The following is a 72,089-nucleotide window of genomic DNA, read 5'->3' on the forward strand; positions in this document are numbered from 1 at the left end:
ACTTCCGCACAGCGCGGTAGTACCTAATCCTGTTCGGATGTGGCTTTTTAACGATGCGTAATCTGAAACTCATCTGTCAGCATGTCAGCAATATGCGTACACACCCGATCCTCAACACCAAAATGATAGATGACTCTTAGCAGTTCCTTCAATTCAATTCATTTTTCGCAGACTCATTTGAATGAATCTCGCGGTAAAAATTTTCACCTATTAATGTCAAGTCAATTACGGAATAACAGACAAATCTGCCAAGTCGAAGAGTAATTAATGAACTTGTACCATGAACTAAAGAACCAACATATGCGCTCGAATTACAAAAAAAAACTTAATTCACGTCACAGAATGTCCATACTTTTCCCTGCAGTGAAGGGCGAGAAATAACTTCCAACCGAATCGCTTCATACTAATGTAGCACGAAGTCGATCGTATCCATAGATTGATAACAAGTAGTTCAATATGTTGAGCGTTTAGTTACCACCTTCCCACTATATTCAAACCAAAATATACAATTTTGCTTATCATAATTTCAGCACGCCAATACCACCTGACATAGCCTCTAGCAAGTGAAGTTAAAAGGGGATATGTGGTAACAATCGATATTTAAAAATTCGATAGCTGAGTCTCCCGTGCTAATGTTCAGACAGAACCACCTGTTGGCTGATACACAGCAGTATGGATTGATGTATATTATTACATTCCATCATCACATTCTGAAAATGAATATAAGAGTTCGGGTTTCGTAACTTATTTCATCCATATTGAGGGCAGATGCCTTAATTACCTCACCCTGCCAACAGTGTTGAAGTTGTCACCTTAAAATCGCCATTATTGAAATGCATATTGGGTATAGTCTCTAAGGCCACTGCTGCAAAACCCGTCTTTCCCTTCAGAATATATATAATTAAAATATACAGCATTTACCTCGTAATGAACTGCATGAAAATAATGTTGAAAATCCCAAGTGGAAGTTAATATGGTAGTAACGTGTATCTAATGACATAGTCTCCCATCGCTGGGAATATGCAACATCGGAATTTCACAGCAGAGTTGGCACTCAACTGTGCGGCGATCATTGAATACTCAACAAGCTGTTATAATGGATCTTGTCTGAATACATATTCTACCTCTCCCCGAAAAACGATTGCTTAATTTTTTTTAATACTTATGTATTCTCACAGAAACCTGAATAATTATCACTACGTCTACCAAAAGAGCTCAGAGGCCTATCCGAAAAGAGAGAGTGGGGTGAATTAATGTGTTGCATTTATCATCGTCGATTTAATCGATCGGTCTTCACCACTTCCATTCTCCTTTCCTTGCATTTGCCTCCCTATTTTATGTGACCATATCACAGCGATTACCTTCGTGAAGTGTAGCTAATCTAGCTTCTAAAAAAAATGGAATCAGGGGACATAGTAATTTAGCACAACTGCTTTATCATCATATACAGACACTATTTGTAATAAATGACATCTATATCAGTTACTGCTGATTTAAAATTAAAGATCATACTGGCTGGGACAATTTGCCACTAATGGTGGTATACCACCTTCTAATTTGTATACAAATTGGTAGACAGAATTCCGTTTCCCCACCCTTTCGACACCTGTAATGACACCACCTTGTCTGGTATAACCGGATCGGTTCACATTGTTTTTTTTATTAATAGAAATAGTATTATTATTTAACTTGACTATGAAACTTGACTATTGAATTTTCTCCGAGAAATTCTCTCCCTAAATACATTATCAAGAAAACCAAGTACTGCATAGTAATGTTAAGAACCATTTATGCTGTAAAAAATGTTTCCTTTACTGCTGGGCATTTGCGTAACTTCCATAAAAATAGAAGAAATAAATATTTCTCACTCATTAAAACAACTCCACTTACTGAAAAATTATATTTTCCACCAAAGCCATCAATATACTCAATATAATCGCATAAACAAATAAATTAATTCATCGAAAAACAAATGAGATAGGGTTTTAAGAATGGAATTTGCATTGCAGATCAATTTTTTAAAGATACCGAGACTGGACAAAATGTACAGGATTGAAGAAAAGGCTTTAACAAAAAATAAATGGAAAAAGCACAGTACTTCAATTCTTTATAATCATTAAAGTTGATTCTGTACATAACAAAAAGTATATTCCTATGATATAGCACACTGGAAGAATTAGAAAAATACTCCGCAATCAACTAAAAATCAAGTTTTATTGTTAAGAAATTTATGGATTTGATGTGATTACTTGAAATGTCACATTATTTTAAACGTATGATCACATGTATATCATTATCAACGCACATCATAGAAGAAAGTGTTTGAGAGCAGTGAAAATAAATGTATCTCTGAAACCTCCATTGGCATAATATTCCATTGGTAGTGAAAAATAAATATAGAAGATACATTTACAATTATTTTAATTCTTAAAAAATGTTTCCTTTCTTAAAAAAAAGAAGTATCACTCATTCACCATGTGATAGTTAAGAGAAAATATTTTATTTAATCAAATTTAATTCCCAAAATAGGCGAATACATAAAAACTGCAGAATATAATTTAAAACCACACGATTATTGAATCAGTAAGATTATCATAAAACATTTCACACAAAAGACCAAAGGATACACTGGGGAAGACAACATAAACAGAAAAAATTACAAGAGAAAAAAATTGGGTAAATCCATCACTCCTTCAAACCTATCCAGCAAATTATTTAGAACATTCACAAAATGTGAGAGGACACTAGGATACCACACTGCTTTAGCCAGAGGAAAGTCACAATTCAATCAGGTCTTTTATTTCATCATTCATTAACATCACCAATTAACTTTCATGGACTTTCCTCTGTTACTCCCCCTCCCCACGTAGAGGGAGCAGGTTGGATTTGAGGGGGAGGGAGGGTGGGGAAGGATTTTTAGTTAAGGAAGGGAAGTTAGTGTTAGCATTACTACTAACACTACTATTATTACTACTACTACTACTACTACACTCACTCACTCATACCAAGCACACATTCACACACCTACGATCCAGCCCATTATAATCTAACAACCCATCCATCGCAGCAGCCCCACGAGGTCGAAAACGATACGGACCTAAGTTCCTGATCCTAACTAAGATACCTAAGTACTACGTCAGTACTATCTAATTTCCTGCGCATAAAGCAACGCATGTCGAAGACGATTTCCTACTCTCCTGCCTACATCCCCCTTAACGCTGAAAAAAAACAACACATTACAATAAATAAATTACAATAAAGTACACAGCAATAAAAAAGCACACACAAATAGTCCAAGTACACCGATGAAAGCAACACGACTCCAGGCCCTTTTCTTCAATTTCTTCAATCTTCGTCTCAAGTGACAGTTTGATGCACCGCTTTTCCAGGACAACGCAGCATAATGCAGAATCACCTGTTCAAATAAGAAGCATCACATGTACTAATGATGCAAATAACTACCAAATCGCATTTTTCCCCTCCCTGTTGAAAATTAAATTTGAAATAAGACCTAAAGAAAGACAGGCTTAATAAGAACTGGATCCCAAGTAGCAAAATCTTATGTAAAAATTATTTTAAAATATATTGCGAGAACATTTTAAAATGACTTTAACATAATTTTGAAAACATATTAGCCTTCTCTGTTTCAACGTTACAAATCTTTTTTTCTACATTTCAAAATGATTTTAACATAAGTTTAAAATATGTCCTACTCTTGTATGAGCTATGAAATATAGTTTTTAAAATAGTTTTAAAATATGTTGTAACTAATTCAGCCTCTTTTTAAAATGATTAATTGCAACATGTTATGTTAATATGAATTAAGTAATCAGGTTTGAAATTACAAACTGTGCCAGAAACAGTAAAAAAAATTTTCCCACCTAACAATTATCCTAGTGTCAACATGCGTGAATATTTCGAAGGAAGCAGTACAGGCATCGTGAGAATTACAGAATCTCCTTATATCTGCGTGCTTTCAGGGAATGCCCATCATCACCATGGACGCTAAGAGAACTTCGAAATCAGATGTCTGGGTTTGGATTAGAAAGCGAATATGTTTATAGAAAGTATACACTCAGGCCTTATCCGTTTTTAGTATGCAATGAAGCACATATTGAGAGTGTTTTCAGGCGTTCCTTGATTGTATTCTCGGATCATGCAACATCCATTTTTTTATGATATGCCTTCATTTTGGGATTATTTTCCCGTAAATTCATTATTTTAAATTTCTAGAAATATTATGGAAAACTGCCAAAAAATACCGTTTTGTGGATTTCAAGACGGCGAAATTCAAACTCACTTTTGAAAAAAAGGATTCATTTTTGGTAGAAAAAGTCTCCAAAATCATCCGTATTACTTGTCAGTCACCCACATTCACCTCCAAGGAATGAGAATTTTTATACTGGTTTATTTCATCACACTGGTATGACTGAGAATATGAAAATTTATATGAGCGTTTTAAAATGATTTCAAAATAATGACCTAATTATTTCAAAATTATGTTAAAATGGTTAGAAAATAATAATCAAATTATTTCAAAATTATTTAAAATGTGTGTAAAATTATTTTAAAACAATTTCAAAATTATTTTTACATAATTATTTTTCTGTGAAATTAAAAAATGAACATTTTTGGCAAAAATAAGCCATTACTTCCTGCATATCCAAGAACATACTATCAACAAAATGAGATCAAATGGTACAAGACTTAAAAAGAGCAATGCCTAATACATTATTTTAAAATTATTTTAAAATCTTGAAAAAGTCATGAATTTAGCCATCTTATGATATTTTGATTTTAAAATCATTTGAAATATTTTTAAAATCATTTTTCAATATTCTTTTGCTACTTGAGATGAGGCTTTTCAAATAAATTCCTATACAAATTCAGGCAAAAGGACATATTTAGGGTGAAATTAATAAAAACATTCCTAATTTAAGTAAAAATACTTTGCGACTGTAATAAGTTCTAGCAAAGCCAAAACGGCATAAATTATCACATTGATTTCTTTAGAAAGATGCACATTCATAATCTTGCAGTAACTATGTGTCGTAGTGTAGCACTGACATTCCGTTTACGGTTACATGACCATTATGTTCCAGTAATGGGTTTGTTATCTAGAGAATCATTTAATTTATTTTCTAGTAATTAATTAAACTATTTTCACATTCATGGCATACTAAAATATTGATTCCAACAAATTATTAACAAATTAAGAGCATATTTAAATAGTAGGTACATTTCTTAGGTCAAAGGAAGGAAGTGAGAGTATGAACTTAATTGGTATGTCTGAAGAGAAGAAAAAATAGCATCCTAAAATCTAAATGAAGGATTGCAGTAAATACAATCAAGGTATTCGGAAATAACAATGAAAACTCTTCCCTCATGATCCATTTTCGAAAAAATACTATCTCATCAAAAAATTTGTGACTAGGGGAAGACATATGTCTCATGGTTAGAAGACTAACTTTTCATTGTGATACTACACAAAGGAATAATTTACTGTTATTGGATCGTAAATCTTGATATCGAATTGGAAAGGCAATAATAAAAAGAAGCAAGTAATCAAAAAGCAATTATTTTTACTAGCATAAGTCAAAATTACATGTTGTAAAAAAGTGGCTCTCTTAGTTCATGAAAAGGATAATATTTTTGATTTTCAAGAGAAGGGTCACAACACATGTATTAGTTTTTTAAAGGAAAGAAATTAAATCCATTCTTACCATTAAGTGATTGCATCCAATCCGTTCAAATGTCTCCATAATCCAGAGCAATTCTGTCTTCTCCCAAATTGATATTCAATTCTGGGAATGAGTCTTAGCTAGAAAGAGAAAAATTTCGAATGTTAACTGAAATTCAGAATTGAAAACCAGAAAATACTGAAAAAATTAATTACTTAAATATCAAATGTGGCAGTTGTTTAAAAAATGATTCTAACCATAAGCAAGAGAATAAGAAAGGCAATTAAGATAAATCGTAAAATAGACAAAAATAAGTTTACAGAGTAATTGTATATATTGAGAGTAATGGGCACTCACTGCCCATTGAACTGAAATTGTGGACAAAATATATCTAATACCGTTCTATGAAATTTTAAATTTTACTCCGGAATGATTTCAAAGCTGGAAATATAAAATATGAAAAAAAAATGAAACAATGTTAGTCCAAAAAAAAAGATTGTCAAAAAAATTCTCATTTTCTCAGTTGATTTTATAATAGAAATAGCTATTTTAATTTCAAAGTGAGATCTCGAATGTATGAATTCGAATGGAAGCGGAATGTAATCTTACTGTAATGGGATGGCGCCATGTTCTTCGCGAAATAGGTAAGCATACTGCATGTCCTGTTCTGCAGTTGTCTTCTGCTCTTCAAAACCTGTGGAGAGGTCGGATTAGTAGCACATACAAGGAATAAAAAAACCCTTGCACTCCTAGCCTTACGTTACGCAATTTTCTTTGGCCCTAATGGCCCAAATCAAAGCTAACACTCGCACTGTCCTAGTGATGAGGTCCACTTCATCCGTCGTCTTCTTTCATCTGATCTTCAAATCCAGAGATGACTTTCTTCATGCTGTCCTCTTCGACCGATGTCTTCTGCTCTTCAAAACCTGTGGAGAGGTCGGATTAGTAGCACACACAATAAATAAAAAAAAAACTCTTGCACTCCTAGCTTTACGTTACGCAATTTTCTTTGGCCCTAATGGCCCAAATCAAAGCTAACACTCGCACTGTCCTAGTGATGCGGTCCTCTTCATCCATCGTCTTCTTTCTTCTAATCTTCAAATGAAGAGATGACTTCGCTGTCCTCTTCTGCTCTTCAAAACCTGGGGAGAGGAGGATTAGTAGCACACACAAGAAATAAAATAACCCTTGCACTCCTAGCCTTACGTTACGCAATATTCTTTGGCCCTATTGGCCCAAATCAAAGCTAACACTCGCACTGTCCTAGTGATGCTGTCCTCTTCAAACGTTGTCTTCTTTCTTCTAATCTTCAAATGAAGAGATGACTTCGCTGTCCACTTCTGCTCTTCAAAACCTGGGGAGAGGTAGGATTAGTAGCACACACAAGAAATAAAATAACCCTCGCACTAAAAATCCCCAAAGCCTAGTATACACTCCACGACAACATACAGGGGGTACCTTTGCACTCAATCCAAGTGAAAGTCCCATTCCTGTACGCTGCAATGGATTAGCGTGAATACCAAACCTTGGTTCAAAAGGCTAAAAATAACGCACGCATGTTAATCGCCTATCCTTACGTTACGCAAATCAGTCGGCCCGAATGGCCCAAATCAAAGCTAACACACGCATTCGCACGCGCACACGCACACTTCAACCGTTGTCTTCTGTCTTCTTTTCTCCAAATCCAGCGATGAATCCAATCTGTGGAGAGGTAGGATTAGTAGCACATACAAAAATATACATAACACTGCCCTCCCCAAAACAAAAAAATACCATCACACACACACGCACACACACACCCCTACCTAAGTTTTCTTTTTGAGATCTCATAATCTAAATAAACCATTCTAAAGGTTTATAAGGCCTTTTATTTCAGTATTCATTTGGGGACTTTGGGATTTCTTTAGCGCTTATTTCATATTCATTTTCTCTACCTTGTTCTTGGCCAATGATCTTTGTGAATGTTTTTATTCACTTGAATTTTAATACCATTCATCATAACCTCTCGTTAGTTGCAACCATATAACCATGTATTCATTCTTTACTCTCAGAGTCAATTTCGACGCTTTGCTTAATGTTCCTTCATATCTTGATTCGTACCATGTGTCATTTGTGTGTAAACGGGAATGCATGAGTTAAAGACGCATCGACGTAAACCCAGAGAATCGTATAAAAATATCCGTCATCAGCCTAAAATTCCTAGAGATGAAGAGCCTATCACCACATCTAACCCCCTTCCCGCATTGAAGACTTATTTCTTCTCTTCTTTCCTCTGTAGCCGATGATTTGAACTTGTCCATTTCTCCATTTGGTGATTCCACTTTTCCTTGCTTTGAAGATATTTTTTCCAAACTCTCTGATTCTGCAAAGAAGAGAGAAGAGATTCCAAGTTACTTCACTGAGTAAATGTCAATAATTGTGGAGATAATAACATGAGCAAGGTGGAAATTAAATAAAAGCCAATTCATAGGAAAAAATCATAGGGAAAAGATTTATAATAGCACTACGTTCTTTTAATATTCCCATGCATTGATCTCTTTTCTGACTAGCTACAGCTAACTCAATTTCATGCGACTCAGAGATCCAGAATTTTTTAAACATTGAGTAGTCAATCACATATCCAAAATTAGCAAATAAAAAATCCCACCATATTCAATATTTGCTGATCCAATGGATATAAAATGTTTAAAAATTTCAATCCGCTGATAGAAAATTAATAAGTCGTACTTAAAGGTTTTAAACCAAAGGAAGTTCTCTAGTTTCATTTATTAATTCATCCCTAATTTATTAATTTATCCATTCACCATGTCAAATATATAACCAACGCCTTAGGCTTTGAAGTCATATGTTGCGTATGTAAAGTTAAAAAATACGCATAAAATTACATGTTACTAGCTTTTTAAAGCGATATATACACTAAATATTCATAAATATCGAGCTGCCGCCTTAATTTCAAACTTGCGAAATTAATATCGATAACTTAGTTTTCTTTTTGAGATCTCGATCTTAATGAACCATTCTAAATGTTTGTAAGGCCCTTTACTTCTATGTACACATTTGGGGACTTAGGAATTACTTAAGCGGAATCATTTTCTCAACCTTGTTCTTGGCCAATTATATCTGTGAATTTTTGCTTGCAATATGAAATTACCTTTCAGAAAAACAGGCGATAAAAATAGCTAATGCACAAGAGATTAATTGCAAAGATAATGCAATAACCATAAAGAAGAGTTACACCAAAACCGCGTTGATTGTTCGTTTGACAACTTCAATTCAGAATATTCTACATTTAGCTCGTTTTGTGGGACCTGAATGAATATCCATTTCATAAAACGTACGTTATTTGGGAATTAGAATAACTAGCGATGGAAGATTCATGAAAGGAATTACTACTATCAGCAAAATATCCCAGGCGAAGGAAAGAACTACTTACGGCGGGAAATTTAAACATACACGCAAAGAAACAATTCATTATAACTTATATTTGGAGTAGCTTCCCTACGGAAGTGAGGGATGAAAAGTGACAGTTGCGGAGTGTTGGAGATATAGTAACAGCTGATGTTTGTAAACAGTTTGTTATCACCATTGTTCTTCTAGTTTACGTGCCTTTCTAAAGTAAAGAAAAATAAAAAGGCTGACCCACCGAAAAGAATAAGCTGCATTCTTTCTGCGCAAAATCCAACTGGTTATGGGCTCAGAGGTTACGCAAGGATAAGAAGAACGCAGTAATAGAAAGTAAAATCGTGTAAGAAGAAAAAGAAACAGAATCCGGACAATTTAATTTTTCACGATGCCATCGAATGCTCATAGCGAAAGAATAACCGTCCAGAAGCTAAATGATAATAATTATCAAGCATGGAAATTCAAGATGAGAATGGTGTTAATAAGAGAAGGTACGTGGAAAGTAGTTGATGAAGATAAACAAGAAAATTCCGCGGCGGGATGGAAAGGAAAGGACGAGAAAGCACAAAGTACCATATCCCTTAGTGTCGAGGATGGTCAGATAATACACATTTGCAAGTGTAAAAGTGCGAGAGAAATGTGGTTAGAATTGCAAAAAGTGCATGAAAGGGCCAATTTAAGCAATAAATTGTATCTACTTCGAAAACTTTTTCAATCAAAACTTAAAAAGGGTCAATCAATGCAAGAATGTATAAAGTCAACATTAGAACTAATCGAACGTTTGCGGAGCATCGGAGAAGAAATAAAAGATTTTAATATAGCTGCTCTCTTGCTTAGTGGTTTGACAGATGAATATAGCACCCTTGTAATAGCCCTTGATACGCGTCCAGATGACGAACTCACATCAGAATACGTAAAAGGAAAACTGATTGATGAATTCACACGTAGGAATGAGTCCATAATATGCGATGATTCACGCAACCTGCAATCGGAGTCAGCTTTGAAAACACGAAAGCCACATGAATCCAGATCGGAAAGAAGTAATTATAAAGAGACTCGCGAGTGTTTCGTTTGCAAGATACGAGGACATTTAAAGAAGGATTGCAGAATATGGAAAGCAAAAATGAAAGAGTTCAAAAAGGAAAAAGACAGTCACGAGGCGCGAGGTGCTACAGATGCCAGCCTGAACGGCTGAACGCATCGTTTGCTACTGCGTTTTGTTCATGGTACGTAGATTCGGGCGCTACGAGCCACATGACAAATGATATTGACTTCTTTACAAGAATTCGTCGAAATAAAGAAGGAAAGGTAATCGTTGCCAATGGGGAATTCATTGCTATTGAAGGGACAGGTGAAGGATACCTCAATTGAAAGATATCTCCGACAGAAATAAACAGGATACTATTGAAGGATGTTCTGTATGTACCTGATTTGCGAGGCAGCCTACTCTCGGTAAAGAAATTAGCTAAAGAAGGTAATGTGGTGACTTTCAAGGAGAATGACTGAATAATTGATAAGAAAAGCACAATGCAAGCTGTAGGAAAGATTGATGGTGATCTTTATAAATTATCATGTCAATAAATGGCTAATTCTGCGAAGTTTGGGATTCACCGGAATTGTATTCATCTATGGCATAGGCGGCTTGGACATAGAGACCCAGTTGCAGTGAAAAGATTAATTGGTGATAAACTTGCTATAGGAATAGACATTGATAACTGCAATAAATTCTTGAGGTGTTGGGACTGTGTAAAAGGAAAATTATCGAAGAAATCATTTCCCAAAACAAGTAGTTATAAAGCTCAAAGACCCCTAGAACTCATTCACTCATATTTGTGGTCCAATGAGTACAGAAACTCCAGGGAAGAAACGTTATTTTCTCACATTTATTGATGATTACTCTCGTTACACAGCTGTATATCTGCTACGCTTAAAGAAAGAAGTGTCAATCAAAGTGGAAGAATATGTTGCAGCAGTTTCTACTAAATTCGGAAGAAAACCGTAAATTCTGCGAACGTACAATGGCGGTGAATATATATGAAAGAAAACTCAGGATTTTTTAAAGAAAGAAGGAATTGAGTTTCAGACCACAGTGCCATACAGCCCTGAGCAGAATGGAATAGCAGAAAGAAAGAATCGTTATCTAGTTGAATCAGCTCGATGCATGCTGTTAGATGCGAATTTGCCAAAACAGTATTGGGGAGAAGCTATCATGACTGCATGCTATTTACAAAATCGCTTGCCCAGTAAAGCCATTGATAAAACCCCATATGGGCTGTGGACTGCTGAAAAACCTGATCTTCAGCATATACGAGTATTTGGAAGCAAAGCTTATGCTTATCTTCCCTAAGAAAAACGGAGCAAGTGGGATTCACGTGTTCAAAAAGGAATTATGGTAGGATATAATGAAACGTCCAAAGGTTACAGGATCCTACAACCCAGTACGAATAGCATTATCATCAACAGAACTGTAGTATTTGATGAAAATGTTACAGATAAAGAGGAATGAATCAAGGATATCGACCTAGAATCATCTGAGCGTTATACATACCAGGATGATAGGTTGATGAGAGAAAGAGAAATACCAATCACCAAGATAGATGATAACACCAAACTGGAAATGGACAGAACAGATCAGCCAGTTCGAAAATCATCAAGAGAATGCAAGAGGGTGCCACCAAAATGGTTATCATACACTGTTAAAATTAACCCAAAGCCCGATCCAGAGTCTTTAGAAGAGGTAATGGAATTGCCTGCAAATATATAATGTGTAATGATGAGGATCAAACGGATCGACTGACGATGAGTGAGAAATGCTAAGTCCTAAGCAGAGTAGTAGAGAAGAAAAAAGAACCCTCATGAAAACCTTGACAAGACGCCAGTCAAATTTCCTGTTCGCACACTTACGAACGTATAGTCACAATTCACTTTGTCCCATGGTATATTTTATTTTAAATGCATGCGGATTGATGTCTTCAGTGATAAAATGAATGATGAATTGGAACATACACAGATTACGTACGTAATTACCGCGAAATACCTTTTCTTCTACAAAAAATTGATACAGAAGTATGTATGTTATTTATTTTTTCCGACTTGGGAAATCGATGTTTTTTTGCCGAACAGTCAGTCTCTACGGTACATCGAGGGTCGCACCAGTTTTGAGTGGGGAAACAGCCAAGTGCGAGACTTTGCTCAATATTTGTTTTCGGGGAGGCGGCCAGGCTATTTGAGGATGAGATGCTAAGTAGTATGTGTCGACGAAACTAAAACTAAAGGCATATTTGACATAATTTCCTACAATTCAAACGCACGGCAGGTAACAGCAAACCAATCTTAGTATTATTCTTTGAGAGTAAGCTGTCGAGCGTATCGTATAAGACGTATCATCCATTTTTTCTTACCTTCTAACCGCTCCGAAGATTGAACTATCCATTATTACGTAAATTTTCAAGTTTAATCTTGACCGCTCCGAAGCATGAATTATCCGATATAACGTAAATTTTAGAGTTTGATCTTGTCATTTACCATATCGCTCTCGAGTTTGGTGTACCTACTGCTTGAAAACGCTCCTCGCCACATCCACATTTTTTCAAATTTAAAAGTAGTTAGCTAGTTATTGACTTGAGTAGTTTTCTGTCTTTTGCTTCAGAATATCTCTACTTATTTTTTATCTCTTAATTAAAATTAATTAAAATATACAGAAACAACTTGGTAAAGAATTGAATTGAAATAATGTTGAAATTTACCACGAGAAGTTTTTATTGTAGTTAGGTGTATCTAATTTAAGAGCCTCCTAAAGGTGGGAATGTGCAACATCGGCACCCAGTAAAGGTGGCATCCAGCTGTGCGGCGAACATTGAAGGTGGTTCTGTTTCTAATATATCCACTGTCAATTCACCATTGCTTTTTTACAAATTTATAAGTGGTTGATGACTTATTGATTTGAGTAGCTTTTTTCATAGTCTTTTCCTTCGTTTGTCTTTGGATTATCAAACCAATCGATCCTGGAGGAATTCCTTGAAGTATATATCTAAGGAGGATCTTAGTTTGCTTACAAATATTTCCACAAGTAATTTAAACTTTAACTATAAACTTTATAAGTGGGCCTCAACGGCTACTGCATATGAACTTTATGGATCCTTAAGTGGTGGAGCACAAAACATGTACAGATATCTGAAAAAACTATTTCGATAAGTATGAGGCTAAACACTACGTTACTTAAACCTGAACACAATGTTTCTGTCATCAATGACATCGATTGTAACCGTGGAGGAAGCGCATGGTGATGAGTAAGACATATCGTCGGATGTCATTCTGGTGAGGAGAAGGCAGAGCAGAAGAGTATAGCTTGACGTATTTCACCAAATTAAGTTAAATCACATCGTATACGAATGCAAACAGGACAATTTATATTATTACTTAGTTGGGGGTACTTGGGGTACTCAGATACTGGGGTAGTTAAAGGAGTTTTGATTGGGATAAACTTTTTATGGGCCCCAGTTATATCTTAAAGGGTTTACGTCAGAATTATTCCATTACAAATTGAAATATTATTTGCCTGAAGGTCCCTAGATATGCATGTAAATTTCAGTTGTTGTCTTTCATTTATCCCGTGAGACTTTCTCATCATGTCGGCGGCCCGAAGGAGCGTTGTACGTTGTAGCAGCATTACGGCAACCCGATATGCAAAAGTTTGTATAACCCCCTGCCATGCCTGTTAACATACAGGTGTAGGCGGTAAGGGTTTTGGGTTTGTTTTCAACAGTGGCTACCTATATATTTATCAATTACACAGCTAACGCCAAGCTTGGATCTTTATTGAATGACTGGGGCAAATACGGAAAGTGACGAGATGTGTGCGGGATGCTTATTGTTAGTATGATAAATGGACGGTGTAAATGTCCTTGTCATTCAGGAAATAATGGCTCGAGCGATCACTTTTTTAGTCCATGAAAACATCTTTAGAGCTATCAGCCATAGGGACGGAAAAAATGATTGGGTGATACAGGATTCAACTCAACAACCTTTAGGTTACCTCGGCTGGAAGTTTGGCTAAATTTAAGTTCCAGTATGTGAACGAATAAGATGCACTATCGTTTTTCCTTAATCCAAGACAAGACACCCTAGACATCCACTTAACTGACGGGGCCGGGACGCTGAAAGCTTGGAACCTCGCGCACCAAGAGTCGACGAGGGCGGACGCGAACGCGACTGAGATACCGAGGAAGACCGGAGTCCTATCGATGCTTTTTGGAAATCCCGTTATTTTCCAGCATTACCGCTCCCAAGATTAATTTATGTGATATTAAAATCTTCGCAATGCGAATTACCTCTGAGCCTAAGTTTATTTCAATAACTTTACTCGTTTTAAAAAATCAGCATTAATTTTTAATGAGTCATCTGCATAGATAATTTTGATGGTAAGAATGCCTTATAATAAATGAAAAAGAAATGCTTACTTAGGACTCGAACCCCTCCAGAACTTTACGTCAACCACCGCGGGCTAAAGAGACCTACTCGGCTGCAAATCAACGTATTAGTGAGTCATAAACGGAGAGTGCAAATATGAATCTAAAGAAATGAAAAACCTCGCCACGGGACCAACGCGAGCGTGGACGAGTGAGTCTCCTCTTGCATTCCATCGGCCAATATTAATTCCAATGGGGCTCCTCGTCGGCTCTTGTTGTCCTGACGGCGATAGATGCATGTTATTTCGAGTCCCAACCTTCCAAGTTTTCACCGACCATAAGTTAAGTGGGTCTCGTGGGTGTCTGCAAATTATTGAAAACTATAGTACCATTTTCGTCTGAAGACTTTCACAGCTTCTTTTATCTATGTTGTTGGTGGTTTTCGGGTATTGCTGTGTAGAAAACATTTTTACTCGACGTTTCACTCCTCCTACTGGGAGCGTTATCAAGAGAATGGAAGGAATTTATTCTCCATTATAAATTCCTTCCATTCTCTTGATAACGCTCCCAGTAGGAGGAGTGAAACGTCGAGTAAAATTTTTTCTATAGTACAATTGATAGTGGAATACCCGTTAGTAATATGCTAAATAAAGATGATTTTAAAGTATACAATGACAACCTAAGTGAATAGAAGCATGCAAAGAATGAAATACAGACAATGAGTCGGTAATACGGACGAAATAGATATCAATGAGCGAATTCACTAACTATCGATATATTAAGCATCACAAATATCCATCAGAAGTTTAATTAATAAGATCGAAATAGATACTCTAAAAGCATATTCATACTCTCTTATCTCATAAGTTCAACAATATTCAAGTCACATGTCTGCAAGTTCACTCACCATTGAATTGAAGTAAAATAGTTTTAATTTATGGTATAGCATCAGATTGGATCATGTCCTTTTTCAAAATTAGAAAACTAATATCTATGACTGCAATGCAGCGACAAGTGTATCTCAATTCCAAATCACCAAACGTGTGACTCAATTGACGCTTAAGGCTGAAGATAAGGAACCCTTTTCTTCATATACATCAATGATTTGTCCACACATCCGAATCTAGGGCAAGTAGTAGTTTATGTAGTTGATACCAACCAAATTATTACTAATAGTCACTTTAATTCGGATTCAATAGAGCAGTAGGAAAATGCAAACAACGCTATCGATGAAACGATAAGTTGGGCGAACACATCTGAATTAACTTCTACGTAGCTAGGAACACTGCTCGACGACCCTGGAATGCAATTCTTTAATTCATAAGCAGCTCATAATACGCATACACATTGAAAATCATTGCAATTAACACAAGAATTTTTTCCTGCATATCCTCTATTTCCTTCCAACAGGTTATTTGCTCTTGTCAATTCATTTTTTACCTGGAATTACTTAGCCACTTATCAGATGTCACCCGTCTAACCATGGTATTTTTGAACGCGCGTTGGTTCTGACGTCATCTTTACGCTGGTTGACAATGAAGGTAGTGTGAACGGGGCAATAGAAGATTAGGGGCAACCACCACGATTATCCAGATAACTCGAAGCTACCCCAATCGATTCAAACACGATTGTATTTTTCTTGAGTAAAGTATGCCCTGGTTAAACAATGATAGTCCCCCATTCGAATTTCAGGTAAGGGACTACACGAGGGAGTACATTGAAGAAGTGTGATACATTTTCTTAAAGATGAGAATATGAATCGTGAGATCGCTTCAAAGGCCAGAAAACCGGAAGATAAAAATTTAAAGAAAGATTCTCGAGGTATTACGAATAAGATTAATGAAATGGACCTAAGTAGGAGACTTATGGAGTGGAAGCTACTTACATAATAATACACGAAAGATTGCTAAACGGTAAAGACGAGGTGGGGATAGAGCTTAGAAAGACAGCCGATAAAAAAGCTACGTATAGTTTTTAATAAAAGGTTGGTAATGGTGACGTTAAAAACCAAAAGCCAGAACTACTGCAGCTTTGGAGGATTTCAAGCCTACAAAAAAATGCTAAAAGATGCGAGGGTGGAGTAGGTCTATCAAGATACCACAGAAGAAATCAAGCAGGTAAGAGGTGAAGAAATTCTCGGTGACAGAAATGCTATCACCGGCGAAGCTCAAGACGAGTGAATAACCGTGAAAGAGGGATGATGTATCCAAAATGAAGACTGGCACTGAACGCAAGCCAAATGAAGCGTAGAAAATACACAAGGAAAATGCCAGTAGAGAGGAGAAGATTCTAAATAGACTAAATTCTGGCTAAAAGAAATATTCAGGAACCAAGAATAGGACGACAATGGCTACCCTAGGACCTAACTAAACCGACAGCGGCTATAACTTATAGCGATGTAATGTCTACCTAAAATAATTAAAGAACTGAAGTTCGGTAGTCGCTGAAGAGAATACCGAAGAATATGAATACGAAAACTGAGAAATGACAAATGAGAATAAGGAACGTGATCTGTCGTAAAGCCAGGGAGGTCTGAGAAACACGAACGACGAATGCATTCAAAAACATCATGCAAGGGGAACAGTTGAAGCAGCCCAGAGGAACCATTTTAAAATATAGAGCGTCAGATTTAATAACGAAAGTGACAAAATACGGAGAACTAATGACTAAAATGAATATCTACAAGTGAAGATATGGATTGTATAACTGGAAGAGTTTTACAAGGAACGGAGACTTGCCACGAAAACAATCGAAAAGGATTTCGGGTAGGGTGAAGACGGGAGCCCAAATGATAAGACCAGAATTTGTCACAGCAGTTGCATGGTAGATTAAGAATTCAATTCCTAGACTCGTAAAAGAAGTTGAGGTGCTTAAAATTAGCAGGTTAATCATCCACAATTAACATAAAACTAGTGGAAGCGATAAAATTAGGACCTAACCATGAAGACATAGTAACTGGGTGAGACGAGGCTGTGTTATTTCTCAGGTAATTCACAAAATTTACACCTAGAAAGGTTTGATGAAATCAAAGAAAACCTGTCAGGAGTCTTAATGTCATGAATATCCATGAGCAGAGCCTTTTTAACATTTAAAAAGATTATGTCATCTGATAATCACCAAAAAATATTACAGTGCAGCAAAAGACGAAGTCAATAATAACATAAAACTAGGGAAACAAACAGTAGAAGAGGTAGTAGACCAACAATACTATTTGAGAAGCAGAAATACCAACGATAGAACAAGCAAGAAAAAAATAATCAGTAGTATAGATGAGGAAAAGCGATTTTCAGACAAATGGCATCATTATATAGTGAAATGTAATCGCTCAAAATTTACATGAGCTACGTAAACCTCTAACATTTTAAATTCTCCTGTTGCATTCGTAAGCACCATTGTCACGGAGGATCACACTGGTTAATCAGCTGAGTATGTGTGGCATAAAACGCTATGGAAAATAGTAAACTAAAAAGTACCTTCTAGTCAAATAAATTATCACAGAATAAGTTTGTATGCGAACTGAACATGATTTGGTTAGCATGTTACTACTAAGAGACACAAAAAGAAGTATAAGACCTATGCATGGGAATATTTAAATATCCATCAAATATTGTTCACTTAATGGATGATATTAACTCACCTAATTTCTCTAGTCTTCGTCCTCTTCTTTGTAACCTCATCGAAAATCTCCCTTTAAATCCCACCCGTATCACGGAGTTTATTCGCTACCCCATATTACTCGTGCACCTGAAAATAAAAAGTTCGCATTAGAGGCTGGCAATGTTCACGCACTAAAAGTTAACATGGAGCAATACTTAAGGATGATGGTAAAGTTAAAGCCTAGAACAATTTGTCATTCTAACAACGATGAAGAAGGAATGTGTATTGATTTATGGAATGTATTAATGAAAAAATAAAATTCCAAACGAAGCGCTGTAAATGCAATTAGAATCGCAAATATTTTCTTATAGTCCTTACTCATGAAAATTATAAGACCGATTATTACAGCGGTTTCGGGTTGGCAGTTAGATATCAGAATGGAAGTTGTTGATTGCTATTTCCTAGATTTAAACATTGAGTACTTTGTAAAATGCCTTTTAGAAACAATAAATATGTGTAAGAATTCAACATTCAGTTAGCATCAGGAGAGAATATTTAGAGGGCGAATTAGGGTTGATGACTGATGCTCACGGATAGGAGCTAAATTTTGAAAATTCAGGTTCTGTCATAACCGAAGACGAAGCAGTGTGGCTATCATGAATTACGCTGTTCCACTTATACTTTTAATACCCCATATTTACAATCACAGCGATAAAAATCATCAGATTGACTTTCGGAAAAACGTTTCTAAGCTACCAGAGAACTGATAGTACGCTACCGGATTGCTGCAAGAATCATGATTCCTGTATTCAAACCGTTATCTTTGATGTCCTAAGAAATGCAATCAATTCAAAGGCTAAACTAATCACAGGTAACTTACTCGTTGCAAATGTCGACACTCCATAACCGAACGCAATTTTTATAAGTTACACCAATTATGCTCAGAAACGAATACACTTAGTACCTATGTAAGTCAAGAGGCATCAAACTAAATGAATAATCAAACATTCGTCACATAAAATCGCTCTGACATTTCGACCATCGCCGATATACTTTTCACAAAATATATTATTTTAATTCAAAATTCACAGGGCTGAGAGTGAAAACAGGACGATTTTAACCTAAGGGGATATTTCCCTATAACCGGCATTCTTAAAAAAACACTACCATGAAATTAACTTTAACTGAAACGGGAGATTCCTCACGTGGTATTCAAGGTTGAGGCAGCAGACGGCTGGCTTAATAAAAATTGTTTATTCAAAATAATAGCCACTCTGATCACGTTTACTTGAAGTTGAATAAATGGTATTTGCGAATAATTCTCCATTACAGGGAATTGACAGCACATTGAAAACAATACGAAAAATCCTTCGTCAAAAGAATTGGTCAAGTACTCACCTCTTTACCCCAAGAGATCTAGCCGCGAAGTGAAGTCCATGCACAGAGGGAGGGGGACCTCCGACACTTCGCCAGCCACATGACGAATACCTGTGACGTCACGGTAATTTCGAATCGTTTTCTTTTTATGGAAACGAAAACCAAGGAAACAACTGAATATCGTAGGTTTTCAGTTATTTGAAATTTTATCCAATTAAATATATCACTAAATACGGCGATATTATACATATTATAAAAAAACTATATCGCGCGAAAAAAATATTTGTTCATCTGGTGGCGCTGTTATACTAAAATAGCGCGGGATTTTTTCAACGGCCAATTGTCACAAAACACGTGGATCAATATTCTAGAATTTTCCAGTAATATCGAAGGTCAGTGCAGAACACGTCATCGCCTAACAAAAAACGATAGATATGGACGAGAAATTTCTCATCGGTCTACATTCAACTGTCGCTTCCAATCCAGCTCCTCCCCTTCCCCCCACTCATGCATCACACCCCCTAGTCCATCACCATCCGTCTTTTCGGTACAATCACATTTCCGCGAGTTTTAACTTCTTCAAATCAATTTTCAGTCGTTTCTTCGTTCGTTGAAGTCACCGTCTCATTCACGGGAAACGAGGATAGGGAGCGATGATAACTACTTTCAACTATCAACAGAAATGCAAAGCAGAAATGCAGCGGTATTGACTGAGGTAAGTGAGAACATTACAATTTTATGGCAGATTGAAAAGAGGTGGTAATTGTAATATTGGTGTGATCGCGATTATACTTGCGAATACGTCATTACTATAGCACATCGTGTGAAATTATTGCATAGGAGAATGAGAAGCAGAGATATAGGCATTGAACAGATATTGAGGAGTTCATGAACGATCAAAAATAACCAATCCCATTATGCGCTTAGTATATAATCGAGAAGTATAATTGTGAGAGGTATGGCTAAAAGAGGTTTATAACATCTAAGTGAAGGAGAGTCCGTAAGCGAGTGCACAAAAATGATCCCCTCCACCACTCACTTGATTGCCATCGGTGTACCAAATTTATTTACGATTTTAATATGAAGACCTTAAAACATTGAGAATCCAAGATTCCATTCAATTAAATGAAAATTGGTGGTAGTGTCACGCACTAGTAAAAGTGCAATCATTGCATTCAATACCTTTTGAACCAATCTATAATATTTTTTTAAATTTTTTCCCGCTATTGCAAAAACCACTTAAGGGTAATACCGGCTAATTTTTCTTGGTATCTGCATATTATTTCGGCGGTAAAGATTTTATGAAACAGAAATATTCTATAGATTTCCCATCTATATGTACGCTGCGTATTTGCTATTTGATATTCTCATAACTGCTGCCCTAAGTACAATCGCGGTTAAACTTTAAAGTTACTGGCAAAAATTATTTATCTTTTTAATTGGTCAAGAATAAACGGTGAAACCTAGTCAATGACAAACTAGAGCTTTCAATATCAACAAAAAACTCCTATTTTCGAAATAATGTGTGTCATAGCGATTATATTTGCGCATACGTCATTACTATTCCATAACTTGCACTGGAGCCTATTCGTCAGGAGTTATATAGGACAAGTTATAAAGGATGTAAAAGAGAAGAAATATGTAGCTATGAAAAGATTAGCGGATAGGAGAGAGAAATGGAGAGCTGCGTCAAACCAATCTTAGGATTGTTGACTAATGATGATGATAAATTTCAGACAACTCTGTGATGATCTTCATCCACAATTCCACAGATATCGCTTAAGCTTTTTAAGGCTTCTTGCATTTGTTGATAACAATGGTGTTAGTCAGTGGCTGGCACACCTTTCTTGGCCTGAAAATAGTGTCATTAGCCTGAATATTTAAGCCATTAGTCTTCCATTTGAACGAATTTGAATTTTGAATTAGAATAACTCTACAATGAAAAATAAAAAAGAACATAGTAGTACTTATTTTTTCTGGTCATTCGCAGACTCGTTTCCCTGATATCCATCTTTAACTGAAGCCGATCCCGTGTGGAGTAACCTGATGCAGTCATCATTACACAAAAGGGATTGCTAAAAGGTTCATTGTGTACGACACTGGAGCCTATGTAACCAAATGAATAAATAATTTACCTGGGGAATCTGCTACTTCAAGGAAAATTAAGGAACTACTGATGGAATTGACTTCTTTCCGAGAAGACAGTCCAAATTCTTGGTATTCATCGTCGATTGCTACAATTAGTAGAGGTAAGTAATGTCATTATCATTTCATCATTTCAACTGATCAGTTTGTCACGACCAACATTCAAAAATCTTTCATTTAGTTGACTTTATTAGTGATTAATAGTTTTGAAAAGACATCTTGAGTAGGCTAAAACATCTTTTTATTAATTATAAATTTTTGTTTGGTTTGGTTACTACTCTTAACTATTATCAGTCACGATTAATTGTCCACTTTAAAACCCTCCAAGCAGTATGCCTATGAGAGGTTCATAGATTTTAATTGACGGGTTCTATATGATAATGTTTATGAAAGTTTCATCGAAAATTCTTACTGCGAGGTTTTATTATCAGTGTTGTGTAATTATATAATATTGGACTTAGTCAACTAAAGTTGAAGAGAGAGCCTTTTTCCGCCGTTATTTTCTAGCTGATTTCTTTATAAGACAACAAAAAAACCTAGATACCACTAAAGATCGAAGATTTCAGGTTTCATACAGTACTCGGCCTAACCAATAAGATTCATTCATAAGGAGGCGTTTAATTTTAAATTAATTTATTTAAAAATGAGTCAACATGTTTCACTGCACTGCAGCATCATCAGTTATCATGAGTCCAGTAAATAATGTTGACTCAATTTCAAATAAATATTTATGTGGAAAAGTGCATATTATCTATACTTCACACCCTGCAAAAGAAAAGCTTCAGATTTTAGCAAGTAATGTGCCAGTAAAGAGGTATAACCATATTCGAGAATATATATATACATTCGGACGAGCGTTAGTGGCACGTCATTAAAAGCCATGTCACTCAGGAGAGAGTTACACATTGGAGGTGACCTCGCGTAAAGTTGCGGTCAAATAGGGTCCTGCTCGCCGCGATCACTGCTTCACGTAGGTTTGAACGTTCATGTGTCAACATCGCAGTGGGAAGGGGAAAAAGCTTATCTACTGCCGAAGACCAAATGCGTTTCCCTCTCCAACCCACTTCTTCCACGTGGTGACTCAGTTATTCTCATCTCTCTCTCTCTCTCTCTCTCCCTAATTCCGCTCAATACATACTTCCTGAATAATTTTACCATCACGTCAATTCGGAAAGTCAAAGCGATTGAATGGCAAACCTAAGATCAAATCTTTTTCGAAAATTTCCGGTAGAATACTATTTGCCTGATGTTCGAGATATTCTGAGAAAGCCTAATTATTATAGTTTAAACGATCACTAGGATAAGATTAGGGACATGGACTACGGAACCGATATATTTAAGATGCCGTTTTTTACGCGTAATACCTGCGATAGTTTTGCTCTATGATACCTTGAAGTGGACCAGATAAAATAGGCTCTGTATTTTAGATAACAATTTCCTTAAATTCTCAATACTAGTTATCTGCATGCATTTTTTTGCATGTTACAATTCATACATGACTCTTTTATTAATCTAACTTTTCGTTCACTATTATTGGCATGGAATCACCCCGTGCCACACTCCGTAGTGGTGGCTTGCACGGTAGCTCTTAGATGTAGACTTAACTTACACACATTTCATTGGAGTTCAAACTGCTACTGATTGACGTATGATTGCTAAACCGTGTAAGGTGCCATATTAAAAGTATTACAATCTTGCCTAAGTCGAGCTTTTTAAAATTGGTGCGAGTGTGATACGAAAGTAAATGTGCAATAATTGCATTTAATATATATTGACCTAATCTGAAAATCATTTTTTCTATATTGCGAGTAACACTAGAACCAGCATGCAAAGAAAACTGTAGATTTTCAAAAAGACGCCATCCTGCATCAATGAATTCTCTTTCTCAAACTAAAAGTGGGAGCTAAAACTAATTTATTTTGAATAATTTTCAGCAAAAGATTTTTAACCTTCATATCGATTAAACTGCAAGAAGAGAAGACTCCCTACCTTTCATTTGCTCCCGGGTCCATGGGCGGCAGAGCTCAGCTTTACAACAGTGATACTCCAAGATACTTATATTCACCAACACTTCACATAGAACACGCAACTGACAATGATTTTTTTACGAAACATTGACAATTTCACTTCACTGCACAGCTGGATGATCACTCGCTACTGGCGATGAGTAAACATAGCATGTAACTTCTCATTATTTCCATGAGACATGCATACTTTGAGCAGCATGACCGATGATGATACTCCAAAGGCCAAGCCATGAGCTTGAAAGGGATCGTTGAAAGCTTGATGTTAGGCTTGTACTTTCATTTAATGGATTAATTTAATTATTCATTACACCTTTTGTAGGCTCTAACATAAAAAAGAAATACCCTACAAGCTCTAACACAAAAAATTATATTAAAGACACCACACCTTCATTCATATTACAAGAAGGAAAAGTGACAGCGGAAATGCATGCAATGCTTATCTATTTAAGCCATTCTTGCACTGTAACTGGTTCAAGTTCATGTAAATTTCCGCATATGTTCTACTTGAACGAAAAATATGTGAATGCGTGAACCAAATTCTTGCGTTCATATATTAACTCTTTCGTGATAATATATCGCGTAACCAGACCTTGCTCCTGAAGTCAGATTTTGAAAATAGTTAACTAAACACGAAAAGTCTGAACCAAGTCCAAAAACTATGATTTAATGCATACAAATAGCATGGAATATTAGGTTATTAACAAGCATTTAACTTACCAGTACTCTTCAGCGGAAAATACGTCCACTCTCGACGCTAACCGAACTACCGTGAGACTAAAACTTCGCATAACAGAATGAGGAATAAGGGGATGAAGCCAAAGTGACGCACTACTTCTTACTCACAACACTGGAGGAGTAACGGAGGGTGAGGAAACACTAAGGATCGCAGGGGAGGTTGCCTAGCACAAATACCCCAAAGCAAAGTCAAAATGTTTGGCCAGATTTTGAGTCCGAGTGCATCATGAAGGCGGTCGGGACAAGTTCGGTTTGCGCGTCGTTGGTGGGAGTTGTGGTTAGGGGGAGGTACTCAAGAGCTTCGGCGAAGTAGGGAGGGGGGGGGGGGGAGAAGAGACTAAAGGCCCTAAATACCTCTCGAGACGTCACATACCTACGTAGTCTGCATTGTTCAATAATAAAGGTCACTTGCTCTACAGCAAATTTGTTCATAAATATAAAATAAGAGATATACTGTAGAACAGATAGACACTAGAGAGACTGATCGAGACTATAACGGCAGAGTAAGGGCTTATTGATAGATTTGTTGACTTTAACCTGGCCTGAATGATGATACATCTGTATAATACACTGCCAGGCACTCCGTTGGTGTTTGGCAGGAGGTGAGTACACACCAACATGCAGCATGCGAAGCACTACGTCTTCGTTGTCGTCTAAAGCGGTACTAGCGTGGTTGTCTGTGCGGTTACTACGATAGATTAGGTCATAAAAATTAAAAAAGAAATATGGAATGTACAACATTCATATTCAGAATGCTGTTTTTTACACATCTAAATCTACATAATACCTTCCGAGCCACCTCTAGGGTCTTTAGCAGGGGGTGATCAATCACCAGCATGCAATTGGACTCCCACATGCACACCTCTCAGTCCAAAAAACGTCACGTATACTAAAAAATTATACTACCATATGCTGTTAGAAATAATTATAAAATTAAGAAACGTGCATTTAGTTTTACATAGGTTAGCAGAATACACTACAAGTAATTTAATCTATTTATGAGTTCTATCGCTGCCGTTATGATCTCTTATTGGTCGTGGATAAAAAGACATTCTGAACCTGTCTGTTAAACAATCTATCTCTCTTATTTTATTTATATGATCTGATATTTCGTAGTGTGTTGACGTCCGTAAGATATGGCTAACTTCGTTAAAAAATACACTGCTCTTGAATTTATCTAAAAGGTTTTGTTTTTTTTTCAATCAACGGTCTGACAGAGATTCCCATCCGAGTTTACCTAAGAGGTCAGTTACACTAACAAGACTATCGTAACGACCTTTCACGTACCTGGCAGCTCTTCTTTGCATGCGTTCTAACTCTGTTTAATTTAAGTATACCGGGACTAGCCACGGTGATAACTTTACGGGAGTAACCCGCAATGCACAAATTATGCGAAAAATCCACAGAGAAAAATCATTCGCCTTGACCGGGATTCGAACCCGGATCCCTCGATTTCCGGCCGAGTGCTTTAGCCAGTTAAGTTAGCGAGGCGTTAAGCTACCACAGGGAAGAATGATGCCTCGGTAGCTTAACTGGCTAAAGCACTCGGCCGGAAATCGAGGGATCCGGGTTCGAATCCCGGTCAAGGCGAATGATTCTTCTCTGTGGATTTTTCGCACAATTCTAACTCTGTTATTAAGCCTTTTTCATTAGGGTCCCAAACACTGGCAGCGTATTCTAAATGGGGTCTAACGAGGGAAAAGTAGCTAATTTCTCTCACTTTTTCGTCGCACTTTCCTAATATTCTTTTAACAAAACCCATTTTACGATAAGCTTGACCGGTTATTTCCCGAATATGTTTATTCCACGATACATGATTATTGAGTCTGACTCCTAGATATTTCACGGATACGCAACTGCCATTCATTGGGTGACCCGAATTATATAGCGACGATGTAGGGAGTTAATCTTCTTCCAGAAATTCATTACGAATTTTTTCAAATTTAATTCTGACTGCCATGCATCGCACCTCGCTTCGATAGCAGCAAGGTCATTCGTTAGTTCATCTATATATTTTCTGGAACGGATTTCTCTGTGAACTACAGCGTCGTCTACACTAAATTCATTGTCGTACCCGCCGATCGCCCGTATGACGATTTATCTGAACAATCGGAGATCGAAAATAAATCACCCCTCTTACTTATGTATTTTCTGTTAAAATTCTGCACGCTATATATCTAACATGACTTACTTCTGGTCTGCGACGCCATCAAAAATGCAATTTTAAATTTCTTTTAAGATTTATTTTGCGTTCACGGCTCAATGTGACCAACATTATTCATTTCCCATGAACAAGAGACCGGGAGATGATCACGTAACTTTGCACAGTGAACTGAAATTGGAAAAGCACGCCAAAAATTACTAAACTGGTTTTTAGCTACAAATTTTACGAAGTTTTGGTCAATATTCTAGGCCAAATGGAATTAATTTCGCCAAATCGCCGGTGCTGAATGTGTTTCTGAGATTCACCACATTCAAGACAATGCTACACCTATTGTGTATTATGGTGTTCCAATGAGAACAAAAATATAGTGTTTTTAAAAGGTTACGTATTCTTGATTATTGATAATTGAATATTATGATATAATTGTTATATTTGTTGCAGATATGTAAGATAATGGCGGACCCTGATTTTCTCAGAGGACGGGCGTTGTCATGAATCAGAATACTTCCAGAAGTAAGCATGACTACTTTTTTAATAGCTACTCGCAATCGGCGCAATGTTTCACACTTATCAGGTGCATTTATAGCTGTCCTCACAAGCAACTTGAAATCCCTAACCAACTTCTCACTTCCAAACATGGCAGCATAACCTTATAATTGTAAAAGTAGGATCGCCTGAATTTTCTTGTTTTTTTCCAGCCTTTATATCAACTCACCAACCTGTCTGTTTGTCTGGTACAAATCTTGTAACTCAAATTTGACTCACTTCCTGTGAAGCAAAAACGCTGAAATTTTGCACACTTCTTCATTTCCGATGACAATACATGAAAATATAACTTTTTCTCTCCAACCCCCCTTTAACCACCCCCCAGTCAACCTATAGCCCCCCAAAACATGTTTTTGATCTAAGAAGTTCCAAATGGTCGATTTTCGTGTTTTGCGACCACAGTAAAAGTTATCCACTTTAGGCATATCCACATAGTAGGCATTTAAAAGCATAGGGGTGGCATTTTGAAACATAGGGGGCTTACCATTCACTGAAAATTTAATAAATATAGTGACTTTTTTAATGTCACTTTTGGTTTTTCGGGGTCACTGAGTTTTTTTGCTTTGTGTCATATATAAACGTTGCTCATCCCCTGTAATCTAAATATAAAGGCTGGTTTTTTAAAAAAAATTTTTTTATAAGAGCTTATTTCGTGGCTTTTGGTGCATTCATTGTTGTTATTGCTGCTTTGCTTTATGCGTGTCATTTATAATCCGTCTCATCCCTAGCTACATTTGACCTCTAAATATTTGAATACGTTTTTTGTTTAAACTATTGTTTATATAGCCTCATGTGAGAGATTATTCGAGGACAGTTCCCGATGGGCTATATATCTACTAATTCTTAGATTGATTGATCTCTTTTCATATAATTTTTCAAGTTTTATTGAACTCTGAGGCCCACTTTTCGGACAATTCCCTTCTGAGCGTGAGATACGGAGGAGGCGCAGTTGCCCTCTGAGCGCGGTACCCGCCTAATGCCGGAAAAATCGATTACGATAAAATATAGAGTCAAATTTTAATTGACATATACTGAGATAATCGAGATCAAATCCTTAATATGGGGAAAAATCTTCAAGTAATAATTATATTGATGCTATGATTAGTACCACCAACATTTTGAAACCAACCATCAGAGGCACTTACTTTATCACTTACTTAGGTTATTCAAGCCTTAATTTTTCGGCATATCCATTTCCTTACAGTACACAGAAGAAAAGTAGGAGAGAAAGGGTTTTCTCATGGAAGCCTTAACAAGAAGAAGGAACAACCTCATAGCACATATCTTAAGATATGATGACCTGATGAAGACAATCGTCGTGGGACAAGTACGCGGCAAGAGCTGAAAAGAATGACCTTGAATTTTCATTAAACGGAAGCGGTAAAAAAGGACGTCGAAAAGAAGAAATGCGTAAGAGTGGCAAGATTAACGGATAATAGAATTGGGCGGGGAGCTACGTTAAACCAATCTCAGGCTTGTTAGCCACTGATGATGATACAGAAATAATATATTTTTCAATTTAAGGATGAATGACTTTCTTTGGCAAAATGCTGGCTATTTTTAGGAATCACACAGTTAATACTGTCGAAACCTGGTCCATTCCACTAAAAAATTATGAAACATTCAATATTGGTGTACCTGTGATTATTTTAACTGATATATTGTTTGCTGTTAAACGTTGAAAAGTAATAATATATATTTAATGTTATCATAAGTACCATATGTATTTTGAAACCAACTTGATTTAAGCAGATAAAATGTATGGTATCATTACAATAATATAATGATGAATAAAAATAAAACATCAACCCCAATAAGCAGCAAGAGGTAAGAGGTAAAGATTAAATTACACTATCACTGATAAAATTCATGGTAATTATATGGATTGTCATACCATCCAACGGACGAAGTGCTGTGCTTCAATTGCCCTCCACGAAGTACTCTACCAGGCAGCGAGAACTCTATGAAAAACCTCCGCCTCTACTGGTATTTTATCTGGACGCTAAGGGTAAAACGCCAACACTACAGCCACTACATCTACCAGATCCTAGTGTGTAAACGTAATAGTACAAATAAATTTTTAGCATTCCTTGTGCCCATGTCCAATTTTTTTAACTCAACGGATGTCGTATTATTGTTAAAGTACTCATTGTCACCGAAAAGAAATTGTTTTGATCGGCGCAGCAGCCTCTTCAGGAGGTTTGTATGATAAATAAGGTTGCCTTAGGCTATATTAATAACTTCGTTCACTTGGTGCCTTATACGCATTATGAAAGATAATTAATTTTTTGCTGGAATTTAACAACCGACTCCCATTAATGCTTTATCTTTTTCTTCCTGGATACGTGACTTATTTCTGGTCTTCGATGCCATTTGTAAGTTTTTTTAATTATTGAAGCTTTCGCGGAAAAATATGACGAAAAATATTCATTTCCTATGAATATGTATTAGGAAGAGGAGAGAGAGAGAACGCCCACATGCCCACCCTACCTTTCGCTTCGTGGCCTCTTCTCTCTCGCCTCCCATGTCTCTCGTCACAAAAGCGTACACTGCTCCGCTCCATTCCGGCCACAAGACACTGAATCACCGCCGTGAGTCAGGTGGACTCCCTCGCTCCTCTCAACAGTAGGAACAATTGTAATATCCGGGTGGTCGGAGGACACCTAGCGGCTTCTCTCTATATTTATTAGAAACACCTCTTTTTTTGTATTGCAATGACACCAAAAATATAATGTTATTGGTAAGTTATTCTTTTTTATTATTAACACTTGAAAATTAATGCATAATTTTTATATTTATGACATAAATTAATATTTTCCAATATCATTAGCCACATTTATTATCGCCAACACGATATCCAGGTCAAATTGACTTTAAAGATATGAAACATAATTCCCCGATTCTCGCAGAATTTTTGTTTACGTTGGATTATAACGCCGAAATTAAATTCAGATTTTAGACCATGGGCCCCTGTTGCTGCTTGTGGCTCCTGGCCACGGTGAATACCGTACTTGTTGCATGTTGGGGAACGAGTCTTTTTGCCGACGAGACGAGTCGAGGACTCAGATTTCTCTCGAATTCTGCGGGCCACATAACCACGCCCTTCTTATGATAAAACTTCATACCACATTCATTACATAGTCTTTCTAACTTATCCACGAGCGTGCTGAGAAATGGAGGCGGGAAGGAATATTTAGTAAGTTAAACCTTCATAGATGGGATGCCCGACGAAATTATAAAACGGTACACTCCAATAGTACCATCTACTTCTTTGCTTGAATATTCTACCAGCGAACTAATGATTCTCTTCACTGCCCCTCGATTTCTACAATGACCACGTTCAATTCAGTGTTGAAATGGTGGTAATATATCTGTAGATCCTTTGCTAAAACGGATTTCATGTTCTTATTTAGAAAGCACTGCCGATGTGACTGACCCTCAATTCAACAATTGAACATTTTAAATTGTGTAATCGCCAATTCAATACATCAAGGTATCACCTTTTGAGAATATGTTCTAATTTTTAGCAGCAATAGACCATTGACCAGCAATTCCATAGGTAACAGGAAACACATTTTAGATATATATGGAAATTGGACACTCCAATTCATAAATACCGTTCGCAGGAACAGGGGCGCAGCTAGGAATTGAGGCTAGGGGGGGTTTTAGGCACAACTAATACTGGGGAGTTCGGGGTGTGGAATATCCACCAGGGGAAGCGGGAATTGCGGGGGGCACTCCCCCAGAAAAATTTAAGATAAATGGTTCAAAATGGTAAGTTTTACGGCCTTCTGAGGGATATTTTTACTATCCTTGAATTATTCTATGAGTAATATTAGTCCAGTTAAGTTAAATGGATTAAACTTTAAAAATTCTCTTAGCCCTGGGGGGGGGGGGTCCGGGGTTTATCCCCCAAACCCTCCCCCCCCACTCGCTGCTCCACTGCGCAGGAATACGACAACCTAATTGGAAACTTAACATTCCCCTGAATGTAAGAGCGATATCCGGATTCCCGTGTTGGATAATCCATTTCGAATGCATAGGTTGCATACACTATGAAAACATGCCTAAACGAAATGTTTACAATATCATTAACCACATATTCATGATTGAACGATTCACGCACGATATCCAGGTCAAATTGACATTAAAGACGCGGATCGACGTATCTGCTTATATTAATAGTGCCAAATGCATGAGAGTTTTTTGGGGAAATGAATAGCGGAACCTTACATTGAAGAGAATTAACATAAAAAATGTAAAAAGGACATGATAATTCACATTGTCAAATTGAACAAGTCTGGTCCCGCTGCGCGATCAAAAACAAATACATAGAGTGACTCTTTACAAAAAAATTGTATGCTATCACAAACAGGCAAACATACAGGAAAAATATTACCATCAGGGTGCTCAGGATGTGGAAAATTTAATGCTTACATTTCAGCATTCAAGTTGCCTAGCGATATGAACCAACAGAAGTCTCATTTTCATGTACCCTAAGAGTAATTGGTTCCAATTAAAAATTATTTTGCTGGTAACTCAAAAAGCAATCGACAAAAAGAAGAGTCGCGTTACAACTGAAAATATAAGGGCTGAATTTAGGAGGAAATTTATTATGACGTAGACTTGGATCATGGTTGTTAATGATAGTGAGCCTTAGACTATGATGGAATAGGTGAAATCGAGGTTAGAAGCCTTCGAAATATGGTATTCTAGAATAATAATAGAGATCGAATTGGTAAATCATGTGAGTAAATCGGAATTCATAGGAAGAGAAGGAGAGGAAAGACGTATTTTGAAAACCTTCGGTGGGATACAAAACAATTCAATCTGCAACATCATGAGACATATGGAAGGTATCATCGAAGGACAGGTAGAGACGGTAGACGTAGGGTGAGGGATTCGTGGATCAAATGATGAAGTATGTACAGCTGATGAATTATGAAGGTTTTGAAAGATTAGCCGATAAGGTGGGACTGCTTCGAATCAATCTTAGAATTGAAGACTGTTGATGATTATGAAGCGAGCAACGTTTAAAAAGTATTAACTGATATCTAAATGCCCCTTCTCTCCGCATATCAGACCCCTGACGAAATATCGATGTGGGGTATTGCATTCCACTAAGGCGCGGCAGACATATTTTAACTTCAACATAAATAACGACCTCAATCCGCCCCTGATGTATCTCATACACATTTCCCTTTCGTATGAGGCATTCTGCATTCAGTATACTCCAGGATTTTCATTAATATGCTCGCTTTTGCTGGGTGCGGTGGAGTTTCCATTTCTGTTCCTGATGTTAAAACTCTTTTTTCACCGGAAGGAGAAACTCGTAAGGCAATTGCTCAGCGATATTTTCTCCAAACCTATCTTTAACGATCTTAACTACTTTGACTAAAGGAATATTGGTTAAGAGATAAAGTGATTGAATGGTAGACTACAATTAATATCTAGGAGAACAAAACAGTGTACACTTGCGAGTTGTGGTTTCCTCTAATTTTTTATTGCCGAAATCGAAAGATTATTTCTCCTGGAGTACGCATTTCACGCTTTTAGATTTTTAAAGGTCGATATCTAATTTTCGCGATTAAATGAAAAGTGAAAATTTTCAAGCGCGCGAAAGCGCGACGGCTAATGAGGAACTTGCATGGGTCGTAGATTGCTCTAAAAACTATTTTGAATAAGTCAAATGGATACATTAGCTCGCAAAAATACCTTCAGTTTCTCCATTCAACATCAAAAGAAATAAAAAAATTGCATTTAAAATCGAGAAAAATTTCTCTCAGCCGACCACTGCGCGAAGACACCCGAGCGTTGCCGAGGCCAGGCGTGACGTCATAGGTGCCTAAACAACCGTAGGGAGTAGGGAAATACGCTGAGCGCATGGTGTAAAATTTGTTTTGAGGGAGTATTTAGCCGCTCATCGTCAGTTAAATTTTGTTCTGTTATTCTTGGGCAAGTTTTCCTATTGCTATTGTGCCTAGATTATTACTTGGGATATTAATAATACGGCATCGGGATGATGAAGTACAAGCGTTTCACTTCGTATGTTTTAGTGATCAGAAAAATGGATGATAACGTTGCCACTCGTTCGAATAGTACACCTGAAATTCATCTACATCTACATAATACCCCGCAAGCCGCCTAAAAGGCGTGTGGCATGGGGTGTTAGGACACCAGCCTTTTTTTAGGACACCAAAAATTGATGCCACGACCCTCATGGAATTTGTTAAGACAAATTATTGCTATACGTCGGCGGCAAATCGAGATGTAAAAGAAACTTGTAATACTGGAGGATAACGATCGCAAGCTGTGCTGTTGACATTAGAGTAAGCTGTGCTGTTGAATTTGGGAACGCCGAATTAGCGGAGAAGGTAGTCCTATCCGTCCTACGGTACGAATTCACAGCAAAACAGTCTGCACACAATCCACATGTGAGATCGCGAATCGGTTCTGTTGTAATGTGAAAATTAATATTTGTAGGGTTTTGCATTTTTACGTTCAAGGTGATGATGAACGTTTGTTTTGTTATTTATTTACGTTGCCAATATAAAAATTGATTGTTGTTACGGCCTTGGGATATAGAAGACGAATAAAATAGTTATTTGTAACGAAGACGTAAAGAAGATTTTTCTTCCGTTTTTTGACAGATTATGAGACTTAGTTGCACTAAGTGTTAATGCGAAGCGAAGTTTTTCTTTTGATGGTGTGAACGGCGAATACGTTTGAGGTTAGAAGAAGTGAACCCCATAATTGTTCTTTGTAAGTTCGGAATCATCAAAAATGGCGGAAGAAAAGAAGACGTGTATCCCAATACTCGACAGCGATAATTACGATGTATGGGCTGTAAGAATTGAAGCTTTTTTAATGAAGAAAGATTGTTGGGAAGCGGTAAAAGGTTTCCATCCATACATAACATTCGGCAGTGATGGAAACGAGATAGAAATGGAAGACGAAAGCCAACTCCCACCACAAGAGGTTAGGCGCCGTCAGCGACAAAATCAACAGGCCAGAGCCATTATCATACAATACGTAGATGATTCATTTTTGGATGATATCGTGGGACTGGACCTAGCGAAGGATATGTGGGAGGCATTAAGAGACATGTGCACCACTTACGACGTGTTCCAGGAGATAATGTTCCTAAAGGAAATGGTAAATACCGAAAAAACGGAAGACCTTTCCATGATGGAGTACATGAGCAAGATCCAGAATTACAACCGTAAAATTACTAAGTGTGGCATTAATCTCCCGGATAGAGCACTGGCTGCGTTCTACCTCATGGGTCTGCCTCGAGAAAAATATGCTGGGTTTATACGAAGTATTTACAGAACAAATGAAGGAGACATAACATCCAAATATGTTAAGTCCCAACTCCTGCTAGAAGAGAAGAGAATGAAAAATGAGGATTACGCGAAGACAGAAGAACACAAGGCTCTCAAGGTAAAGAAGAAGCCAAACATACCTAAAGTAAGCAGTGAAAATAAATCACAAAATGCTCTAAAGAAACCTATTGGGAGGAGATACATTTGTTTCACATGTGGAAAGGAGGGGCATACTGCAAGATTTTGTCCTGCCATACAGAAGCAAGATGAAGAAGAGAAGAAGTCATCAGCATCAGTAGTATCAAGAGGCTATAAAGTACTCTGCATGCAAAGAAATCCAAACCATGCAAACAACGGCATATGGATACTGGATTCAGCAGCATCGGATCACATGAGCCCTAGGAAAGATTTGTTTGTTGATTTCAAACCCCTCTCTGGAGAAGTAACTGTGGGTGATGGTACATCACTAAAAATAGAAGGTCAAGGATCAGTGACCATCCAGATGTCGAATGAATGTGGTGGATGGAAAATAAAGTTAACTAATGTGTTATATATTCCTTGCCTCCAAGAGAATTTGATTTCGGAAGGGAAATTAGAAGAGAAGGGCTTGACCATTGTGAGGAGAGACGGAAAGACTACTGTTAGCGACGAAGAAGCTACTCTGTTCCAGGGGTATCGCGTTGGTTTCCTGTATTACCTCACTACTGAAGGGAGTGCTTCTATTTCACAAATAAGAAAAAAAGCTGAAGAACATGAAGGTATGAAAGCATGTAAAATTGCAGCAACAACATGGCACAACCGTTTGGGACACCTGCACCATGAAGGGGAAAGAATCGTAGTCGAGCAGAAGAAGGCTTCCAGAGTTTCTTTTGCAAAGAGGCACACACACCTTGAACCAATGGACCGGGAGAAGAGGTTGGCTGAAGTAGAAAAGCTGGAGACATCGCTTCAGGAGGCAGAGAAAGAGGCCAGCGATTGGAAAAAGAAAGCAGAAGTAAGTAAGGCAATATCAGCGGCTGACCAGGCAGAAATGGATGCCTTCAAAAGTCGTTTGTCCACAGTAATGGCCAAGGAAGAGCATGGTGACCAGCTAATACTATTCCTAAATGAGTGTTTGAAGAGCAAAGATAGTACTATTAAGGAGAAAGAATTAGAAATGAAGGCAATGGCAGAAGAACATAGGAAAGAAAAGAAAAATTTAACGATGCAGCTGATGAAAGAACAGGCAAAAGTCAATAATTTGGAAGATACACTGGAGAAGAAAAATATAATGGTAGAAAAGTTACAAGAAGCCCTCCATAGCATGAATGTTTCTCAAGGCTCAAATGATAACTCACTGGTAATTGCCGCAATGAGATCCGGAAATTTCAAGTCCTCGGAGTATGTTTTAAGAGCCATGATGCAGGCTGCTGAGGCTGAAAAGCTCAGATTAATGGAATTGATGGCTGTATTGAATAAACGCCTGAAGGAAGAGCAATCACAGAAAGACTACGCCTTGAAACAACTGGAGATGGAAAAACGAAAGCAGGAGAAGACGATGACTTGGGAGGAGCTCGAGGCGAGAGGTGGAGAGCCAGAGGAGGTGACACCCATCCAGGGGCCAGGGGAGGTAATCATCGCCTGTGAAAATGAGCCTGCCTATGAAGGAGTAGCGGAAGGTGGTCTACCACATAGGTCTCAGAGACAGAGGAATCCCAAGACCTGTCCCTGCTGCAGAAGGTCCAGATAGCAACATTCCGGAGGATGCAGAGGAGGCACTGAGTGGACCAGATGCGGAGAAGTGTCATTATATCATATATCAAGAAGTATTATTAAATATGATTATATGTCATACATCAAGAAGTATCATTGTATCAGGGAGATGGTAAAAACAGGGGAGGTTTCATTCCAGTAAGTCAGATCAAAAGATAATGTCGCTGACATGTTGACAAAGCCACTGTCAGGAACTAAGACAAAAGAATTTTGTAAGATGTTAAATCTTAAGGAGTGCTTAGAGATTTATATTTCAAATTATTATTTTGTCAATCCCGAGGGGAGGTGTTGGAATACGTTATTAACAAAATAAGCAGCGCCTGGGTGGAATTCGAATAGGCGTTGCCAACGTATTGTTTATGCATGATGTTTTTTGTGTTCCTTTCCATCATCCTCGAACGAGGGGAGGTGTTGTAATGTGAAAATTAATATTTGTAGGGTTTTGCATTTTTACGTTCAAGGTGATGATGAACGTTTGTTTTGTTATTTATTTACGTTGCCAATATAAAAATTGATTGTTGTTACGGCCTTGGGATATAGAAGACGAATAAAATAGTTATTTGTAACGAAGACGTAAAGAAGATTTTTCTTCCGTTTTTTGACAGGTTCCGCTGCTAACACACACACAAGCTACAACCTATTTCAATAATATAGGTAAATCCATAAACAATATACTAGCATATACCATAAAAATATAGTGGGAAATAGGAAAATACTGTTATCAAAAACTGGAAGTCACTGTCACATTCTTATATTCATCACGTACAACTTGCAATAACAGAACTCGTTATGATGAAAACAACTATTTATTCACTGATTTAAACCCTTAAATTAGCCCACACAAGTGACACAGGTGACTTTTCTCACTACTATTCGTTGAAATAATGGAATAACAAACTTCACACACAGCTTTTATTTCAATAGCGTGATCGTGAAATGTCATATCTACGGTGAACAACGGAGATTAGCACGCCACTGACAATTTTTACACTACTGTTAGACATTTATCGATAGCGTAATAGCACTTTTTATAATTCAATCACGATGGAACACTGATAACTCTTGGCCGATATTTTTCAACCTTGTCAAACTTTGTGCATTACAACCACTGGCACTGCGATTATTAGCAGTAGCTTAACGGGAGATGTCACGTAGAAAATGACACTATTTTGGCACAAAAATGTTCCTAGGTGTCTCCAATCAGCGAGTAAAAGTTGCATTGACTGGAATTCACCCCATAATACAAGCACAGACAGTCCTAAACGACGAATTCTCCGGTACCTACGAATAAACAGATGAAGTTATTGTATATAAAAGCTAAGCGGACATTAGTAAACATCAAAATCGTTCTAATTACATACTTAAATGAATGATATGCCGTCGATAACATCAACTTACAATTTACGTTTCCCCCTTCCAATGGCCGTGGCTCAGACTCCTACAACGATGTTATTTAGGTATTATAAAATTTTTGGTTTAACTGCTCCAGTTTTATATTTTATGCCCTTACCCAGATATTAATATTATAAATAATGCAAAATATGAGGGCTTCAAAGCCTCTATCGTCGGATATTTATCTTTAAATATAAAATAATCAACACGTCTAACAAACGAAGCTCTCACAACTGCTGGCAACTATTACAAACAATCACAACAATAGCTTCGCGTGATGTTTAGGCACCTTAGACGTCATCGAGGCTTCGTCGGCAGTGGCTTGGGGGGTGAGGGAGTTTTTCCCGCGCTTTAAAATTCGTTATATTTATCATTAAATATCTCGCGAAGGAAAACTCAGATTTACATGCGGTTTTCTTTGTTGTATTCAGAAAATAATTTTCTGTCCGCCTGTGAAATAAAAATATTCATGCAAGTTCCCCATTATGAATGCTGGGAAACCCCGTGTGACGTCATTCTGGTTCCGGATGCCGCCTTGGTGCGAAGCTGTGAGCACCGTTACGTAGCAGGCTGCTAGCATGTAGAGAGTACCCTTATAGCAGGTAGTGTTTTACTTAAATAAGGATTATTAATACCCTATCAAACGAAGGAAACATTCCTACTTTAGGCAATTATAACAGGTGATTATTAAGAGATATTCGCCTTAGCTCCTTGCCACTTTCCAGAAATCACCAAATTTTATGGTCCACCTCAAAAAGCTACATTTCCCCAATGTATTATTTGTGGATGATGTTAAATAGAAGGCGACAGATGAAGTGAGTTGCGATAACTTCGAACCTATCGTAGGGAACACATATAAGAAATATTTTTAGCGGAATCCTGAACAAGCTAGGATTTCAAAAGCTTATTTTGGGGAGGTTATCGGATGAATTAGTAAAAGGGAGGTGCTATTTCGTACTCGTCCGGAAACTCCTTGTATGTACAGCGAGCATGTGGTACCTGGTGCTGACAGACATAATCCGCGAACTTAATAAAATTCATAGAAAGCTGTGCGGTCCGTCAAAAATTGATACGGGCGTAGAGAAAGCGTTAAGCAGATTCAGAACGAAATAGGCTTGGAGCCTCTAGAAACAGCGCGCTAGGCTTAGATTGCTTGATTAATTAAGAATAGATAATGCTTACGGGGATTAGATCCACACGTGGGATCAGGGGCCGTATTCTGTATTTCGTCGGTGCCGCACCGGTCGGTTTCCCTTTGAAGCCAACCGACTGGACATCAAACCGTGCCGACAACGGATTCCGCACCGACGACGACACTTTCAGCGATTCTGTAAGGTCGTCGGTTTCAAACCAGTCGGTACGGTTCCCCTTCTTTCCCAAACAGGGAAAATCCGAATATATCCGAAGTTTCACGTGTCTCCACCAATGAAAGAAGGGTAAAAACAAGTGAAGACTCATTGGCACAGTTTGTTGTCGTCATTCTCAATCTTTTTATTTGCGGAAATTACGACTTATTGCTAGATTAAGATAAACGATATTGGATAAGTTGTTGACAATGCTTATATAATGAGTGGTAGTAATGCTGTACCTACAGAATCGAAGGAAACAATATTACAACATCACAATAAAGTTTGTATGTGATGGAGATTGTTGTTGCTGGAATGAATTATTGAAACTATCCTTGAGATCGTAGTTTCTTTTTTTAAATATTGGTTCCGTATAATGCTATTTATTCATGATTTGGTAATATAGTTGTCATTAAGTAAGTTCCGTATAAATGTTATCAATGGAAGGTTATGCCATTGGCACCGTAGCAGACGAAAATAGCATACCATGGAACGTGAACGTAGGATTCAAATGCAAATGTAATATTAGAGGAACAAGTTAGGAAATTGTTATAAAAATATGGAGCTGGGTGCAATTAAAAGAAGTGTAATGACGAGGAAGTAAATAAATTGTGATTGGGTGAAATACATATGTATAAATTGCGCATTCCAAGTGAGAGAAAATGATAATATTGCGGTAAACCTCATACTTATTAACAAATATCTTCTTTTATCGTCAAGGTAATCAATGGCTGACGATGAAATGAAATATAGTTGCCCGTTACAAATGAAAGAAACTGATACCGTTGTGGCAAACTTCATACTTAAATAAAAAGATCTTATTTCTATGCCGAGAGAAACGCCAAATTGATGATTGAGTGAAATAACAGTCGCCTATTCTGAGTGATAGTGATAACATTGCGGCAAAACTCATATTTAATCAAAAATATCTTTTTTATGTCAAAGGAGCAAATAAATGATGATAGAGAGAAATAAAGCCTATTACAAGCGAGTGAAAGTGCGGTAACATAAATGAGAGAAAGTCATTATATGTTAGCAAACCTCATTTTTATTAACCATTATCTTATATTTCTGTCAAGGTAATTAATATAGATGATGACACAGTGAATTATAGAGGCGTATTCGAAGGGGCAGAAAAAGATAACATTGGAGAAAACCTCATTATTTACTCGGTGATGAGGTAAAAACAAAATAAAACGTACAATGCGCACCGGGGAATTCATGAAACCCACTAGTCGGTGGCCGTACCGACACCTCTTTGCTGTCGGTACGGCTACCGACGATCTCCCGTCCTCTCGTCGGTGCCGCACCGACCGGGTTCGTACAGAATCGCACGACTTCTTACCGGGAGTCGGTGTGACGTCGCACCCGACGAATCGGTGCCGCACCGATCGGTTTGGAGTTACAGAATACGGCCCCAGAAGGGGGCGATTCGCTCCTAAGACGGAATGTGGGAGGGAGAAAAGAAGTGATTGTTCGACAGTTCACGTTTCTTGACGAAGCAAAAATAAGAAAAAGGGAATGGTTGAGTTGAACGGTCATTAAGGTCCCAAACACTGGCAGCGTACTCTACATGGGGTCTAACCAGGATTTTGCCAGTGCGCCGGCGGGTGGTCGGTGTGTGTGCAAGTTCCAATGCTCTCCCGTTGTTCACTATTGGAATGGCAGATCATTATTGGTCGCGCCGAAGGCGCGTTTACAGTGCTGTACCGGTGAGTACAAACTCACCACAACCAGCCAGTTTACAAAAGAGAATTAAATAAATGGCGCATATGTTCTGTTGTCAGTGATAGTGATTGTAATGTGAAAAAGAAAAGCAATTTAATTTTTATTTTGCATTATAAGGAATGCATTAAATGGTCCATTTTAGTTTATTTTTTTAATTCTTTTCAATATTTTTTATGGATTTAAAATAAATTATTATTTCCATCACATTTGGAAATCCAGATGCAGGTAAAAGGTACCCAAATTAAAAAAAAAAACCGTTTATACCTGTGATTGGAAGGAGGTAAGACATAGGAAAGACACATAGACATGAAAATAATTAAGGCAGTGTAATTTGTAATGGATAAAAGTCTGTATTAGTTTTATGTTTTGCCCTGTGGACGGCCGATATTTTACCAGCCGTCCAAATCTGTGTGTGTGCAAGGGGCCTAAATTATAATGCATCAAATCAAACATCAATGAAGCTGGATTGATTGTTTGAGGCGTAACTTTGTGAAAGCGTTTCATTATTAAAATTAAAAACTTTGTGCTTTCATATGATTATTTATTAACACATTTACGCGACCATGGTTTCAACGTTAGACGTCATCATCGACATATTCATGTGAAAGCACAAAGTTCTTCTTTTTTTAAATACTCAATTAAGCTTCTACGGAACGCACTCTATCAAGTCCATCTGAAGACACCTTTCCATCCATTTGCCGACAATACCATGCAGTTCTGTTCCGTGTCTTTAAAGTTTTTCTGCTTTCGTAACATTAGATCGTTCAACTTTGCCTAACACCGTGCCGAGAAAATACGAGTCTTATGTACAGTCACATTCAAAAGTCGCTCCACATACCCGGCGCAGCCGTCGTCTCGTTATTCTCCGAAGTCGACCTTCGCGTATTGCTTACGCGTTCCTTGTCCGCTGGGGACCGATTCGATTTGATCGGGTTGTGCAAATGGTGCAAGTTGACTACTTTAACCCTCGCCAAGAACCCCAAGCACGATTTCAGAGGTAGGAAAGTCCCGGTGAACCCTCCCCCCCCCCCCCCCCCCCACAGCCAAACAATTCCACCATGGAAGAAAGCGGAGAAAGATCGGAGAAGAATTTAAGGTTTTTTCTGGCGAGTAACACATCCTGAGAGGAAGTGAGAGGAACTTCCGAATCGTTTGGTGAATTCATACAGCACATATTGTACAAATAAAAATTTCAGAACATATCGAGCATAATACTCCAATATTTTTTTCTCAATATGGTCTTGATAAAATACGAAAATATATACGCCAATGTTAATATTGTCGTTTGCGTCACGGCTACTATCATGCTCGCGTTCACCCGTGTTGAGGGCGAAAGATTTTCAGACATTTTTCAATGTTTAGAGGTGAAATATCAGTTACTCCCCAAGTTTAAGTTTATTCGGAGTAAAGTGGTGCCTACATTTTTAATACCGTAACTTATTCCCATTCTGTTAATATAAAATAAGAAAAAGTGTTTTAATTTTTTACCTAGAAATACCACCGGCAAATAAATGGTTTTATGTGAGAAGATAATTTTTGCATTATATTTTTCAGATGAGCAATCGGATTGCCTTCAAATTGCTTTGAAGATCAATATAATTTTTCAGTGAAAGAAGTAGCGAGATATTTATGGGCATTGAGAAAAATGGCAAACTTTCAGGCCGCAATGCGTCGTAGGAAATGTTGTCCTTTTCTTTCTGTGTGTACATTAGTATTGTTCGGTGTTTTTTAAGAAAAAATATTGCGAGCAACATCAGCCTAGAATTATGATGGTGAGTCAACCATTTATGGTGGTCATGAAAAAACGAAATTTAACTGCCCTTCTGAAAGGAAAATGGGAGTATATTTGATTATTATGAAAGGTATCTTGATAATGTTGGATTACATGAAAGAATTTGCGAATCACCCCGCCTCCGCCCCTGCCAACTTGAACTTACCACTTAAATTAACAGTAACGCCCATTCGCATTAGGGCCCTTTCATTCTATCCATATCCTTACCTTCATCCTTCTCCGCCCCCCGTACCTCAAATCTCTCCTCTAAGGATAGCACTTCTTCATTTCTTTTCCTCTCCGTGTATCTCACGTTTCCCGTTGTTTTTTATGCTCACATCTCGGATGCCTTCATTCTTTTCTTGTCCATCTTTCGTCGTCGTCTAAGTTTCCGTACCGTAAATCGCTACATCACAAGCTTTATATTTGGTAGCTAATACATATCATTTTTATTAATTGCGCAAAAATAGTCATCAGGTACCCGACACGGTATATTTTTATCGGATGAAAACTATGCATGCGTAGTTTTATGTTTGCAGGATAATGATCAGTATTTTTTCACCCGTAAGACTGCCACAAGGTATTCATTACGTGAGTGTAAGTTCTATTATATTGGTGCGAAATCACTTATTACGTATAATAATGTAGAGGACATTGACATGCATGATATCACCAGGCGCCAATGACGACTGATTCTAGCTGAAAAAAAGAAACAAAAAACGGGAAAGACTTAGTTTGAGCTCTCAGTGAAAGGGTGAAAGATAAAACATATACTAAATGTGCCTTAAAATCAGGGGCGGCTCCAGCCAGGGGGCGCGGGGGGCGCGCGCCCCCCCCCCTGGGCGGTGACTGACGGAATTTTTTTGCTGCTTGCAATCTTCTCTTACCTATGCCAGGAAAGGCGAGAATGAAATGATGGCTCGTCACCCATTGTGCTACCAAGTATCAATTTGTGAAGCGAAGCGCGTGTGGCCGAAGTCACCCCATTCTACGGTACATACATTCCTACAGCCAGAAAGAGTTTTTCTCGAAGTTGAGGTGTTCCGAATAATTTGTTTCACTATCGGCAGGCGAGTTTATTTTCTTTGTAGAAAATTTCTGCAACTATATATTCCTTAGATGAGCTTGCCAGATCTATGATTCGAATTTAAAAGTCTGCAACTCCGACAACAGATTCATCGGTCGTTTCCACTCGTGCGCACGGTCAAGCAGCACAAAGGTAGAGCGCAGGTATCTGTTTTGCTGGCCTGCTGTTTGAAGTTGGAGCTCTGTACAATTACGAGCAAAAATTGTTGAAGATTTCCTCTGGCGACACATTCTAAATTTGAAGACTTTCTCTCTGAAACGGTTGGAGTAATTCATCAATCACACGTGAGCTTGGACAGTTGCATTCGTTTTGGGGTTGTATTCTTTTTTTATGTTATCAAACTGATTTCTCTTTCTTTGTGTACGTGTAGATCTAAATTTATTTGGGGTTGGGTTTTGGGGTTGTATTCTTTTTTTATGTTATCAAACTGATTTCTCTTTCTTTGTGTACGTGTAGATCTAAATTTATTTGCATAGATATGCAAAATGGTGAGGTGGCTAATAAGGAAGAAGCCTCGGCTAGAAAATGATTCAAAGGAACAAGATTCGACATCTCTTCCCGCGAATTTTTAAAGCATCAAGTAAACGTAATAAAACCACTGTTGATATCTTAGGTCATCAAATGACAGGTAACTGTGAGACTAGATGGGTAGAAAGGCATAAAGCTATTGTAACTTTTAGAGACGATCTTACATGATATTGCCAAAGCTCTCGAAAAAGTGGGATGATTATAAAACGGCAACTAAAGGAAGATGTTTATTGTTATCAATTTGTAATTGTGAATTCATTTTAACTGTATATAGTCTGAGTGATGTTTTGAGTGCAATTTATATTTTAAGCAGATATTTGCAAAATGAGACTGTAGATGTTTTTCAAGCTAAAAAAAAGTTGACCAAACTTTTGAAGTACTAAAGGATAAGCGGATGAAGTCTTATAAAATTTTCTCTGGAATTTTTGCAAAGGCTAAGAAAATTATGGAGGAAATGGACATTCCAATCCGCATTCCACGTGCAGCCAATCGACAAAAGAATCGAGCAAATTACCCGGCTACCAATGATGAAGACGGTATAATCGCGTATTGGGAAAAAATAATCTATATTCCCATTATAGATTACGTAAATACGGATATCAAGGACAGATTTGCTGGAGAGCCAATACAGTGCTTCAAGTTGAATACACTAATCCCAGCTGTTTTCATGGAAATAAAAAATTCGGACTCGTTAGAAAGCATGCTTGAAAAAATGTGTGATAAATATGCACCGTTATTGAAAAAAAATTCCGGAATTTAATGACATGAAACCATTGAAAACTGCCATGGAACTTTGTGTGTGCACATGATTGTATTTATAAATACTTGATAATAATCTCTATAATAACTTCTCAAAAATATTTTCCAAGATATTCAAATGAAATGCGGCAAATGGCTTTACTGTCGACTTCAGTTGTATTTTCTTGATCAATCATACAGTAGTTCCTGAAATCCAAAAGTTAAATACTTATGGGTAAAATTGGAATTTAATATATTGAAGTGAAAACTTCATTTCGCCCGCTAAGCACTTTTGTCAAGGGGTATAAAATGCGAACTCGCATCTCGTACCATAGACTACCCTCTATTTATAAATGTTACGCTTATGTCTGTTTTTTCTCTCTCAATATTTGATCTACAGGGATGGGGTTTGCTGCATTTGGTGTGGATTCTCTGTTTTCATGATTTGATCATAATTGAAAGTGCATAAATAATACATGAGTCGTAAATTATACTCACAATTTTCCCATAAGATTGCACAGCGTTTTTTTATTTTCTCGCCCTATCTCCCTCAACTCTCCATCGAAATCTACGATTCGAACGTCTATTCAAAGCTTGTGTCTCCCGCTTGGAACGAAAAATATACAGATCGTTTGAAATTCCACACGTAAATCGGAAATTACTTTGACAACTTTTTCCATAAAATAACACGGGCTTTTCCAATTTTCTCGGTGTATTCGGTGCAATTCCCTCTATAAAACCAAACAATTTGTACCAATTCCTTCATTCTTTCTCAACTATAATGCCGAAACTCTAATCTTATTTTGACGCTTGTATGCCACATCATGAGAGAGAGTGGGGGGAGGGGGGAGGGGTATGCATCCCGTCGCCCCCCCCCCCCCCCCCTCAAGGAAATCCTGGAGCCGCCCCTGCTTAAAATGGTAAGAAAGAGGCAAACAAGTCATGTATTTAATGTTTCCGAAGGTTATCTTATCAATAGGAAATATATTTATGATAACTATTTAGACATTCCAACTTTCGATGAACACGAAGAAATGTGTTAATGACTTACTGATACCTGGAATACATTAAGCAATATTTAAACATTTTCTTAGGGAAATGTTAGTAACGACTGGAATAAATATCATAACGAATTAAACGTAATAATTTGGCGCACACAGGTATTTTTATCTCGCATGATGAGACGCGTATAAAGCTCTAGGATAATATATATCCCAAGAAAATGCTTAGTTATGATGAATGCGCCTATCAGTGTGTCTAAAATACTAATATATAGAACAATATGCATTGATCGTATTTGGTAATAATGTGTTAGAGATATAATCTAGAATGTTATTTTGGAGGCAACTTTTAGAATACTCTTTCAGACGTAAATTCCGATTTTCGTTTCTGCCTTATATGTGCGTTGCGACGCAGATACGTCTCGGTATTTTTGAGTACAAGCCAGACTACAGACCATCTGTCTCAGAATACTATCACGCTGAGAATTGCGTGACTGAGAACTTATGCTCGCCTGTGTTCTGGCACCGGGAGTCGGGGAGGTCGCGAAGAATCTAGGGATAAAGAAGAATGCCTCGGTAAGATTTTGCGGGTGGTGAGAGTAAGTCAAATTGGCCCATTCAAGGTGTAGAAGGCATAAGCAATACCCGAAGTTCGAGCGCAGCGGAAAACGTAGTTGCTCGCGCTGGCCGTGGGGACCGATTTTTGAAAGTGACTGTACCGTCACTTGCATAAGTCGGTCCACATACCCAGCGCAGCCGCGGCTAGCCGTCTCCGTTATTCTCCGAAGTCGACCTTCGCGTATTGCTTACGCGTTCCTTGTCCACTGGGCATCTTATTGACTTGATTGGATTGTGCAAGTGGTGCAACTTGACAACTTTAACCCTCGCTCAGATCCCAATGCACGATTTCAGAGGTAGGAAGGCCCCGTGAACTCTTCCCGCCCCAGCCATTCCCATTTTCTGTGCTTTCGTAATATTATACCATTCAATAGTAGGGAAGTTTCCAATAATTTTTTATTGCCTAAATCGAAAGGTATAGGCCTAATAGGAAAGGAAACTCCTGGGGTATGCATTTCACGCTTTTAGATTTTTTAATTGCGATATCTATTTTTCGCGATTGAATAAAAAGTGAAAATTTTCAAGCGTGCGAAAACGCGACGGCTGAGTATGAATGCTGGGATAACCTCGTTTGACGTCATTCTGGCTCCCGCTGTCGCCGTGTGAGGTGACCTTGGGGCGAGGCTTTGAGCGCTGATACGATGCAGGATGCTAGCAGGTAGCAGAGTACCCTGCTAGCGGGTAGCGCTCGGCTTAAATAAGGATAATTAATACCTTATAAACGGAGGAAACTTTTCGGCCATAGGCAGTTTTTATAGGTGATTTTTAAGAGATGTTTCCCTGAGCTCTGTGCCTCATGCATGCATTGGTAATCTCAGACAATGTAAAACTCCTATCTACTCGTATATAAACTAGGTCCCTGTGACGTCACGTGGAGTGTCATCGCATGGGCGCCAATCTGGCCTTTTTCAAATGCGGTTAAAAGTTGACCATTGCCATTCGTCTAAACTGGGATTTCTAAAACCAAATAATTTTTATATTATGAATACACTAATGGAGGGTAACGAATCGCAACCAATGCCTTTCGTTTTCTTTGATGAAGGAAACTACCCTATTCTTCGCCTCATCAGTGGCGTAACCAGGAAAATGCTTTGGCGGTGGGGGGAGGGGGATGGGATGACCTGGGGTGGGGACCATGTGCGTACCCAGAATCAAAATTAGGGGGGGGGGGCAAAACTAGCTGTGGTGGTTCAAGTTATATTTTTTTTTTTAAAGAAAAGGTTAATGAAGGAAATTATGGCAGCAATTAGTTTTTTTTATTATTTGCTTCAAAAAATAACGAATTTTATTTTAGCTCCATGTCTTATACTAATATCATTTTTCTTCAGAGGCAAAAATTTTCATAACTTCGTTTTGAACTAAATTTATTTTCGCTTCAAGGGGGGGAAATTCGTCCCCCACTGTCCCCCGCTGAGTACACTCATGGTGGACACCCCCCCCCCCCAGGCTTCGGTGGTTCCGAAATTTTTTTTGATAAATGACAAACCTAGAAATTTGGTTTTGGAGAGAGAAAAATTGATGCTGAGCCATCAAATATGTCATTTAGGAGAATTTGACAGCGGAATCACCCCCAGCCCACTTCAGTTGGTTGGACAGTAAAGGGGAAGGGAGGGATGTGCAGGGTTAACTCAAAATGCAGCCCTTATAGTGACCTTTTTCAATATTTTTGGAATTTTAGGAGCTAGATGAGGATCAGACTAATGTCAAAATTAAAAGAGTGCGATTAATAGGCTACGCATTGAATTTTGTAAATCTCAATGTTCCACTCTCTTCAGTAATTTGGTTTAGTCCATGAGGCCACTATGCAGGGGTGCCGACTTATAAAAAATATTGGGGGGGGGGGGGCTTATCCTTATCGACTTATAAAAAATATTGGGAGTCTCGCCCCGGGAAATTTTATTAGTGAGTTTTAAAGTTTTTTAAAAGCATTTTAGAAGAGTCATATGATCAACGTTAGAACCCTGAAGACTCGACTCTCGAAAAATTCGACAAGCCTGACACAACGTTTCCTCCCCATGCATAACGAATTTTTTTAGGGGAATAGGGCCCCCATCAAGCTCCATGGAGTCAGCACCACTGCCACTATGCATTACTGTACCTAGAAAAATTGTATTCTAGAGGTAACAAATCCTACGGTTAATGGAAAAGCAAGCAAGAGATTTACATGATGTATCGGGTGTCATTAAAGTTTGTTAAGGTGAAACTCCACAGCAATATACTTGAAGAAAAGACTCCTAGTACAGCAATAACATGTGCTCTTCTACAGCATCTACGGATTTTCTTAAATTGACCGTTCAAGGATTCATGGCTACCAAACATATGCTCATTTTACTAAAATATATGGAGATATATTTTATATGAATTCCAAACCCATAATCATAATACGGTGCTGGATCGAAGATAGGGACATAAGGGAAGCTAGGGCCATAATCCCCCTTAGCATCTCTCTGGATCCACCACTGTCATAGTCCGTTATTGAGAGCACAGTAATGGCAACAGACCTTATGCACCAAATGATTTGGGAAACATAATTAACAGCTGTGATGTAACCTTTTTTGAAAATGCCACAAGCTCCAAATATGAAAATGAAATTTATCATAATTTTGATGGTATATAATCTATTTCTAATGGTGTTTTCATTGAGAATCCATTTACAAAGGAAAGTGGTGACTCACATCTTGAAGATCTGGTCAGCTCTAATGTTGTTTCTGAGGAGACTTGTATGATATAGATGTTGAAATACTAAATTCTCAGGGTCTGTTGGTGATTTTCAACGAACAGTACTAATTTCTTTCCTAAAAAGTGGAAATGATTGCGATAAGAAAAATAGGATTGAGGCAATGAAATCTTGATTCTCCTCCCTTTCAAATAATAATATGGGTTTACAAAATAAAAAGGGATATCAAAGGAAATATATGCCATAAAACGAGATTAGCGAGGTTTTTCGCAATTCCATGGGATAGATTATTTTGATGCATTCTCACCTGTTAGTCAAATTTTAACATTGAGAATGTCAATAGCTCTTTCAGCACAATTTAATTTGTCTGTTGAATATTTTGATGTCATTGAAGCCTTTTAACATGAAGAGTTGGAAGGGGAGGTTATTATTTTGACAACGGAAGATTTTATTAAAAAGGGTAAGGAAAAAATAAAAGTTTACCTCCTCAAAAAGGCAGGTATAAGCAGGCCTTAAGGGCCGGGAATAGCAATCAATAAGGCATTCACTGGTTAGCTATTTGAAGGAAAACCCCAATTCTGAAGACTTGGGAAAAAACCCAATGGATTTTGGAAATTCAGATAATCCATGATGTTGGTAAGATGCTTCGACTTCTGAAAGAACTCAGAGTGCTCGTCAATGCTTGCAGAATTGTACACAGTTTGTATAAAAACCAAGTAGCTGTGATAAAATGTGGACCCAACTGTGCAGAAGCAAGAATAGGAGTAAGACAATGTTGTGCACCGTCCCCTGTAATTTTTAATGAGTGCATCGAGAAAGCAATCAATGAAATCAAAGGGAAAGCTTTGGGTGACGATATACATAGAGAAAGAACAAGTATGCTGCGATTTGCTGATTATGTAGCAGTCATAGCTGAGACAGAGAATGATTTGAAGAAGACAAACATGGAGAGGACAATGGCCAGATATCATGAAAATCAATGAAAAGAAGACTAAGATATTAGTATGCAGCAAAAGATGGGTGGCTAGGTAACCATTAAACAAGGAAAACAAAAGCTTGAAGTGATAAAAGAGTTTTGCTAGTCAATACACTAGATCAGGCAAAGAGGGCTTTCGACAAAAAGAAGAATCTTCTTACAGCTGAGCATGCAAGCATGGAAAAAATTCATCAGATGCTAGGTATGGAGCATGTTTCTTTATGGAAGCAAGGCTAGGATGTTGACAGTAGCAGGGAAGGAATCACTCAAAATATGGTGACTCCGAAAAATGATCAAGATAAAATGGATTCACCGAGCAAGTAATGAGGAAGTGCTAAGAAAAGTGGGAGAAAAGAGAATTCTTCTAAATCTTTAAGAAGATGACTTACTTGGCCACATTGGTAACAATCATGGAAGGACAAGAAGCAGGAAATGATTACAGAGCCTGACCTGAATGAATTACGGAGGACAGGTTATAAAGGACGTAAAAGAGAAGAAATACATACACATATAAAGGATAGGAGATACTCAACATGGTAACTGGAAAAGAAGCATAAATGAAGGATACATTATTGCAAGATGAGTGATGCCCTTTCCATAGATATATGCATAAGGTCATGACATCATATTCAAACTCATATCACACCAGATGATGGCAATGGGTACGAATTTCTCACATTCAGTGTAAGGGAGAGGGTGCAATTCTATTCACTGTGTCACCGAACGCGAGGATATTTTATAGGAGTATTAAATAGATTTTCCATGCATCTGAACCTAAAAGAGCTTCCTTATGCCAGTATAAAAACATACTAAAATCCTCCTGCACTAACTTCATGAAAACAGAATATAGTACCATCCACAGCACTTAGATTTTCAAATCTTCCATTACTGCATGTTGGCGAAGTACATCCTTGAATTTTTTCTCCTCTGCAAAACACTGCTCACTGCTATGCAATAACCCTATCCCCCAACCTATAAATTAATGTAATACTAATAGGCTGACGATTCTCAAAATAGAAAAATGACGAACAAGACTCATTCTTTAGCAGCTCTCAAGTGCCCAAATGTTTTTCCTATAAGATGATGCTTGGACATTACCTCCTTTGCTTCCTATGAAAGAATAAAATTGATAATTTCACATATTGGTAGGATTGCATAAATATAGAAATTTCTCTCATGAGGAAATTTAAGTATAAATATAGATCATTACAAATATTTATTTGGAAACAGATATACAGAAGCAATAATCTGTACTTATATATATATATATTTATATTCATTCAATGTCACTTCCTCTTTTCAAATAAAAATTGCCAAGTCTCAACTCAAACTATCATAGATCACAATGGTTCCACTATCAATGCAGGGCAAGTCCATCACTGTGATATCTTATTCACATGATAAAAATGTACAAGATTTATACAGTCTCCTTAACCTTTCTGATCAAATTTGGTTAGCGAACTACTTCACTAGCACAACAAGGGGCACGCATACATTTATTCTGCTTCATAAAATATAATTAGACAGTTACAGTAATTAACTACATACATGAATACAATAAAGCAGTTATCATGAAAATAATGTGTTTTCATCTTTATATTTATACAGTGCAAAATCACAAAGTTTTGCTCTAAGTTTGTAACCTTGTTAATAATTACAAGTAAATCATTAAATTTGGTTGCCATATCTTAACTTGTCTTATGACATGGAATTCATGCTTGAAACCGGTTGAAAGAATGTACAAAATACTTCCTAGTTAAAAATGTTTCTCTATATATACCTTCAAGTAGAAATTAAAAAAATCAAATTAAAAAATTCTATACACAAGATTCCGTAAGACTTGATTTTTATCACGAATCCATTCAACGAAAAACTACATTTATAAACACCCTAGTCATTCATGATTGAACATTTGGAAAATTATTTCATGAACCTCATCCTCAGTGATCAAAAATTAAACTTCACTTCACTGTATCAAAATAATTTTCCTTTGCAAAAACTTACATATGAAAATTTAATACAAATACCTCCGTACTGTGGTTCCTTGGAAAATTTCAAGGTGATCTAGAAACAGGATCATTCAGCCATAATCCAAACCACATTATCAACTTCTAACTAAGGTCTCAATGCAACTTTCTACCCTCATGGTATTTTAAAGCTGCATAGCCAAGGTCAACATTTCCCCTTCATTATTCTCTGACCCAAAGAGAACTTGGAACAATGGGATCACGAGCAAGTGCAATAAGGTGAGAGAAAAGGACACTTCATCATGTCACCTTATCATCATCATCACTAAGTTCTAATTTCAAATTTTCACTCCCACTATCTGCAGCATTTTCAAGCTCAATTTCCTCCATAGGTATGCTACTTTGTACATCAGGGTCTCTACATCTTTCTACGGGTATGTTTGTACGAGGGAGAACTTGCGTGGGAGCCTGATGAGTTTCAATCACAGGCAGAGTTGATGAACTTCCTAGTGTAGTTATTGCCACACATGCCTCTGAAGAAATGCCCCCCGTTAATGATGACCCCTTCCCTTCCTCTGAGAACTCTTTGGGTTGTTCTTGTCCCAAGCCGCTACCAACAGGAGCTCCAGTTGATGCGGAAACTGTACTCAACTGAACCCCAGAGTCACTAACAACCACAGTCGGACACGGCTGGGCAATGGTCTGCATCTCTACCGACACTGTAGGCTGCTGCATAGATACGTTCTCTGGTACTGAAACAAGAGTACGTGCTGGTATTTCCACCTCTATGTAGCTCTTATTCTGCAATTCACTCATAACATGGATGGTTCTGCCATCACCAACAATTTCCTCCCTCCTGGATTCAATGACGCCATCACTTGGTATGCTTTTTGAATCCTCTTGCACAGTAACCATGGGATTGACACACTGCCTGATTACATTTGGTACTTCACTAGTACATCCTTGCACTAACTTTTCTGAGTTGTCTAATGATGCATCCAATTTTGGATTGATACTTTCCAATACAATATTTTCGGTAAGAATGACTAATTTACTATCTTCCCCTTCCCCATGGTTAGACATCTCTGATGAGTCCATTATTTTCTGAGAAAACATTTTCTCCTGAAGATGTTCCGTAGGTACAGACGTTGAATTTTGAATGTGGGCATTTGCACTGGTTACGGGAGGATTACCTTCTGACGAGCTTCTATCACTAATGCCTAATCCTACAGTTACGTTTCCATTCTCACCAGTGTTATTGTCCTGCCCAACCGCCACCTCTGACATACTCGTTCCTTGACATACTGATCTGTCTTCCATGGAACTTACTTCACTCATCACTTGTACACTTTCACTATGAATGGCAGCTGGAGCCAGAGGCACGATATCTGGAGGTTTCCCGCTGTCATCTGTCTGGTCTAGGGTTTTCATAGGTATCTGAGATGGATCTACCAGCTTTGCTTGAGGTGGTGCTGGATCACCAGTGGTCTGCACCATTGTAATTTCACCAGTGGACATATCCGTGCTTAACACCATATTTATTTGTGAAGGCTGGTTTTGCTGAGAGAGGACTCCGGTATTTTTCTGCATCGCATCCATTGGCAGCAATATTCCAATCTGTTGCGGATGAGGAACGACTGAGCATCTGTCAGTGGTAAAGGCACCTGTTAACATGGGGGCTGGTGTTGGTGGGGCACTCCTCATGGCCCGTGAAGGATCAGAGGATTTCTTCTTCAGGATGCCAATCCTCCCTATCTTCCCCGTTGATCCCATGACCTTTTCAGGAGTTTCCCTGGGAGGCTCCTCTGGAGGCATCGCATTCATCAAAGTAATTTGAGGAGCTGCAGTCATACTAGTGCCATCCTGAGCAAGGACAAAGCACTTCACTGCCTCCTCAAATTCAGACTCTCTCATGGCTACTGGCATACCCATTTCCGAAGACGATGGCAGGGTGACCAGAACGACAGTTGACGTTCCTGATGGGGCAGTCGCATCAAGAGGAACCTCCCTGACAAGAATAGGAGGCATTCCATCATATGAGGCAGCCTGCTCAGCAGTCAAGCCACCTTCACCAACTGTCCCTTCCTTCTCCAGCTTCGGAATGCAAGTATTGATGCCCACAGGGATACTTGATGAACCCTCGCCCTCAGCCCTAGTGACAACATTACTTCCTATGGTGTGGGAAGGTTGAGACACAAGAACACCTATTGTGACCCCATCCTTGACCAATGTTAGCCTTTGCCCAGACATATCATTCCCGTGAATCTGAGAATTGGGATCAGCAAGTAAAATTGGTATTTGTTTGGCTATATCCATGAGAGTGGTACCATTAGCAGTTTGAACAGCAGTCAACTGACCAGTATTTGAGTCTAAGGCACAAGTAGCAGCTTCTTCTCCTCCATAATGTTCCATTTCAGTCAACTGACCAGTGTATGACTGTGCCACCTCTAGGTCTCCACTTATAATATCTGGCAGTATGTATTCATGAACTGATTGAGACATATCATGAATCACAAAAGCACTACAAGAATTGCCAGCATTTTCTTGCCTGTGGCCCTGATTTCCATTCTCTGAGACATCAGTCATGGAGTCATTGAGACCAAGAGAAGCAGCAATGCCACTGGCAACATTTGACAGGGCCTCTGCTTCAGACGAAGGTACTAATGTTGGTGCATGCAACATGCCTGATGTTGCAATAACTTTTTCTCCAGATTGCAGAACAAGAACAGTATGCTCAGGATGAGATCCATCTTCAGAAGAAGGCCCACCGCCTTGAATGTAAACTGTAGACCCAGAGTCAAGGATTCTGGGCCGCATTTTCTTTTTCTTGCCATCAGGAAGATTTTCATCATCCCCTTCTAGCTGCCGAGCAATTTCTTTATGACTTGATCTGATATGAGCTTTGAGGTTTATGTTCCGGACAAATGGTTTCCTACAATATGGGCATTCATACTTCTTTTTGGTGGGGTCCCCGTGTAGATTGGCTTGCATGTGTCCTTGCAGAGCTCCATTGCTCTTAAAACTTGCATTGCACACTTTGCACACAAAGTCCCTTGAATTTGAGTGATTGTTTCTGTGCTTGATCAGCAAACTCTCACTTAATGCCACATAGTCACACTGGTCACATTTAGGGAATTGACAATTTCTTGGTGGAGGCACACCATGCCTAGTGTAAAGGTGGTAGAGTAATAGGTTTCGTTTACTAGCCTTATGACCACAGTGCTCACAGATTCTAGCATCTATCTTTTCCATGTGGATGTCCTGAAGATGCTTCCTATAAGAATAATATGTTTCAAAATTAATTGGCTGCTCATTGGACCCACAAGAATGACAAAGCCATGGACCTGTTGTATTTTCTGCTCCTGATGGTGGCTTTTGACCCTCAGGATTCACAAATTCACTCAACGGTTCTGTCAAGGCTCCCCTTTTAAGAACAACTTTCCCCTTGGATGCATCATTAGACTTCACAACCACATAAGATACCTTGGATCTCACCACTTTTCCAGCATCTCCTTCAACTGGCGCAACAGTTGGCTTCACATGCCCTCCCCTCTGCATTATCTTTAGTTTGATGTTTTTATTATCTTTTACGAGGTGGGGATACTTCTTCAGAACCTCTGAAATAATCTTGGCATGATTGGACAAGTTATTTGGCTTGGCCGAGCTGCAAGAAAGAGAGCACTCAGTTTGTGAGATGATCTTAGTGACCTCTTTGGGCTCTTGCTTGACAGTGGCTTCAGTGGTATTCTCCTTCCCCTCTGGTGACTCGGCCTCCAGTGTAAATCGAACCCGTTTGGATGGAGTGTCAGGCTCTCTTGACATCCTACTCTTCAAAATTGACTTCTGCGGTTGTCCAGGAGATGCTTCTACCATGGAAGACCCTGACTCGGATGGACCAGATGGGCTTGGAATTGGTTCAACCACTTCAACATGCGATACATTTTCTGTAACTGTCATAGATTCTTCCGCAGAGGTCATTTCTTTTTCCTCCTCTTCTTCATCATCTAAGTCTGCCACGGGAACACTATCATCAAAGTCATCATCCTCAGTTCCTCCTTCTTCTTCATTGTCAACAAGGTTTTTCCTCAGTTCTTGTTCCTTTGGAAAGGAAAAAAATATATTAGATCCAATATTTTTCACGCAATCAAAGTTGTTTAACAGCAGAATAACACAAGGTAGACATTTCTTAGTAAAACTGGTACCAATTTTAAAATGATCGTAAAAGTTCCACAAAAAACATCTGCAGTTGAGAGAAGAAAACTCTCAACAAGTCCTATTGGCAATCTAAAATAACTAACAATAGGAATAAATAATAATATTTTGTTTGATTTACATAAATTATGTAACATCAGAAAAAAAATGAATTGGGGAGTGACAAGTGCATTGTGAGTGCCTCTGTAAAGTTATCACTGTGGCTAGTCACAACATACTAGATAACTGACATCATTTACAAATACAGTAGAAGCCCTGTTTAACGAGTGCTCATAATCCCTTGGAGATTACTCACAAAACTGAGCACTCGTTGTATCCAAAGGTGTTGAATAAGCCCACTGAAGTCTCATAAACGTTTGTATTAATAGTTTTTCTTTTGTTTCGACAGTATTTAACGATGTGAAACAGCTTAGGAGTCATTATCAGGCACAATCTAGTTGACTATCAACATATTTAAAGAAAGAAATGGGGGATTTTCAATTTTATAAAATATTAATTCCTCCAGTTTAGGTGATTTTATTCCCTTTCTTGGATTTTTTGATTGCCGAAGAATGCTGTAAAAACAGCGTAACAAGTCTCAATCAATATGTTTGGTATGTGGTGGAAGTTTTTGGATAATTTTGCGAATATATCCTGCTGACAATATCAGTTTTATCGAATTTTCAAATGTTTTACCAGTACGTCAGTCAGTTAGAAAAATTAGTTGAAAGGCTCACTGAAATAAGGCATAATTCTGTGATCAAAGATATTTCTCCCCATTGGAAATGAAGTCAGCTTTCATCTTTAACATCACACCATTTCTGGACAGTTCTGCAGACCTTTGTTGACAAAACCACTTGAACACTGCAGATTCCATTAGCGGTCCCATTCCGCCAATGTTTTTTGCAGCTATGGGTTCCTAGTTTGTTCACTACTGTACAAATTTTATCTTTCTTTTATATTGTGAACAATGTAAATGACGAGACACCAAACCACCTCCTGATATAAGTCTTTGAAGTTCAGCTACTTTTGCACTCGTCTATAATTTTAATTTTGGTATTAAGGCCTAAATGTTTACATTTCCTGGACATAATGCACTCGAGCAAATCACATGACACTACTACACCCCTGAGATTGAGTACACTACATCCCTCCAAGCGAATAAGCTCCACCCCTTACCCTCACTCCAACTCTCCGTTGTCGTGTGATTGGGTGCATCAACTCGACAGGATGATAGAAGTTTTACAATCGCTCTCTTATGATGAATGCTGAGGCCCCATCAGACCTCTACCTTGGATCGTGCTCAAAGGATCGGATGCATTGAGTTCACCCCTCTATAAATGTAATCTGGCCACTGAGAATTGTCTGATGACAGCCAGAAGGGCCTAGTTCGGGGTAGGGGGTAAGGTTGTCAGGTAAGAAAGGGAAATGCCCACCTTACATGTAAACAAAAGGCTACCGCAAAGAAAGGAGCCAGAAGGGACATTGAAGGACCCAAAGGAACAATCCCTTGTTTGGACATTCAAAGATAGGGGTTGTTTTGGTTTTTCAGGCTTGTTTCTTTGCTTCATATGCATGTGACAACGTTGAATGACTAGACGAGGGTGTGAGGTGCATTTTGGGCGCAGTGATAGGCTGCAATCCATGCATTCCACCCCTCCTTTTTGGCTGTAACGGACAACTCTCGCCGGCCGGACTGTGAGGGTTTTCTGGAGAGCGATGGCGATGATATAAATAATTTACTAGATGTACAAAATCTTCAGTTCCTCCAAAAAAAATAAACCTGGTGATTTACATACCTATGATAAAAGCGCTGCATGGGAACAGATTAGCGAAGATGCATGTACTGCATCGCAAAATTCCGAACGGAATATTATTTTTGACATAGGAGTCTGTATATAGGAGCTTTTAATCTTGCCATGAGATCCAGAGGATTTGGTGAAGGAAATAGCAATTTTTTATTGTGCTCGCATAGTAAATAGCCCTTGAGGGTAACCCGCATCTAAGTTAAGCCATTCACTTACAGGAATTTAAGGGATTGGGCAGAATTGTGTCACAGTTTTACTAATATGATGTAAAATTTTGAATCATACAGAATTTTGGAGAGTATGAAGAAGTGATCATGAAGATCCACTATGATTGGTCACTAAGAAGAGGATTTCTACTATCAGCACAGTATTTCTGCTTTTACAAATTTTTTTACAGTTGATTACTTGGCAGTGCTGAATCCTCGTTTGCTACCCTAATGTTGACTGTTATTTTACTATCTTGATAATAATTGTGATTTTCCTACATGGCAATAACTGACGATGTCTTGATCAAACTACATTCCTATGCATAAATGAAATATTAAAATATAAATCACCGCATAGCATGCAATGGCAGGTAATGTTGCTCTAGCTTTCCATAAGTCGAAATTCAATATAAGGGTGCCGATCTAACTACGACAATGTTGCACTTCCATACCAAACACAGGAAAAGATCAGGGTTTCCCTACAATGTAAGTTCCCGCTCTTATGACGTAGCCTATTATATTATAATAGCAATGAAGCCAGCCAAAGAAAATGGGGGGAGGGGAGAACGAACTCCCTCTTGCACTTTCATCTTCCTCCCATTCCCCTCCAACTGATAACTGGGCCTAACAAAACAAGAGCTTAAACTGGGAGTGCACGGAGCGTACTCAAGGCTGTAAATCACATAAATGCTTGGACGTAACTGGCTTTAGGTGTTGTAGATCTGACACACATCTTGTGTTTATTGTTTAATAAACAGATAATGCAAAACATAATAGTTAATGCTTGCTCAGCAGTGCATCGCCCTCGAGAAATATCTGTCATAGTACTAAGCGTACACTGTGGAAGGTCTTTTTGACCTCCCTAAATCCGATTTATTTTACAAGTAAAACATATGCTGTTTGGCGGTACAATGACTATCACTCTCTAAAATATGATTCTTGTAAATTGCCGTACTCGCTAAACCGGACTTCCACAGTAATTATACAACAATAAAAAATGACAATTCAACTCCTAATTTGATTTCACCTCTACTGATAATTGGAAATAAAGAAATAAAACTTTGTAAGATTCACTGTTATTTAATTATGGGCACAACCCGGGTTTCGTAACTTGGTTACATCATCAGGTGACTGATCTTGCATGCACCATATATTTATGCACAAAGTACACAAGTGACAGTGAGGACATCTATCGGAAAGTAAAAGGACTGGTTGAAAGGGCGGGGGTGAGGGTTAAGCACGGAATGGAATAGGAAGAGGCTCTCGTCTCCTCACCCACTTTAACCCCGCCCTCCGCTTGCTGGTCAGATACCTATCCTCACAGGAAAAACCCTCGTCCCAAATCAAGGCTACTCCTTTCCCCCTAAGCCCCCCCTCTTCCTATTCCATTCCGTGCTTAACCCTCACCCCCGCCCTTTCAACCAGTCCTTTTCCTTTCCGATAGATGTCCTCACTGTCACTTGTGTACTTTGAGTATAAATATAAGATGCATGCAAGATCAGTCACCTGACGATATAACCAAGTTACGAAACCCGGGTCGTGCCCATAATTAAATAACAGTGGACCGTACAAAGTTTTATTTCTTTATTTCCAATATGGAGAGGTCTCACAAAGTAAAGCCTGAAGTTATCAGTCATATCTACTGATAATGCTTGTATGAACTATTAAAAGGTGATTTATCGAGCCAATGCTCTAATGAGAATGATGAAAAGTAGAATAAATGAATTTATGTATGGATATGATGTAGCACACACCCCCAGAACTCCAACCAGGAGTGAAAATAATGTGACAAATCTACAATATTTCAAATCAGAACCAACAAAGACTACATGGGCTAAGGGCATAGGGCTTAGGGCATAGGGCTTAGGGCATCAAAACCATGCCCGCAAATGATGAAAAAGTTAATTTCAGAAAATTAAAAGGAGACATTACCTGGAGATATTCTTTCACTTCCTGGATGTCGACAACTTTTCCCTTTTTAGCCTCGGGAGTATCAGTAGGGGACTGATTGGCAGGCCTTTTGTGAATAACTGTCTTCCGCAATTCCTCAAATGACACTGTTGTTTTCACAGGAGAGCTTGCCGGAATTGGTGTGCTGGTACGTGGCTGCTGTGGTACAGGAGGTTCCTTTGGGCGCTGCAGGGGCTTTGAATCATAAGATATGCTGTCAAACGCACCCGAAAAACCTAGCTCTTCCCCCTCTTCTTCCTCAGGCCACTCAAATCTTGTAGGTCTCGGTGGATCTTCACGAGAATTGCTAATTGCAATAACAAATGATGGATAGACAATTAGAGACAAATAAGCGGAGCATGAAAGAGAGAATATATAAAAGAATACCAGACACTCATAGCATAAGCTATTACCCATTTGATATCTCAATCAAATCCATACTTTATTTTATAGCAAGATAGACTAATGTTATTAATACTCGAGAGCTTCATAGCAGTCACAATGTTTCAATGCAGAAAGCTCATATATTAAAATTAATGGTATCAGCATTAGTTGGTTGAGATTTTTTGTCAAGAATTGCTATAGGATGGAGAAAATGGCATTTTTTAACTAAGGTATTTACAAGCATGGTTTCACTTCAGCGTGGGATTATTACAGGGCCAGAACCTGAGGATCTTAGGGTTTAAAGTCATTGCCATTTGAAAAAAATTAATTTAAATGAACCCAGGCTAAGCCAATCCTGATTGATTTAGGCATTTATTATGGGGAATTTGAACTCATGTCACATTGTGACCCAATATGTAATAATATTTTGCGGCCTGTTCTTACTCACTACACCCAAATAATGACATTAAAAAGAAAAGTCTAACACCTTTCAATAAATATACTCAATTCAATAACTGTGTAAATACTCTAATTTTTCTTGTCCATAAGTATCAATGTAAATCTGAAAATATTTTTTGAGACAGTGCCACTCCTTAGATAATATTATATAAATGACAAGTTTCCAACATACCATTCGAATTCCTCCACATGTGAAGTCTCATTTACAGCAGGTAGAGTTGGAGGGGCACTCCTTCTCTTCCATATTGGGAGCCTAAGGAACAAAATATCACCTTATTAGTTCTTAGAACTTAAGTTTACTATGCATCAAACACCGCAGCATACTTAGAACTATTGCAAAAAGTGCAATTTAAGCAGTTACAGGTAATTAGGGTGGAGCAATTTGAATCTTTTAATCTCACTGAAACACTGAAAAAGACTTAAAATCGAAAATAATATGATTTTAACTCTCATTAAATGCCTCCATTTCCAGATCAAAAGAGTAATTTGCAAGGTATCAGAAAAAATTTTCCTCAGCATCAAGACATATAAAAACTTCATTGAGACTTATGCTTCATTTTCTTGGTTACATTTTGATGATCCATAATCATTTTCCACGTGATCCTCTAATAGTACTTAATTCACTAAAATGTTAACCTCATTTAACCCATACAATCAAAGGAGGAATTAAACTGCAAATCCAATCAGTACCATCAATGGCATATACCCTAGGGTGGGCTGATAAAAATAACCTTTTTCAGCATCAAATTTAACCTGAGCAGGAAAGTTGTCAATGTACTTACATAATGGCCTCAGATCAGAAATTATTTCAAAATAAGATAGAATTGACCACTGCTTCCCAAACCCTAGAGTTAAAAATTTTGCAAAAGTTCAGGCTGAATTTGGAGACAAACAATTATAGAAGGAAATTAATGCAACTATGTCCGCTTTGCAATTACCAATAACTATAAATTTCAGGATTATACTTACAAAGATTTAACTTTGTTTAAAATATTTAAAGGTTCGTGATGCGTGAGAGAGATAATTTTTCAAAGTTTTTCGCACCCAAAAAAATAAACCGATTTTCATGCTAAGACGCAAGTAAATGTATAGTTAATAAGATGGACTATACATACTTCAAATTGCCCAACTTGAGTGTTTACACTGAACTTCTTAAATGCATTCAAGAGGGAAAATAAATGTATGAATGCATGAGGAAGAGAAAGAATCAAGGATAATCTGCAAACTGATGAAGTTGGGAGCTGTATGATCAAGATTTGACAAAAATTTGGGACGAAAAAAAATGGAAGTAACAGCATAACTAAGAACTCACTTTCTTCCAGGAAGCATCTCCGGAAGGTCGGGATCCACCATCTTGGGGACAACTTTCTTGCCTTGAAGATTATAAGTGATGGGCGGAGGAACTTTTTTATTTTGTGATTTTGCAACAGGTGGAACAGGTACAGATTGTGCATCTAAAAGCCTGGTCAGTATTGTCATTTTCATCTCTTTGGCAGTAGTGTAGAGTTGATTCTGAAGTTCCTCCTTGAACTCCAAACGCCCAGTGTACATGAAGCTGTAAAACATGGCGAAGCATTTCAGTGATATTAACCATCATTAACACTGTATTGATAGTGATTTAATATGCAATTACCGTATTTCTCCGAATATAGTCCCCCTCAGAATATAGTCCCCACCCCCTAATTTTGAGGCTTCAGTATTGGGAAAAGTAAAAAAAATGCGTTTGAATGTAGTCCCCCCCTTAACTTTTACCATGGGATTTTTTGGAAAAAAGGGGGGACTATATTCAGACAGATATGGTAAGTGGTGCCTCATGATACCATTACGTTACACAATTACCATTGGCCTCCCACATATGAATCAGAAATAAATGCATACAGTGTAGGCTTGATGGCGTGATTATGTTCTTCATTAGTTACATCAATCTTCCTATCATTTAATGTTAACAAATTCGATAGCATCGCAGGTAGAATTGCCAATGGGGACTAGTTTACCACCACAATATTCAACTTGAGACAATTCAACCTCATATGATACAAAATAGATAGTGGAGTAGCTATGAATCGTTGAGATAATAATGCACTAGTTCACTCTTTCCCTCCACATCATAGTGTTAAAGCCAATAAACTAACTGTTACCATGTCTGCAGTGACAGGAGAGTCTCTGTACAGACCACCTTGGCATAGTGAGTTGACCCACCAGCTGAATTTTTGTTCGATTGCTTTAAGCCAAGCATCTAAATATTGTTGCTCCTCAGGCTGTTGTCACCATAACATTTCATCCTTTTAACCTTTTCCCTACTAAAGACGAAAATATATGTGTGGACGTTTCTTGACCCGGAAGACGAAAGCTGCATATTTACGTCGGAGGTTTACTTACACAAATGAATGAATGCCGAATATATACGTTTCCTAGCTCTCCCCCTTTTAAGACGGTCGGGGGTGTAAGACGTCTTTGTTTCGGGACCCAAAACTGCGGGTTTTAGGATTTACCTTGAAATCCGGGAGCAGGTACCCGGACCCCTCGTCTTATATTACCCCTCTTAGCGGTAAGGGACCGTGGTCATACAATTGTTTATCATGTCAGGTTTTGAAATAAATATTTCTTCTTTTCTCAAGAAATATTAGCTAAGAATTGAATTCTTTGTCATTAGAGCAGTGTTTACAATTTTTAAAAGAAATTCTATGATAAATATTAACTTATATCTCGAGTTCTGTAGAAACATCAACATGGAAATTGTTGCTGCAATAAATACGTTAATATTGACATTAGAACTTTGTTTAAAAATTGACAATGCTAAAAAAAATGAGGAATTAAATTCAAAGTCTGCAATTTGTGTGCAAGCAACAATTATCCATGTGCCAAATACATATAAGCAATCCATAAGTTGACCACGAACCAATGCCGTAGGTAGGGTCGTAAACCCGGAAAGGAGGGAGCACAACTACTCTCAGTGTCCAAGATATTATGGAGTCCCCACCTGGGAGAGGTAAAAAAAGGTTCGGGCTGAGAGCTTTTGATTATCCGCGAGACCCTTCTTAACGAATACCTTGCAGAAATACTCCGTACCAGCAGAAAGAAGAGTCTATTGCGGCTCCGAATAGCAGTCATGCTAAGATGAAAACTCCACCGTCTCGAAAGGGTTAAAATTCAAGTGTGTGAATCAGAAATAATAATTTTACTTTATTTTAAAATTCAATACCTAATGTGAGGCACATAACACTCTTGTTAAAAAAAAGTTAAAATCTAAGAGGCAAAAATTTTCTATGTCCGAAGTTGAACCTGATATGATAGCACAGACGAGCTTCACCCAAGTACAGGGTCATACTCTTCCTGTTAGAGACAGTATAGAGAGCTTGCCAGGGCTGAGCGTCCGGCTGATCGATGCCCTTCCAAGCTGGACATAGATCTCACACTTGACTTTTTTTTCACCTTTTGTTGTCAACTACAAGTTGAATGCAAGCTTATGGCCAAGTCTGTGTTATGACTACTCGGAGTACATATAGCTTTATTACTGACAACTTGTCCAAGCCAAACCACCAAGCAAGCTCATTGGCATAACTGCCTACACATTATTGTACGTACTCAAAATCCAGGCACAAATCTCACAATCTCATCACCTGGACAGTTCAGCACACTCCCGATTATCTGGACTAATGATTGGGAGAGACGGCACCAATAATCGGAAAACACGGATAACCCAAACTTTCACTTTAATGTCTTGTAATGTTCATAATTTAAGTAAAACAAACAATATATTATTATTTATGCAGTTATTCTGTTATTTTGGAGTGCTTTCCGGACTCATTAAGAACTTTCTTCGCCAGTTCGCAATCTTTTTAGTGGCGATAAGATGGTTGTACTCGTTTTAATAACGCTCCATGTAAGGCCTGGTTTCGAAAACCACACATCCGTGATCTCGGCTACAGAAAAGTGGTTTGCACCAATGCTTGAAAACCACTGCTCGACGTCGGAAACGACACTGTCAGGCACCGCGCCACATAGTTGTCTCTCACACAAGTTGCCCGGGAGGCAACTGCTGCGGGACGTGTATCCATGATCACGGAGCATGGTCGCCTGCTGCGAGGCTTGGAAAACAGGAACATGGTGGTCCAGTGAATGCAGCAAGCACACGATTGCTTCAGTTTTACGAAGGGGATTTTAACGGTAACAATAAGCCAATTGTATCCTAGCATTAATGCAGTCCTATTTTATTTTTATATAAAGATCGTGGAATATATTGAGCGAGAGTGAAAATCATGCACGGATAACCTGCAACAGAGATAAACTGCAGCCGGATCATCGGGAGTCTGGTGTAATTATGCTTTACACTTCTAATTTCTTGAAGCAAAATTTTTGGCCCTCAATTATAAATTCATGCTGTATAAATAAAATGTGTAGGTATAGCTCTTGCAAAAGATTGTTTTGCTGTGCTGTGAGCAATCCTATTGCTTATGCCACAAAACTCGCTAAGTGCTTTTGAACGGGACAGGAAGGTTGTCATGTGTGGAGCGTCATCAGTAAACCATCTCTCATTGCTGCCAACACTCCCGCTACGAGTAAGGGGTGACTCACTACTGCCTGCCTTCAAACCCATCTTATCACAGGGCAACGGCACATGGCCTGAAATTCTTCCCTAGTCCACTAGTCCAGCAGAATACTTTTTAGATGCATATGAAGAATGCATAATAGAATTATTCCTGTGTTAACTTAAAGAATAATCCTCATTCACCTCCTCCTGCATGCATCTAGTCCTTGGGTCCATTTGTACTTCACACACAACAGCCATTACTGAACTTCAACTTTTTTCTTTAAGTAGGTTGGTTCCCCTGCTATTCCCTCTCTCTCTCTACCACCTTTCTTCCCCTCTGTCCTTTCCATTCATCCCTTCCACCACTACCTACCCTTCCACTCGCACAGGACTGCAACAGGTTCTTTTGCGAGAGCTATACGAGATTGCTGTCTTTGGTGCAAAAAATATGTCTAGACTAGGCCCAAACGGTAATTCACTTACCGAATATGTGTAGCATTTATATTATATATGCATTATATATGCATATTTTCAGGATCTTTTCCATTAAGTTGAAGGCAAAGAGTGGAATGGGTGGAAGACGGAGAAGCATTAAGCCAATCAGATGATAGTGTAGAGCATTTGTGGAGAGTTAACCCACATTTGTACAAGGTTTGCATGGGGCAAACTGCTTCAAAAAGAGATCATTGGAAAAGAATCTAGTTGACATCAGTCCACCCCTTCCCTGAACCATCAAACTCTTGTCGCCGCTTGATCGTATTCTTCATCTTCTGCTCATTCTGATCTCAATTGAATTCAGTCATTAATTCAGTCACTTGTCATTAATGAAACTGCAGTAGCATTCTATCCGGAAAATAAAGACTCTGTATCCATAGTCCAACATTAAAATAAAAAATGAGTTCGGAAGTGACATCTTCATATGCTGATTTCAGAAGGTGTTTGTGTGCCTGATTTTCTCGGCTACTCACCATCATGAGAAGCAAAAAGAAAAGTTGAGCAACCACGACTGATGATAATGGCTGAAAATGAGCTTATTTATTTACTTAAGGGTAACCTCGCCTACAAAAATATGTGCCCCTTTAAGCACTTGGAACCACGAAATTCGAATCTTGTCTGCACAATGTGAGAAGGTGCAATTTGGCGCTAGTCTTGATGAGACCTCGTAGTACTATCAAGTTCGGAACATCAAATAACAAAAGTCCTTCAATGTCCACCATTGAGTGATAACAACAGATAGAGTCCAACCATCTGTCCCAGCTAAAATTTAGTCTATCTACTACAGTAACAAGTTCTTTTTAAAGGAGCAAAACAATGACATTTTGCGTTAATTCACCATTCTAGTACACTACTGTGTGAGCTACCATCATCAATCTATGAGGACAAATATGGTTGCTAGAATGAATACAAATATATATTTTAAAAATCTGCACTCACTTAATGATTGGCAACACCACATCTGGATGAAGCTCATTTGGCAGCTGCAAGCAATTAGGCTCATTGTTTCCTTGTTTTTCCAAGCCAAGGAAGTACTCAGTACAAGTATTCAAAACAAGGCGATGTACCTGAAACAGGAGAAATGTCTTTTAATGCATCAAAAATACCTATGAATTAAAAATACAGGTACACACTCTTCACTAAAAGGTAAATATAGATCGTAAACTTTACCAGCAAATACTATTGATGAAATCTTCTTGGATTTGGCACTGGGTAAGGTAGCTTGAAGCTAACATTTCGATGAGAAACTCCCTCATCGTCATCAGGGCTAAGACTGACAGCCGAGTTTGGTCCACCCCAGTTTTTTATTCTTAGCTCGCCGAAGGATGATTGAGACCCATTGCTGGGCGGCCGATTCAAATAGACTCAAGGGTGTTGCCTGAGACAGCTGACCTAGAATGACTCTCAACCGTTCTTTGGCCAGCTCAGAATAAAAACCTGGGGTGGATCAAACTCAGCAGTCAGTCTTCGCCCTGATGACAACGATGGATTTTCTCATCGAAATGTTAGCCTTGAGCAGCCTTGCCCCAAGCCAAACCCGAGATGATTTCATCAAAACTAAAGATATGCTCCCAAAGTATTGTGTTACAAGAATTTCGTGTAAAGTGAAAGTTACATCAGGCAATAAAATTTACATCTTGTGTGCCATAGGCAGACTTTTCTGGGGGCACATCCATGGACATCAATACAGATGATCTGTGATCAAAAATCCAAATGATCATGCTTTTTAGAGCCAACTACTCAATGAATACATTAACCCTTGCATTGAAATGATGAGTCTAGTTCGTCATGAACTTCCGATGCCAAATCGTGCAATGATGAGTGTTTAACTTTAACACTATTGGGGGAACAAAATAAAGATTTTAACCAATTATATAAAGTTTAACAATGATAAACCATCCATAATGTACACCTAAAAGGCAAACTTAATGTGCTCTTGATAATAACTTGAGTGTTCATATAAGTTGGGTGTTTTAAGTGTTGGGTAAAAAATTCAGTTTATGTTAGAGATTGTATGAATCTAAAACTTTCTCAAATCCAAAGTCTATACCCAATGGCATTTAGGTTCTTGCAAATATCCACAGGGGTTATGTTCCCTTAAATGGAAACAGCTGAGTCATTTTTTTTTCACATGATAAAGGTTTCTGAACAGATAGAAAACAATAATAGAACATCTCTGCTACTCTATGACCACATGGAGCTTGCAAATTTACAAGGATAGTGCATGCTTGCACAGGAATGGGTTAAAAATTAATAGCATATTAAGTATTCATGAGTTAAAATCAGTATTTCTAGTATAAGAGGGATTGGAGCCAATGACACTATCATTTGTATGTCATTTAGAAGGCACTTTCATACCTGATAGGCATGACTACACAATGCATTTGCCTGTATTCATACATATGTAAACACATTCACCATCAAAATTGTACCACATATACAACAAAAATTGAGGAAATGCATGTCTAGGAAGTAGCCCGTTCTAATTTTGTGTATCCTTCCCAACATATGTAAGCACATGCAGTGGCGCAGCAAGGGGGATGAAACCCTCCAGAACTCTATCTATAAATTTAATCTATTATACATAATTGGATAAATACAAATTATAGAAAAGTGCAAGGATTAATAAAATAACCCTCAGAAAGTCGTAAAACTCAACATTGTGAAACATTTATTTTAAAAATTTTCCGGGGGAAAGCACCCGCACCTCCCATATTCCATACTCTCCAGTATTAGTTGCTCCTAAACCCCCCCCCCCCTCCTAGCATTCATTCCTAGCTGCGAACCTGCGCACATGTACTTGCAAAGGTAAATGCACCTTGGATACCCTCTACAGGGCGTCCATTATTATGAAAGGAGATTTTGGCAATTTTCGACCCCCCCCCTCTTAGTGAGATACCATGAGATTATGCTTGAGCCTCTCCCTCTAATCCCACATGAATTGTTCAAAATGTGTATTTTTAGAGTAAATGCTGAAGTGCTCACATAGCAATGTCACAAATGTGGACCCACCTTTTGGTTGTCCAGTAGCTAAACAATTGAAGAGCTACTGTGCTAGTTTAAAGTATACCGGGACTAGCCACGGTGATAACTTTCACGGGAGTCACCCGCAATGAACAATCGTGCAATAAATCCACAGAGAAAAAATCATCCGCCTTGACCACGATTCGAACCCGGATCCCCCGATTTCCAGTCCAGTGCTTTAGCCAGTTAAGCTACTGAGGCGTCATTCTCCCCTGTGGATATTTGTGGACACTACCGGACAAGGTGTTGCTGGACGGCAGAGCATATGATGCCACAAGCAGTCCAATCGTGTGCACAGCACCACAGCTGAAGAGCAGGCCCAGACATAGAACACAAGGAGGTGTTCGCTCTTGACTAGTTTAAAGTATACTGGGACTAGCCCGGAAGCCCGGGTAGCTCGGAACGTGCGTGCTGTGATTACACAGAAGAATGATGATGAGGATAATAATATTCAGATAAAGCTAAGGATGGTTTGGTGTGTCCTGAGGTAGGAGAGCTTTGCATTATAGAGTAGTGAATAATTTTTTTCTATGTTATATTTGTATGGGTAGTAGTACTAACCAATTAAATCCACTAAGGTCAAGGTAGGGTAACCATCGATCACGGCAGAAAATTATGAGGTTGTTTGTTCTCATTATGTTTGTGTTCTTTGATTTTCTTTGTGTGATTTTGAAAGTGTCCCTAGGGGTGTATTGTGACAGTGATGACAAAAGGAGACGATATGTTTGCGTTGGTTTCATTTTTTTAATGCTTGGTTTTGATTTTGATTTTCCTTGTTTATGTTTAAAAAAAACTCAATATTTTGACCTGATTGAATTTAAAATTTTCATGTCTGTAAATTTTTAATTTTGGGGGAGTGGATGTGCTGTTGTATTCCTTGCCTCATTTCCGTTCCAATCCAAACTCAGTGCTTCCTCCTTCCTTTTCGTACCCTCGTTCCCAACCACCCAACCCTCTACAACATAAGGTAAGACATTCTGTGAACAGGATCTTGACATGCACCCGATCCAATAACGGAAGCACTGACAAGAGAAGGATGAAGGCTCAGCGGGGCAGTTGGCATGGGTATGCAAATGAAGTAACAATAAAAGTGTGATTCCTCCAACATGCAAGTTCTTCCTTTTTCTCGCGACTTTCCTTGTACTCCTTCAGACGACAAGGACGAGAGAGCCATGGTGACTTACAATAGGGTGGTTTCCTATATTTTTTAATGGCCTAAATCGAAAGATTATTACTTCTGGAGTACATGTTTCACGCTTTTAGATTTTTTAATAGCAATATCTATTTACGCGATCAAATGAAAAGTGAACATTTTCAAGTGTGCGAAAATGCGACGGAAGTATGAATGCTGGGAAAAACCCGTGTGACGTCATTCTGGTTCTGGCTGCCGCTATGTGAGGCCACCTTGGTGTGAGGCTATAAGCACCGCTACGATGCAGGCTGCTAGCAGGTAGCGCTTGGCTTAAATAAAGATTATTGATACCCTATAAAACTAAGAAAACTTTCCGACCATAGGCAATTTTAATAAGTGATTATTGAGAGATATTTCCCTGAGCTCAGTGCCACATGCATTGGTAATCAGACAATGTAAAATTTCTGACAACTCGTATAGCATCTAGGTCCCTGTGACGTCACGTGGAGTGGCATCGCATGGCCACCAATCTGGCCTTTTTCAAATGAGGTTAAAACTGGCCATTAGCATTCGTCTAAACTGGGATTCCAAAAACCAAATCATTTGTATATCATGAATACACTAATGGTGGGTAACGAATCGCAATCAATGCCTTTCGTTTTCTTTGATGAAGGAAACTATCCTATTGCATACAGTGGCGGATACAGAAAAAACTCAAGGGGGGGGCGCAACATATCTGGAATTGTCTTTACTTTTATCGTAATAAAATATGATCAAGTCACAGGCAAAGTATATGAAAATTTTATTTAAAGTGATTATAAACATGTAAAAGACAATGACATCTTATGATATAAAAAAAGCTACAATTGTGGTTTTGCAATGTTCGGCAATACAGGCGGACCCGCAAGGGGGGGGGCGCGCGCCCCCTGCGCCCCCCATCTGTATCCGCCACTGATTGCATAGAGTTTTGAGAAACATGTTTTTTTTAGAACTATGAGTAGAACTTTTTACAAAAATTTTCAGCTGGCTGGGATGAGGTGCCATGCTCACTCCTTAAGGGGAACTGCAGTAAATATATTTTAGCTCCCATTACCCACATTATCAATGCTTCTCTGTCTTCAGGTGTATTTCCCGAGAAATTGAAATTTTCAGTTGTCATGCCTCTATACAAAAATGGGGATCACGAGGTAATGGATAATTATCGCCCTATATCAAAAATCTCTGTATTCTCTAAAATATTTGAAACTATAATTGCTAACAGAATAATGGAATTTCTAATAAAAAATAGTATCTTATCTAAGTCCCAATTTGGCTTCTTAAAAGGGCATTCTGCTGAGCTTGCTTTTTACAAATTTCTTGATTCTGTACTTGATGGTCTAGACAAGCACGTTCACACACTCTGCATATCCTACGATCTTAAGAAAGCTTTTGACTCGGTTGACCATGTGATTCTTCTTCATAAACTTCACTGCTATGGGCTAAGAGGTATTGCAGCAGATTTAATACAATCTTTCCTGTCAAAGAGAATGCAATGTGTAACTATTTCTAGTAGTAATATGAAAAAATGGTCTTCCTCCTATCGGGAAGTTGTCAGAGGGGTTCCCCAAGGCTCCATCCTGGGACCACTGCTATTTTTGGTTTATATTAATGACCTACCTAACTCGTTAAATGGTGAAGTATTTATGTATGCAGATGATACCAATCATTTGATAAAGCAGGCAGGAAATGTTGTTCTACCAGCTCAGGAGGCTGTCTCAAATATGGAGAGATGGTGTTCCCTGAATAAGGTTGTAATAAATAAGACTAAATCATCCTATATGTTATTTCATCCATTTCAGAAAAAAATTGACCATAGTCCATACATAAAGTTTATGGACAGTAGTCTTAGACGTACCACAGATACTAAATTCCTAGGCTTGTA

General features: G+C 38.2%; 1 protein-coding gene and 3 long non-coding RNA genes across 9 annotated transcripts in view; 1 reads left to right on the forward strand and 3 right to left on the reverse strand.

Moving 5' to 3' along the window:
• Positions 1–2,992: 2,992 nt before the first annotated feature.
• LOC124167229 lies at positions 2,993–6,422 on the reverse strand. The gene is made up of 3 exons (XR_006866636.1): positions 6,291–6,422; positions 5,724–5,821; positions 2,993–3,415 (listed from the first exon to the last, which is right to left on the reverse strand). It is a non-coding gene; the product is annotated as an uncharacterized LOC124167229 (long non-coding RNA).
• Positions 6,423–7,660: 1,238 nt separating this feature from the next.
• On the reverse strand, positions 7,661–19,559 carry LOC124167230. Its single transcript, XR_006866637.1, has 3 exons — positions 19,487–19,559; positions 18,129–18,235; positions 7,661–8,043 (listed from the first exon to the last, which is right to left on the reverse strand). It is a non-coding gene; the product is annotated as an uncharacterized LOC124167230 (long non-coding RNA).
• Positions 19,560–19,867: 308 nt separating this feature from the next.
• Positions 19,868–29,066, forward strand: LOC124167228. Its single transcript, XR_006866635.1, has 4 exons — positions 19,868–20,180; positions 21,456–21,714; positions 26,978–27,049; positions 28,287–29,066. It is a non-coding gene; the product is annotated as an uncharacterized LOC124167228 (long non-coding RNA).
• Positions 29,067–51,220: 22,154 nt separating this feature from the next.
• Positions 51,221–72,089, reverse strand: part of LOC124166412 — a 26,895-nt gene continuing 6,026 nt past the window's right edge. For all 6 annotated transcript variants that reach the window (XM_046543937.1, XM_046543938.1, XM_046543939.1 and 3 more), the window contains 5 exons: positions 66,952–67,079; positions 62,299–62,541; positions 61,159–61,239; positions 60,126–60,450; positions 51,221–56,086 (listed from right to left, as the gene is read on the reverse strand). In XM_046543937.1, the coding sequence (XP_046399893.1) occupies positions 52,289–56,086; positions 60,126–60,450; positions 61,159–61,239; positions 62,299–62,541; positions 66,952–67,079 (4,575 nt within the window). In that variant the 3' untranslated portion in view covers positions 51,221–52,288. The remainder of the gene's footprint in view (positions 56,087–60,125; positions 60,451–61,158; positions 61,240–62,298; positions 62,542–66,951; positions 67,080–72,089) is intronic.

The sequence above is a fragment of the Ischnura elegans genome, chromosome 10 (assembly GCF_921293095.1).
Source record: "Ischnura elegans chromosome 10, ioIscEleg1.1, whole genome shotgun sequence".
NCBI classification, from domain to species: Eukaryota; Metazoa; Arthropoda; class Insecta; order Odonata; family Coenagrionidae; genus Ischnura; species Ischnura elegans.